Source organism: Triticum aestivum, chromosome 1A (assembly GCF_018294505.1).
Source record: "Triticum aestivum cultivar Chinese Spring chromosome 1A, IWGSC CS RefSeq v2.1, whole genome shotgun sequence".
NCBI lineage: Eukaryota > Viridiplantae > Streptophyta > Magnoliopsida > Poales > Poaceae > Triticum > Triticum aestivum.
The window spans coordinates 30,728,129-30,798,843 of record NC_057794.1 but is presented as its reverse complement, the minus strand read 5'-3'; the positions used below and the strand labels follow the sequence as shown (position 1 = coordinate 30,798,843).

General features: G+C 44.2%; 3 protein-coding genes and 1 long non-coding RNA gene across 13 annotated transcripts in view; 2 read left to right on the top strand and 2 right to left on the bottom strand.

Annotated features, from left to right (window-relative positions):
* Nucleotides 1-2,756, top strand: part of LOC123187923 (protein FAR1-RELATED SEQUENCE 5) — a 4,029-nt gene extending 1,273 nt beyond the window's left edge. For 2 of the 4 annotated variants that reach the window (XM_044599920.1, XM_044599938.1), the window contains exons 3-5: nt 67-949; nt 1,051-1,500; nt 1,889-2,756. In XM_044599920.1, coding sequence (XP_044455855.1) covers nt 67-949; nt 1,051-1,295 — 1,128 coding nt within the window. In that variant the 3' untranslated portion in view covers nt 1,296-1,500; nt 1,889-2,756. Of the gene's footprint in view, nt 1-66; nt 950-1,050; nt 1,501-1,888 lie in introns of those variants that run through there. The other 2 variants (XR_006494241.1, XM_044599929.1) reach the window with 2 other exon arrangements.
* A 17,391-nt stretch (nt 2,757-20,147) lies between these two features.
* On the top strand, nt 20,148-36,761 carry LOC123187910 (uncharacterized). Of its 4 annotated transcripts, none has more exons than XR_006494239.1 (8): nt 20,148-20,505; nt 21,039-21,130; nt 21,768-21,841; nt 24,273-24,356; nt 24,446-24,563; nt 24,772-24,848; nt 29,662-29,940; nt 30,586-30,991. It is a non-coding gene; the product is annotated as an uncharacterized lncRNA (long non-coding RNA). The 4 variants fall into 4 exon arrangements; XR_006494237.1 differs by lacking the exon at nt 24,273-24,356 and adding an exon at nt 36,252-36,761 and having other exon boundaries at nt 20,149-20,505; nt 30,586-30,677; XR_006494238.1 differs by lacking the exon at nt 24,273-24,356 and having other exon boundaries at nt 29,809-29,940.
* On the bottom strand, nt 28,041-47,948 carry LOC123187889 (E3 UFM1-protein ligase 1 homolog). Of its 4 annotated transcripts, XM_044599873.1 has the most exons (20): nt 47,616-47,944; nt 46,613-46,924; nt 46,253-46,519; nt 46,130-46,177; nt 45,725-45,790; nt 45,536-45,639; nt 44,686-44,779; nt 44,553-44,609; nt 44,002-44,440; nt 43,757-43,911; nt 43,521-43,586; nt 43,342-43,410; nt 42,970-43,059; nt 42,787-42,852; nt 41,389-41,435; nt 41,256-41,319; nt 40,581-40,658; nt 40,423-40,485; nt 38,858-38,950; nt 37,991-38,404 (listed from the first exon to the last, which is right to left on the bottom strand). In XM_044599873.1, the coding sequence occupies exons 1-20, from the start codon at nt 47,787-47,789 to the stop codon at nt 38,300-38,302; spliced, it is 2,457 nt and encodes an 818-aa protein (XP_044455808.1). In that variant the 5' UTR covers nt 47,790-47,944; the 3' UTR covers nt 37,991-38,299. The 4 variants fall into 4 exon arrangements, with proteins under 4 accessions (XP_044455818.1, XP_044455821.1, XP_044455826.1 ...); XM_044599883.1 differs by lacking the exons at nt 37,991-38,404; nt 38,858-38,950; nt 40,423-40,485; nt 40,581-40,658 and adding exons at nt 28,041-28,358; nt 29,253-29,310 and having other exon boundaries at nt 47,616-47,948; XM_044599886.1 differs by lacking the exons at nt 37,991-38,404; nt 38,858-38,950; nt 40,423-40,485; nt 40,581-40,658 and adding exons at nt 28,041-28,358; nt 29,239-29,310 and having other exon boundaries at nt 47,616-47,947.
* On the bottom strand, nt 31,430-35,960 carry LOC123187903 (E3 UFM1-protein ligase 1 homolog). Its single transcript, XM_044599898.1, has 12 exons — nt 35,510-35,960; nt 35,161-35,246; nt 34,933-34,998; nt 34,757-34,825; nt 34,425-34,514; nt 34,260-34,325; nt 33,526-33,572; nt 33,393-33,456; nt 32,763-32,840; nt 32,605-32,667; nt 32,100-32,192; nt 31,430-31,774 (listed from the first exon to the last, which is right to left on the bottom strand). Exons 2-12 carry the CDS (start codon nt 35,233-35,235, stop codon nt 31,667-31,669), a joined length of 819 nt encoding a protein of 272 aa, XP_044455833.1. The 5' UTR covers nt 35,236-35,246; nt 35,510-35,960; the 3' UTR covers nt 31,430-31,666.
* Nucleotides 47,949-70,715: the final 22,767 nt, after the last annotated feature.

The window sequence follows — 70,715 nt, the reverse complement described above, 5'->3', positions numbered from 1 at the left end:
CATGAGTTGGGCACAACTTTCGAATCGTTGATAGAGGCTTATGATTTTTACAATCTGTATTTGTAGGAGCATGGCTTTGGCATCAGATATGGAAAAGGCCGGTTCAACCGGGAAAAAAGGAAGACCATGCAGGAGATTGTTTGTGGATGCTCAATAAGTAAAAAAAAGAGTATATCTCCAGAAGAATTAAAAAAATCAATCAATCTTTGTGTGATTCCTCACTTGTTTTTTTTTCTTGATAAAACTGTTGTTTCACAGGGGAAGCATCTCCGTGAGAACACAAGGTCATGTCGGTGCGAGTGTCCAGCGATGATCGGGCTGTTGAGGACATCGGGTAATGGGTGGTACATAACGGAGCATCGAGTAAAGCACAACTATGTCATGGCCCCTAACTGTGGTGAGATGCTGCATTGGCCATCCCACAAGCACATTGATGTTTACACAAGGGATCTGGCGAGGAACCTGCAGAAGAATAACATCAACATCAGCAAAGTGTACATCACAATTGGAGGGTTCTTCGGGACGATTGAAAATGTGCCTTTCGCGAAGAGGGTGCTTTGGAACTTGTGCGGGAAAATAGGTCGGGACGAGCCAGATGATGATGTGAAGAAAACAATTGAAGTGTTCAATGAACTAGGTGCAAAGGACCCTGATATTTTGTTCCGGGTTCAGGCTGATGGCGAGAGCAGGATGAAAAATCTAATGTGGACAACAGGGCATAGTAGGCTAAAGTACAAGTTCTTTGGTGATGTTGTCACCTTCGACACCACATATCGGACAAACATGTATGACATGCCATTTTGGCTGTTTGTTGGGGTTAATAATCATTTTCAGAGCATCTTGCTGGGAGGGGTGCTGCTTAGGGATGAAGAAGTAGAAAGCTTCGAGTGGGTTTTCACGGAGTTCCTTAGGATGATGGGTGGTGTGGCACCGAGAACCATATTGACGGGTGCGTGTCCCTGAAATGTCTTGTTCATGACTTATATGTTTTTTTGTGGTGGAGGCCTTACTATATTACTAGTCGAACTGACATATGACACTGTGTTGCAGATCAGTGCAGAGCTATGGAGGTAGCTATAAAAACAACACTTCTGGATACAGTCCACCGGTGGTGCAAATGGCACGTCCTAAAGAAAGCAAAAGAAAGTCTTGGTGCTTTGTATGGCAAGAGAACTGAATTCAGGCAAGAGTTCCACAAGGTTGTCAAGACCATGTTAACGGTGGATGAGTTCGAAGAAGCTTGGGCACATTTGATCGAGAAATACAACCTGAAGACCCACTCGTACATGACTTAGCTATTTGAAATACAAGAAATGGGTTAAGCCGTACTTCAAAATGGTTTTCTGCACAAAATGTCTGGCACCCAGCAGAGTGAGAGTGCAAACCATAGGCTAAAGAATTATGTGCCACCAGGTTCACCAAGGCATAAGTTTGTCATGTAATACATGAGGCTGCAGTTTGACCCATCATCTAATGAGCTACGAGAAGAGAACAAAAATCGTAAGTTGATGTCTTGTTGTTGGATATACTTAACCAAAAATAGAAATGGGTAACCTAAATGTAAAATCTGAGTAGCCTGGGTTAGTACTGCGGACCAACTCGTCAATTGAGTTGGATGCAAGCAAGGTGTGCACTAGGGCCATGTTTGAGCAGTTGGGCCTGCGAAGAGAGAGAAGTAGAGCAGAGTAGTATTCATGGTTAAGATGCAGGACAATGGTTCACATTTCGAGTGTGGGTGCGGGCTTTTCGAACACATGGTTATACTTTGTTGTACATCCTGAAAGTTGTTTCCTCCGCCTTTTTGTGTTTTCCTAATGATTTTTTGTAAGTAGCAACCAGTATGTTAGTGGTATCATTTCGTGATCATGTGTTTTGCTCTGTTTCTCAGGTGATGGATTTTTTGGGGATGGTGAGATCCCAGAGAAGCACATTGTGAAGAGATGGACAAAGGATGCTCGTGCCATACTACTAGAGCACCTACAGCACTACGAGCGAGATCAGATTAGCTCTACTATGCTAACTTTCAGAAATACTACGCTAGCTTTCAGAAATAACAGAATGTACATGCACTGGAGTTAGTGAGGCTCGGAGACACGAGTGTGGAAGCTTACGAAACTCTGATGGGTCTATTGAATCAAGCGCTGCTGGTGATGACACCGTTTGATAAGGCAAAGGATGGACTAAGACTGGAGGACCGTGTGCAGAACAAAGGCCAACAAGACGGAGCCGCGAGACAGAGAACATGTAATCCAGAGGCTGATGAAGTGAATTCCGAGCATAGCCATCCTTTAGGGCTTGTTCGTTTATTCCCTTCCCCAAGGTGATTGGAGAGGTTTGAAGGGGATTGGGAAGGAATTTGACATACAGGGGATGTAATCCCTCACAATCCCCTTTAATCCCCCTCAAACATTGTGCAACCGAACAAGGCCTTAGCAGGTTTGGAACCGCCGGCGAAGAAGAGAAATCCGGGAAGGCCAATGAATGTTAGGAACAGAGCACCTTACGAAAGCACGGCGAAGAGGAGATTAAGGGGCACAAACGAACAACTTGCCCACAGCAAGGAGACACCCCGAAAAATCCTAGGAAGGAGGCAATGTGCAGCAACTGCGGCGTGGTTGGACATAGGAAGAACGCGTGCAGACAGACCGGCCGGGCAAGGGGCTAATGCTGAGACTGCATAGCTTTACTGGATATCCTGTTCTACTTGTAACAAAAAGTGTAAACCTGTTAATTTGTAGCTGCCTGCACGTTTAAGACCGAGCCGTCCATGTCTTGTTAGATCTTAACAAAAAGTGTTTCCTATGGAAAGAAAGTCAAACCGACTACCCGCTAGACAGTGGAACTGAAGGAGTGTCATGCGGCTGTCGTGCGCGAGGTGGCTCCAGAAAGTTTGAATGTTCAAAATTTGAACAGTGCATAAAGGGTAGCTGCCACGGTAAAGACGGTAGCCATCATCGCCATGTGCACAGTGGGCCTGTTTGGTAACGCGAAGGAGCGGACGTGGTGCTACAGTTAACCGGTCCAGGAAAATGTTGACGTACTGGACCAAACTAGCTGGGCCTCATCAATGACAAGAGACAAACTACCTCAACACTGTGCAGAAATGAATGGAGAAGCACTATACAGCAAGAAATACGTGAAGACCCGCACATCTCGAGGAGGACAAACCGCTAAGATAATAGGACTATATGGTAGTATGAGCCATATCGAATTTTCGTGAAAAATGCTCTTATATTATGGGATGAAGGGAGTAGTAGACAAAAGATATGTCTGGGTTTCTTTCGGTTGTATTGCAGCACTTCAGTCGTTGCTCTTGGTTCTTTTACCACAAAAGTTGAACATAAAATTTGTAAGGTCGAATACATCAGCTGAGACATGCCTTGTGAGCATTATTACTCATTATACTCATGTTCATCATGTGTATGGATGGAGACGTGCATTGCACGTGCACACTTACTAATGTTGTTAACGTGCCGTGTGTGACCGGGACCGTGTCTACGTGCATGCTTGCATATATATCTCCGGCCGTACGTATACGCTTGATATAGTCGTAGACTCATAGTCTGGTTACGATTTGCAGTGTTCCGGTCGGTTTTAGGATTGAAAGAGAGGACGACCACAGGCAATCCGGAGGCTTCTATTATTAGGTCCGGCACAAGTGTAGTATTGTCCATCACACATGGTTAAAACCTCGTATCACAAACACAGCTACAAACGGTCGCCTTGTGATGGTGTATGATAGGAGGGTGTGTCGCACACATTACTGAATAACCGTGTGTGGATAAGTCTGCATATCACACACGATCCATTCGAAGAAACTCATGTGATGGGCCGAGCAATAACAAACAATGAGTGAGAACTAAGCATGTGAGATCTGTCATACGTCCCACACAATTAACTTGAAAGAAACGCGGGAGGCGCGCAACTCATAATGAGAGAGGCATGCAGTTAGGGGGGGCAAGGCACCAACTTGTGGCAAGGGAGGCGCGAGGCCAAGGGCGTACAGGCGCGCGGCTGACGGTTGTGGGAGGCGCACAACCAACCCTTCTGTCTTCGTCTGTGGTTCCCATGGCGGCAAGAATAGCGAGAGGAAGCGGGCTTGGCCGAGCCGCCCATGGTAGCACAGTGGAGGCAGGCCGCTAGAGGATGGGGGTGAACTGTCACTAGTTGCGGATGAGATGCAACGACATCGGCAGCCGTTCGCCGGTGGCGGCTGGAGTCAGGTCCAGTGGTGGAAGCGAGCACGACGATGGCGACTACTCTAGTCACGGGAGGAGCAGCGGGTCGGGGTCGGCCTTAGTTAGAGAGAAACACCCCCCCCCCCTTCCCCCCTCTCCTCTTTTGTCCTCAAAGCCCTATGCTAAGGTGGATTTGGCTGCTGAGTTGGCATGGCCCATCAGCGTTGACCATGCATGGTCAAAACTTGTTGACCTAGGGAAAACCAAGACCAAGGATGAGAGTGTATTTCGACCAGTTTTAAAGTTTAGGGTTGTAAATTAAACTGACTGCTTAGTTTGGGGTTGAAATACGATCTTTTCTCATTAGAAAAGAATGCCATCTTTTATCACGCGAATAAGATAGCTCAATTGGTTTTAGCCTTGCGGCTGGACGGGAGGTCCCGAGCTCGATCTACCACGTACCCTAGGCGGACAGACAAATCCAGTAATGAATGAACGGGGAGCAAAACGTGATGGACCAAAAATCTAAAGAAACGCAACGTATGGCCCCGTGCATCTTGCTTTAACTAATATAAAATGTGTGGCTATATTACAACTTACTCCCTCCGTCCGGATTTATTAGGTCCCTTTTTATTTTGTGCTAAAATTTGACCTATAAGTTTAATTAATGAAATGTAAACTATATGTCACAAAAATTATACGATGGGAAAGCTCTTTCAAATCCAAATCCAATGGTGTACTTTCTGTAACATATAATTTATATTTTGTTAGTCATATATATGGTCAAAGTCTGGCTCAAAATACAAGGGGGCCTAATAAATCCGGACGGAGGTAGTACAAGCCTATAAAACCAAAATTAAAGTTAATTAAGACAGTTCTACGATCAATGTTGCTCCACATGCAGTTTCACAGATGGAGTACAAAAAATTGATGAAAATAGGATGCGACTATGAATGTACATGATTTTTTCTCCTAAAAGACCCAAATCTATGTACATTAGACAAAACCAGTCCTTACAAAAACATCTGCTTGTACAAGAATAAAAAATTTACAAACAAGTTCTTGATCAAATCAATATCAACTTTCTCCTGCGTCTACTGGCGATGCGCTGCCCCTTCTTTGGGCCTCCGTCTCACCATAGCTAGCAAATCTGGGTGAATCACCGCAAAAGAAGAAGAAGAAGCAAATCTTGGTTAAGCTCAAGAGCTTGAACAAGCAATGGCGTTGATGTAGACCAGAAAACTCCATGGATCATGGTAAGGACAAATCGATATCCCAGAGAAGCTGGCACCCGTAGGAGGAAACCCTAGCGTCCTTTGTGCAGAGGCGGAGGAGGTTGACTATGCATCTACATGCTGATGGTCGCGAAACTGCTCAAGGCGAAGTAGGCACTGACGGACGGATTCAGAAAGAATAAATCTGTCGGACTGGATCAAGCCATCTACAAACCTAGTATATCCCTCCGGGATACCGTCATACCACTCCGTGACGAGGATCACAAAGATGCAGCCGAACCAGCATCCGAGGAGGAAGACCAGCATTGACTTGGCAGGACGATCATGCTGCCGGCACTCGTCGACTCCGGATGGGATTCCAGCAGCTCCGCCATGTGCGCGCAGATGAACATGAGCGCGACCAAGGCGAAACCCACCAGGCATGTCAACATACGCCTGCTGCACTCGTCAGGCTCGGCCTCCACGACGTCAGGAATCTCGACGTCGGCCATCGAGCGAGCTAGAGATATCGCCGCCTCGTTGATGGTATTCTCTAGTAGTACTAATATAACAACTTATACCTCATACCGTGTGTCTGTGTCTATGTGCTTGCTTGCGTTTCCGCAAAAATACCTTGATGTATGTATTTGCAGTGCTTGGATCGGTTTCAAGTTCGAAGAGAGGACACGTTTGCATCGAGGATTGCATACTGTACCAGGTTCGCTCGATCGTTTTTCCTCTCGTTCCCTAGCGGCTGTAACCCTATCCGCCGTCACAAGAGGCCAGTCTTCCAGCGCCATCCTCCGACGGCTCCTCTCTACCGGTGACCTCGGTCATCGGTGGTGACGGAAGTTGCCGGATCCACGCGTGTTGATCGTTTCTACTCCTTCGTAGTCTAGGTTTTTAGATTGTTCATCGTCTTTGCTTCGGTGGCAACGATGACAGCGCTGAATAAAGATTCTTCGGATCCTTCCCTGATGAGGTCATTGGTTTTATGCTTGTGGATGAATTTAGAAATCAGTCTATTCAAGTAAGGATGACGTGGCCGCGGCGGCACCCTCGCGGTGGACCTATGTCTTCGGGCTCCGTCATTGCGACAACATTTGCTCCGGCGCCGATGCGGAGCTTGGGAGGTAGTCCAGGAGCGGATGCAGATTGTGGTCTGCATCGACGACATCTGAAAGACGGAACGTGTGCTGGGCTCGTGGTTCGTGGATGGTAGGTATGGTTTCCTCCTTTGGCGTCTTAGTCGTGGTGGGGTGCCAGATCTGGAGTTCGATGGCGTGTCCGGGGTGTTGCCCCAGTCTGATTCGTTCAACGACAAGGGCTTCATTTTTGGTGAGTCACCTTAGAGGTCTATAAGCTACATATCAGCTATGGAGCCGCGTCGAGCTCGGATGACGAGGTGATTTGTCATTTTTTTTCTTTGATGGCTGCTGTGTTGGTGCCGGAGGCAGAAGACAGGCGTTGATGTCAAGCTCAAATATATTCTACTATCTTTTCAGTTTTGTCATGTCAGTCTTTATGCGACTTATATTTTGATCTTTATGATATAAATAAGACACGTATTATCATGAAAAAAAGTTCAAAAAAAGGTCAAGGGACCAATTAACGACAGATTACCCCTTCATGGGGCCTTCAGGGTCACTATTTTTCTTCCAAAACCTTCAGGGTCACTTTAGTCGCGCGTTAAAGTGGTGCGTCCAACCATCACCCCGTGTCGTGTATTGGGTCTTTTCTCTAGATTCCTTTATAATAATAATAACAATTATTATTATTATGTGTTTTCGGATTTTAGATGGGGTTTTTAGATTTCTTTTTAACTTTTCAGTTTTTGTCTGGTTTTCTCTAGGTTTTTGAGATTTTTTTGTGAACCAAATTTTTTTTGTGCTTTCGTGAGAATCACATATTTGCTTCCGCAAAAAGCACAACTATGCTTCTCAGGGGAAAAATATGTACTTCCATGAGAAGAATCATGGAAGTAAGGATTTGCTTCTGCGAGAAGCATAGTTGTGCTTCTAAAAAAAAGAATATGTGTTTTCATGAGAAGCACAAGTTTGTTTCCTGTGGATAGATTAGCTTTCACGAGAGCTTCTTGAAAAAAAATCTATGCTTTCATGAGAAGTACATATTGCCTCTTGTGGAAGTACAAATTTGTTTTTCCGAGAAGCACAATTCTACTTCTTCAAAAAATAGAAAATCACAGCATGTACTTAAAAATAAAGTGAAAAACCGCAACGTGCTTTTGGGTTTACTTTTTAACTTTTATGTATTATTTTTGTTAAATCAAATTTTTATTTTGTTTTTTTAGATTTTTTGGGTATTTATTTTGCAATTATTATAATTTTTGGTTTTTCATTTTTTGTGAAAAAAGTTTGTCGAAACCGATTAATATGAAATCTGGATTCAAAGATCTCGACATGAGAAATCTATTAGTGATTAATTTTTCAGTTTGGAAGTCTTTGACGACTGCCCTCTCTACACGATGGAGCCGGAGGACACGTTTCATGCATTTTGCAAATGTCCTAGAGCGGTGGCACTTTGGCAAGCGATGGCAGAACAGTGGCGGATCCCCCATGCTAGCGTCGTTTCAACGGACGGACCCTAAGTGGCTTGCCCAAACGCTTTGCGGCCTGCAGGACACGGAGAGATTGGAGCTCATGATGACATTATGGCGTTGCTGGCACGTTTGCAACGAGATAACACACCATAAGCAGCCGCCCCCGGTTGAAGCATCCAAAAGGTATCTTCTAAGGCCCTGTTTGGTTCAGCTTTTATCGACGGATTCCGCTGCCGCGCGGCAGAATCTGAACCAAAGGGCGAACCCAGCAGAATCCGATTCTAGAAATCCGCTGCCAAAATCTGAACCAAAAGCGGAAGCAGCCCAGGACGTGCTTTCCCAAATTTGATTCCGCTGCTGGCCAAAATCTGAAAAAGCTATATCAGCTGGTTTGCCAAATGACCTACATCTTTTTCACCTCAGATTTTCCATAGTTGTTTTTCCACAGCAGATTACAGCTGCTTTTAGAAATCCACAGCTGAACCAAACATGGCCTAAGCTAAGTGGATTCACTAATTGGTGTGCAGAACAACCCAGGTGATGATCCAGTTAAAGGAAAGCAAGTTATGGATGTGGTGACTCCCAACAAGCCATTACCGCATGCTCAGCCCATCAATGGTGCCCCACCCAGGTGGTCTCCTCCGGCTCAAGGATGGGCAAAATTGAACGTTGATGGATCGTTCTGTGCCACATCGGGAACTGCAAGGGCGGGCATGATTCTGCGCGGCTCCACCGGTGACATCATTTTCTCATCCTGTAGAGAATTGCGCACATGTACATAACCATTGGAGGCTGAGCTCTCAGCTTGCATGGAGGGTATCAACCTCACCTTGCAATGGACGGAGATGCCGATAGAAGTAGAGACGGACTGCCTTGTCGCTCTTAACATGATTAATGGCCCGGACAGGGACCAGTCTCGCTATACCATGTTGGTTGACCAAATTCAAAGACTTTTGAGGGAGGGGAGGATGTTCAAGCTATCTCACGTTCGTAGGGAACAGAATGGTGCAAGCCATTATCTGGCCTCCTTTGGACGGACAGAAGGTCGCACCGTGGTGTGGTTGGGTTCAGGACCAGGAGACGTCCTTGATATTTGTAAGAATGACTTATGTCCTTTTTTTGGGAAATGGAGGCATACCCCCGGCCTCTGCATCATAATGATGCATACAACCATCTTATTAAAAGTTCGCACAGTAACACAAAGTCGTCAAAGTATTACAGCTCGCAAGTGGAGCAAAACTAAAATAGAAATAAAAATCATGCCAACAATCACAACCGGAATGGCAAAAGGAAGGACAAGCTCCCTAGACTCCTATCCTGTTATGCGACCGCCATCCGAACCGGTTGAATAAAACACGTGCTACCATCTCCCAGTGGTTGCACCCAGTAACCAAAGGCTCCCTGGATTCCATAGGAGCGAGTAAGGACCATGTACCGATCCAAGCAGTAGCTCTGAAGATGACCTACAATAAAGATAAATTGTTTTGTCTGTTAAAAATCAAATCATTCCTGCAATTTCATATAGCCCACAAAAGCACACATATTCCGATCCGAATATGAGCCGGCGTAGTATGTTCAACCCCAGTTAACCACGTTCCAAACAACGATGTAATGTCAACTGGAGGGGTGTGACGCCCCCGATTTAATCGTACACTAATCATACACGCAAACGTGTACGATCAAGATCAGGGACTCACGGGAAGATATCACAACACAACTCTACAAATAAAATAAGTCATACAAGCATCATATTACAAGCCAGGGGCCTCGAGGGCTCGAATACAAGAGCTCGATCATAGACGAGTCAGCGGAAGCAACAATATCTAAGTACAGACATAAGTTAAACAAGTTTTCCTTAAGAAGGCTAGCACAAACTGGGATATAGATCGAAAGAGGCGCAGGCCTCCTGCCTGGGATCCTCCTAAACTACTCCTGGTCGCCGTCAGCAGGCTGCACGTAGTAGTAGGCACCTCTCGAGTAGTAGTAGTCGTTGTCGAAGGTGGCGTCTGGCTCCTGGGCTCCAACATCTGGCTGCGATAACCAGGTAGAAGGGATAGGGGGAAAAGAGGGAGAAAGCAACCGTGAGTACTCATCCAAAGTACTCGCAAGCAAGGAGCTACACTACATATGTATGCATTGGTATCAACTAGAATAAGGCTATTATATGTGGACTAAACTGCAGAAAGCCGGGATAAGGGGGGATAGCTAGTCCTTTCGAAGACTACGCTTCTGGCAGCCTCCGTCTTGCAGCATGTAGAAGAGAGTAGACTGAAGACCTCCAAGTAGCATCGTATAGCATAATCCTAACCGATGATCCTCCCCTCGTCGCCCTGTGAGAGAGCGATCACCGGTTGTATATGGCACTTGGAAGGGTGTGTTTTATTAAGTATCCGGTTCTAGTTGTCATAAGGTCAAGGTACAACTCCAAGTCGTCCTGTTACCGAAGATCACGGCTATTCGAATAGATTAACTTCCCTGCAGGGGTGCACCACATATCCCAACACGCTCGATCCCATTTGGCCGGACACACTTTCCTGGGTCATGCCCGGCCTCGGAAGATCAACACGTCGCAGCCCTACCTAGGCACAACAGAGAGGTCAGCACGCCGGTCTAAATCCTATCGCGCAGGGGTCTGGGCCCATCGCCCATTGCACACCTGCACGTTGCGTACGCGGTCGGAAGCAGAACTAGCCCCCTTAATACAAGAGCAGGCTTACGGTCCAATCCGGCGCGCGCCACTCAGTCGCTGACGTCACGAAGGCTTCGGCTGATACCACAACGTCGAGTACCCATAACTGTCCCCGTGTAGATGGTTAGTGCGTATAGGCCAGTGGCCAGACTCAGATCAAATACCAAGATCTTGTTAAACATGTTAAGTATCCGCGAACACCGACCAGAGCCAGGCCCACCTCTCTCCTAGGTGGTCTCAACCTGCCTTGTCGCTCCGCCACAAAGTAACAGTCGGGGGCCATCGGGAACCCAGGCCCACCTCTATCGGGATGGAGCCACCTGCCCCTTCAGCCCCCAACTCCGAACCGTACCACAGGTAATGTAACTGTGTAAAGTATATAGTATTTGCCCGTGATCACCTCCCGAAGTGATCACGGCCCAGTAGTATAGCATGGCAGACGGACAAGAGTGTAGGACCGCTGATGGAACACTAGCATCCTATACTAAGCAGTAGGATAGCAGGTAATGGTAACAACAGTAGTAGCAAGGACAGGCTATGCATCAGGATAGGAATAATGGAAAGCAATAACATGCTACACTACTCTAATGCAAGCAGTATAGAGAAGAGTAGGCGATATCTGGTGATCAAAGGGGGGGGGGGCTTGCCTGGTTGCTCTGGCAAGAAGGAGGGGTCGTCAACTCCGTAGTCGAACGGGGCGGCAACAACGTCGGTCTCGTAGTCTACCGAAGAGAAGAGGGGGAAGAAACAATAAATACAATGCAAACATAAGCATGACGATGCGTGACGTGACAATGAGCGGCGCTAGGTGTGCCCTAACGCGGTAGTAGGTGATACCGGCGAATGGGGAAAACATCCGGGAAAGTATTCCCGGTGTTTCGCGTTTTCGGACAGATGAACCGGAGGGGGAAAAGTTACGTGTTCACTATGATAGGGATGTGTGGCGGACGTACAGGCTGTGTATCCAAATTCGTCTTGTCGTTCTGAGCGACTTTCATGTATAAAGTATCTGCATCCGAGTTACGGTTTATTTTCTATGATTTATCAAAGTTTTATGCATTTTTTACATTTATTTAATTAATTAAATCGAACATTATCCAGAACAGTGATAGGTGATGTCAGCATGACATCACCATGGCATCAGCAGGTCAAACCTAGCTGACCAAAGTCAAACCTGGCCTGTGGGTCCAGTGGGACCCACCTGTCATAGACTAACATGTTAATTAGGGTTTAATTAAGTAGGATTAATTAAACTAGATTAATTAAGTTAATTAACTAATTAATTATTATTATCTTATTATTATTTATTTATTTTATTCCTTTTCTTCTTTTCTTTTTCGTTCTAAAAAAAAGGTCGGGCCCAGTGGTCAGTGACACACGCCACTGCTGGGCGCCCCGTAACGGGATAATGGGCGCGGGTGATCCCCCGGTTGGCCCCGGGCACCGGTCGGGGCGGAGGAGAGCGCCGGCCAGGGCGGACAGGGAGCGTTAGGTGCAGCTGGGGGAGGTAGCGGGCGGCAAGGGGAGTGACGACGCGGCCGGCGCGGTTGTGGCGCACGCGGACCACGGTCGGGAGGTGCAGGTTGCTTGGCCGGGGCACGGCCTCATGCGAAGTGGCGCAGCCGGAGCGGGAGGGGGGCGGGCGGCCATGGCAGGTGTGTAGCTGGCGCTGGCGGTGCGAGCCACGGCGGGGGGGGGGGAGGACACGACGGTGACGGCGCGCGGCGATAGCCACAGCACAAGCAGAGAAGGAGCGAGGCCGGAGCCCGGGGCTCACCCACGTTGCAGGGACGAGGGGCGGCGAGGCTCGTTGGAGCTGTTGAGGAGGAAGACGGGGATGAGTAGGCGACGAAGAGGACGGCGGGGAGGCAGTCCGGCGATGGCGTTCGGCGAGGTCCAAGCAGGGCGGCGGTGGCCGCGGCATCTGCGGCCTTCGGGCGCGACCTTGGGCGAGGAAGAGATGCGCCGGACGGCGCGGTCGGGGTTCGGCGAGCGCCAGGCGACGGGGGAACGGCGGGGTAGGCAGCGGGGCACCGGGCGCCGAGGTTGTTGCCCCGATCCAGAAGGGGATCGGGGAGCGAGGAGAGTGGAGAGTGGGGTTTCGTCACCGATCCAGATCGGATCGGGACGGGGAGAGGGAGTGGGGCGAGTGGGGGGGTTAGGGTTACGGGGGTGGGAAGTTAGTAGGGGAGGTGGACTGGGGTAGGCCGGCCCATTCGAGCGGCTGAGGCCAGCTGGGCCACTTGGCCCAGCGGGGGGGGGGGGGGGGGGTCCTGTTTTCTTTTCTCTTTTTTTGTATTTGTTTTGTCTTCTGTTGTTATTCTTTTATTTATTTTCTGTTACTTTTAGTTTCACTTTTATTTTAGATTTATGACTTATAAAAGTAGTCCCTAATTTGGTCTAAATAATTATACTACGGCCACATAAGTTTGGGCAACTAGATAGAATAGTTTAATAATTTATTAATTGTAAAAAGCATTTGATTAATTGTTTTGCTACTATTTTATTTACTTTAGGAATCAAACACTTTCAAAGAGGTTGGTTTCTTCACCAATATTACTTATGCATTATTTGGCTCTCTCCAAACATTTTAGTTTTAAGATTGGAAAACTTCTATTATTTGTTTGATTTTGAATTTGGATTTGAATCGGTTTCGAACTAACGCGAGGTTAGTAACCGTAATGGAGGTGACGTGGCATCGTTAGTAGAGGGTTACTGTAGCTTGATTATCCGGGCGTCACAAGGGGTAATGTTAAAGGCTATATGAATCGATCTCCACAATAATTTGGCGAGTGGGCATTCAAGAAATGAATGTTGTATTGTTTCGTCATGATCACAAAAACAACATCATGAACTACCTACCCATTTCCTCTTGATTAAGTTGTCCTTTGTAAGAATTACTTGTTTGTGGACAAACCACATAAAGATTTTAATGCGCAAAGGAACGTTAATCTTCCAAATATGCAGCGATCTCGAGATTGGGCCAGAATTAACCAGATCCATATAAAAAGATTTTATCGTGAAAACTCCATTCTTAGCTAGTTTCCATTGCGTCGAATCCGGTTGGTCGGAGAGTTGAACATCTATCAATCTCCGAACCAAGTGCATCCATGCAGTCCAACGCTCACCAACTAACGCTCGTCTAAACTGGATATTCAATGGACTCATATGTAGAACAGTGCCTACGTAGTCCTTCTTACGTTGCACTATGTTATACAGGAATGATATTCAATGACTTATGTCCTGATTGATGAAATAAAATCTTCCTTTCACCCGCAAAAAAAAAAGAAAATGGTTCGGTATTTAGACCATGATTCAAGAGATAAAACATTTTGAAAAAAGTGAATATATATACAAAAGAAAACTGAGAACTCCATGTTGCGACAAGTGGTGCCACATGAATTGTACAATTTGTCAAATCGAAGAAGGTGGGGGAGTGACCTTTGTAAGGGGTACCCCTTAACTTGTAATTTCGGGATAACAATGACCAAGGCATTCCGCATGGCCATGCATGGGCTTCTTTTATTAGGGTAAACTACAGGCTCAAAGAAATGTTGGTGCTACGGGATCCTGCTATACATTAGATCATGGGTGGTTGATGTGAGGAAAAAAATAGCGCCTTAGAGAACTATGTCGAAGCTTAAATGCTCTAGACGATGGTTGTCTAGGGTACCGAACACTATATCCAGTGTGATCCTTCCAATGCAGTTCTTTATCTAGGGTACCGCCTTCGACCTCCCCCGCCACGTGCACATCCATGCCCGGGATGATATCCTTGAGCTTGGTTTTAGTTGGCTCGATGCATGAAGGAAGGCATCCGAAATTGATTTAGGGTGAGAGAAGGGACGGTGGTGGCAGGCCTCGACAAGCTGACATTTGAACGCCCGAAATCTCAGCATGCGTGAGCGGGGCTATATCATTCTGTCCAGACAGAGCGGCAAAGGCAGAATCAATGGCTGGTTTATGTGAGATCAATGAGATCGATTTTTTAGTAGAAAAAAATCTACATGTTCAAACATTCTCAAAAAAAAAAAATTGTAGACACACATCAAAAAGTGTCAGCTCCCAATTCGACCTACATTAATAGAAACAAAAAAAGACAAAATTAGATGTGAATAATGTCAAAGTACTATTCACCCAAAACTGCCACTATTCACATTCAAATTTGTCTTTTTTGAATCTCCAAATATACATCAAGTTTTGAGCTGATTTTTTCCAGAGTTGTATGAATGTTGTCAAATAATTTTAGATTTTTTCAAAATTTCTAATTATTAATTTTTGGGGTTGATCTCATTAATCTCACCTAATGTGAGATCTCATGCAAGTCTCCCTAGGAGAATTAGAAGGAGTAAGATGGATAGACAGCAAAAACAGACATACGCAACAAGCATGCATGGCGGAGAGACGACACATATGGCAGGAACCAAGGGATGGTCCGAGGCATAATATACAAGGAAGAATGGAAGATTGGGGTAACGCACCAACACGACAAATTAATCATCATCATCACCCCTGAAGTTAACTTCCATCTTCACCATTAGCACAGAAGGTAGCAGTGGACCTTTAAAGAGGTGGGTTTCAGCTTCGGTTATGGAAGGAGAAGGGGCGTGTGGTGGAGCCGCAAGGCATGGAGGAGGATGTAGCATGATGACAGCCGACGGTGTGGGCGGCCGTCGCAGCCGGCATACACGAACGCTGCAAGACAGGATATTTAAAAACAGCAAGGAAGGGGCTACGAAGGAAGTGTAGAGGGGAGTGGACCGGCACGGAGGCAGTCGCACATCATAATCTCGCCCAATGTTCAAGAAATCGTTAACTGGTAACTATTCGGTTAGTTTAGGAGTAGCGATTAATCGGTGAATCGGCCTATTAACTAGATTAATTGATCGACCATTAATCAGTAAATTGAATAGAAACTTGCCAACATATATCTAGATTTTTTTAATAATTATACCATACTCTCATGCTCCCAGCTATGTAGTATATTAAAATATGATGCCATACATATATGAAAAGCATAGAGAGGAGGTAAAATTATTAATCCTTTCTATTAAGGAGCGGCATGAGGCCGGAAGGGGTTATGGGCCAAAATTTTGGGCTTTGTTTGCCCACCTGTTAATGGGCCAGCATGGATTAATCGGCATGACAACTGATTAATCGGTCTAACTGGCCAATTAATCGGCCTAACAAGTTAACACGATGAATATGTGTTATTCGATTCGGCCATGCTATGAGTAGCGATTAACTGGCCCATTAACTAATTAATCGGGTGAATTCTTGAACACTGGTCTCGCCCACGATGGATCAACGGCGCATCGAGGAGGGAGGAGCTGAAAGTGCAACTAATTCCCGGGTGATTTTGATAATTAATAACAACATATATGCCATTAATCTAATGCTCATTGTTAGTAGATTTCAGAAAAGATCAATGATTGGCATGACAAAGACTAATGAATGTGGACCCCTCAAAATGCTAAGGACAAGAATTGGCTACCCCAAGACTCTACATTTTTGGTTTAGTGATCCAAAATCATATTGAGTCCCTTAGGAAAACCAATACTATTAAAAGGGGATGAGGTATTGATAATGAGATTTTTGCTCAAATGCTTAGTGATATTGCTCCAAAGATCTACGGTTATTTTCTCAAACACATCTGTCCAAACCCAAAATCTTCATTTTGGTCCCACTGATATCACCTACTCTGGACCCATCGAGATGACCATTCGATTGCCACAGCCAAAACCCTAGCAATTCGGTTTGACCGAAATGGATCTCGGTCCCATCGAGATGGCCTGACCAAGTTTCTATGATGACATTATTTCACTTTGGAATCAGCGAGTTGAAACAATCAAAATTACCGAGATTGGTTTTGCCCTAGCCATTGCACTTTGGTCCCACCAAGTTTTTCCATATTGGTCCCATCGAAAAGCCCAACGTTCATATGTTTTACACAGAACGGTCTCACCGAGTTTATGTTCGGTCTCACCGATTTGAGTCAAAAGTGTGTAACGGTTGGATTTTGGGTGAAGGCTATATACCCCTCCACCCCCACTTACTCTCTAAGAGAGCCATCAGAACGAAACACTATTTCCACCATTCGTTTTCTGAGAGAGAACCACCTACTCATGTGTTGAGATCAAGGGATTTCAATCCAACCATTTGAACCTTGATCTCTAGCCTCTTCAAGTTGCTTTCCACTCCAATCCTTCTCCTACCCAAGCCAAACCTGAGAGAGAGAGAGAGAGAGACTGAGTATTGAGGAGACTATCATTTGAAGCACAAGAACAAGGAGTTCATCACCAACAAAATATCTATTATATTTTGGACAGTGGTGTCTCTTAGATTGGTTAGGTGTCACTTGGGAGCCTCCAAGATGTGGAGTTGAACCAAAGAGTTTGTAAGGGCAAGGAGATCGCCTACTTCGTGAAGGTCTACGAGAGTGAGGCTAGTCCTTCGTGGACGTATTTCATGGTGGAATAGACAAGATTGCTTCTTTGTGAACCTTTGTGGGCGGAGCCCTCCATGGACTCGCGCAACCGTTACCCTCCGTGGGTTGAAGTCTCCATCAACATGGACATACGATAGCACCACCTATCGGTACCACGCCAAAAATCATCGTGTCTTCATTGCGTTTGATTTCTCTGATCCCTATGCAAAGTCTTCACTTTCCGCTACATAACTCTTAGCCTTGTATGTGTAGGGTGTACTTGACTTGGTAGTATTGCTAAAACTTGCCCACAACTAAAATTGGGAAAAGGCTAAGTTTTTATTTGTCAAGTAGTCTAACCACCCCCCACCCCCTCTAGACATACTTTCGATCCTATAGGAACGCCACCCGATGATAGGACACAAAGAAATTGTTCGTTCGGGGTGGGATAGCGCTGAAACCTGGGCAACTTGGGATGTTAGCATCCGAGTGGGAATAAGTGCGCCTTCATGGCCCGATTACTGACATGAACAATTGGTGGTCCCACAGAGCAGCGGCCCACGAGACGGTGCGCAATTCGGGCGGGTGACCAGGGACACCCGACTTTCATCTGCATCATATGTTTGAAGATCCAACGGCTGAGACAGTCAAATTGCCGTGAAGACTCCTAGCTGGTTGTGTTATACTGTTTTTAATTGAGGCCTTCTATATCTCGTCTTTAATTTGTAGCACCTCGTCATTTTTTTTAGTTACTGTGAGACCTCGGCATTTCACCTATGGAATCATGTTAAAAATCAAGCATTGGAAGTGCCCTTAGGGCATCTTCAAGCGACCTGCAAACCTTCCGCAACCGTCTAGATCGTGTTGTCCGAACTGCGAAAGTCATCCAACGCGGTCCTGTATCGGTCCGCGGGACGGTCCGGACACGATTTCTCCCGCAAATTGAAGACAAAGTGAGCTGAGATTTGTGGGACTCCATACACCCGAAACGTAGGACTCCGACACCCCGTAGACCCCGTAGACACCCGAAACATAGGGGAGATTGTACGTTTTTAACAAACATAGGACTTTGTAGCCTGCACGCACTACCGTGGTGTACCATAGGGCGAGGGCGTGCACACACTGTTGGATGAAGCTGAAGGGAAGTATGCGTGGGACGACATGATCCATTCATGAAAAGCTTGTCGGATATCCGGGATCTAGTCGAATGTGAGACCTTGTTGTACTAGACTTAATTTGTATTCTATGTGTGAATGACTTGTACTATTTTCTATCAAAACTTTGATTAATATCGCCGGTTTGCATGAATTTCGTCCGGTTCGCCGGTTTGCATGAATTTCGTCCGGTTTATTAAAATACGGGTTGAAATGTATGAGACTAGCGTTGGATGATGTCCTATTCGCAGGTTGCTGATGGAGGTGTGTGATGACCCGTGTCATTATTACTATAGATAATGACACTAGTCCTTGGATTATTTCTTGACAAAATCTTGTTTTGTCAAATAATAATCCATGTCAGAGATATGCAACACGGAAATAGCTAGAGATGATCATTTATATTACAATATCTTGCCACATAGGGCTAAAAGTCTCAGGTAGGCTTCTCACATGTTTTGCCAAATTATTACATCTCCTAACACCGGAGTTCCAACTAGCAGTACTAGATAGATGATGATAAAATAGTTTTCTGGATTACATAGCTAGATCATAGTTACTTATTCATCCCAACCCCTATATGTGGCATCCAGATCGTACATAGCACTAGATGGATCCACATCTAGGTCCCCTGTGTAGTTGTAGTCATCACCATTGCTCTCCTCACTTGGTCCAGTAGGATTCTCATACAAGCTTTGCTCTAAGAAAAAGATGATTAATAGCAAGAGTGAGTACAAAGTACTCAGCAAGCTCAAAAAGCAAAATGCAACCCTCATGATAGCTCAATATAAATCAACAAGTCCTACCTCAACTCAACACCTTTCAAAATAACCATTTGTTGCAGAAAGTTTATTTCAATTTATAAAAGCTATCAAACACTCGTATTGCGAGATAGACCACCAATAGGTCCCCATAATCCCCAATCCAAGAGACTGGCATGAATTCATGTTTTCCTTTAACTCTGCAGAGTTTGTATCACTTTACCCATAGAGCTCGAAACCATAATTGCCATCTGCATTTCCTTAGATGCGAGACATGGTTCAGAACCTAAGCTTTTTCCCATTTGTATATTATATCTCCACCCAAGCTAGTGTCACTAGCCGTTGTGTTGGGTTTCGGAACCCGCACTCCACCAACGCTTAATATATATAGCGCTTGCTAATGCACCCATCCGGCATTAGCATGGGAACTCATCGCCCATCCTACTACTACTTACCCATGTGGAGAGTATAATAACTTGATGGTATTGGGCTCAACTCGTCTTAGACGAGACCATGGTTGATACGGTTGTAGTACGGCGCATAAAACGAGTGAAAGTTATTTAATTCTTAATATACTAGCCATACGTAGAGGGCCCCACCTTCCAGTATGTCCATCCAGGGCACCCTCTACCCACCAAATAATTATAAAAAAATAAATAAATCAATGGATTAGCTGCTCCATCAGCTAACCCAACTTTTTGGCAATAGTCACTCCACACAATTTATTACCAAAAAATTTTATGCAAGTTGATGATAAGATGCAGCAAAGAATAGTGTTTTTCAAAAATAGCTCTACTCAGCATGATCAAGGAGAGCTTGCCTGAGTTGTCGTACTCAGACCCGGACTCAGTTTGCTTCTGTAGCGTCTCCTTCTCCTGACTGTACTCGCTTCCTGCAGTTCGGCAAATATATATTTCGAGACTAAGTCGAGTGAATACTAGGAAAATGAAAAAATATACGTCGGTGCAGTGTGGTCATCCTACAGTCAAATATTACTTTTTTTTCTAATGTATTTTTACTAAGCTTGCATTAGTATGCGTACTAGGTGTGCACCTGGATAAGTTACTAAGCTAATTTATCCTTCACGTGCCCTCTCCCTTTCTCTAAACTAAGACTATCTCTCTCTTCCCTGTACTAGTTATGTACTAGTAGTCCTCAACCGAACAGAGCACCCACTAGTACTACTAGTCCAGCGAGAACACAAGTAATAATACAGACTGATGCTCCTCTGCTCCTTGCCCAGATCGGCGCCACCGCCAGCGACGGGAAAGATGCCGCTGCTAGATCCTCCACGCTCTCTCTCCCCTGACGTGAATCCCCATATTATCCCCATGAATTTCAGCCTCAACTCTCTAATCCCCCTCTGTGTGTGTGTTCTTTTGGCTTGCAGGTCAAACCCTATTGGGGATGTGATTTCCCTGCTCCAGATTGAAGTGGTTGGCGTTGGGCGCCGCCGTGATGCTGGATGGTGCAGGTCAGAGCTCCAGTGCGTGTCCGTGGAGCAGATCCACCATGGGTGCAGGTTAGTGGTGCCCTTGTTCCTTTCTCAAATATTTAGGATAGTCAAGTTCTCAGATTTAGTAGATTAAAATGGCTCCCATGTGTGTGTACTGAACATGTTCACCCCTTTGAATAATCTTGGTGTATTTCTGCTGCCTAATTAATCTGGAAACTTTTTATTTTACATCTTAATGCCTTATCCATGTTTCCTAGTACTGTTGCTTCCAAGATCTGGGGTAGATGTTCCTGCTGTGACTTTTGTGCACCTATGAATAATTAGGATACTTCTGCGTGCATCTGTGAATGACTATGAGACTTGTGTGTGCATCTAGGCTGGTCTTCTTTGTGTATGTGAGAAATATATAGTGGCAGAAGAAGAAGAACTCACCTTTCTTCTTTTGCCCTCTCTATTGGTCCTATTCTTGCTGCTCCTACGCTCCAAGTCCACTCCAGTAGGCTAGATTGTAGCTCCATCCTGTCCCCTTCAGTCTACTGATGATTTCTCAGGTCACCATCTTCACTTATTGATCTTGGATCTTTGTTGGTTGTGAACAGGGGAATGGAAATGCTACTGAGAAGAAGAAGAGAGCTTGGTCTGGCTATTTGGAAGCAGAGTGAAGAGTGTGCTACGGTGAAACCTTAGCCAGGTTACTCCTCCTCTCTTTCTAGTACCTAGCTAGTTATGGCTGCCCATCCCTGCTGTACAGTGTAGTCATTTGTGGAGTCTCTCTATTGGCTAGGAGTTGCAGCCCATGCCTAGACCAACTGTTGGTCAATTGACTACTGATATCTATAATGCATGTGATGGTGGTGGTCAATGTGTATCCCAAATATGTCTCACTGTTTACTGCTTTGACCACGAGATATTTTTGGGTTGGTCTAAGTTTGGTGTGCCCTTTGTTGTATAGCTTAGCATAGTCTGGTCTCTCTCTCTCTTTATATATATATATATATATATATATATTTCAAAGATTTGTAATACACCTGTACAGCTATACTGTCTGAGGTTTATGAATATAAATATATATATACTTGAGTGGTTATGAATGCTTGTTGAAGAAATCTGATATGTATTTGCTTAATGGATTCTACTTAATTATCTAGTTAAGGGTGGAAATACTATGTGAAAATATACGGGTCGTTACATCCTACCCTCCTTAGAAAAAGATTTCGTCCTCGAAATCGAAAACTTACTTAAAAAGGTTGGGGTAGGTTACTCGTAGGTCTTCCTCCTTCTCCCACGCCGCCTCACGAACTGAGTGGTTCTTCCATTGCACTTTGCAGAACTGAATGGTCCTTGTCCTGAGCTTGCGGTCTTCAACTTCTAAGATCTTCAATGGTCGTTCTTCATACGTCAGGTCTGGTTGTAATTCAATTTCCAAGTCTGATACTTGTGGTGGTGGCTTGTTGCATTTCTTAAGTTGAGATATGTGGAAGACATTGTGAATTCTTGATAAACGTTCTGGTAACTCCAACTTATAAGCAGATGTTCCCTTTTCCTCCAAAATTTTAAATGGCCCAACATATCTAGGACTCAACTTTCCTTTGATTCCAAAGCGTCTAACCCCTCTCATAGGTGATACTTTTAGATACACCAAGTCTCCTACTGCCAATTGCATAACCCTCCTATTCCGGTCAGCATAGCTCTTTTGCCTATTTTGTGCAATCTGGAGTCGTTCTTTGATTAGTTGGATCTTCTCATCATTCTCTCTCACTATGTCAGGACTAAGTAATGGTCTCTCTCCAACTTCATACCAGCATTTAGGTGATCTGCATTTCCTCCCATACAATGCCTCATATGGAGCCATTTGTATGCTGGATTGATAACTATTATTGTAAGCAAATTCTGCTAGGTGTAGATGCTTATCCCATGATTCTCCAAAGTTCATTACACATGCTCTCAACATATCCTCAAGGATCTGATTTACCCGCTCTGTCTGGCCATCAGTTTGGGGATGATAAGCCGTGCTAAAGTGGAGCTCAGTTCCAAGAGACTTCTGTAGGCTCTTCCAAAAGCTTGATGTAAACACGGAACCTCGGTCAGATGTTATGGTCTTTGGCACACCATGGAGGGTAACTATCCTCTCTAAGTACAGTTCAGCCAACTTATCAAAGGAATATTTCTGGTTTGTAGCAATGAAGTGTGCTGACTTAGTGAGTCGGTCGACCACAGCCCATATAGCATCCTTCTTTTTCGGTGTCATAGGCAAACCAGTAATAAAATCCATACAAAGATCTTCCCATTTCCACTCTGGTGTCTCTAATGGCTTTAATAACCCGGCAGGCCTTTGATGCTCTGCTTTTACCCTCTGACAAGTGTCACACTTGCTGACATATTCTGCGATTTCCCTCTTCATACCAGGCCACCAAAAATTTCCCTTCACATCCTTATACATCTTCGTGCTCCCAGGATGGAGAGTGTACAAAGTGTCATGAGCTTCATGCAAAATAATTTCCTTGATCTGTAGGTCATCTGGCACACAGATCCTACTATGGTTCCAAAGAACTCCTTCCTGGTCCAACCTGAATTGTGAAGGCTGTCCCGCTTGAATTCTTCTCGTTTCCTCCTTGATGAATGCATCCATTGCTTGCTTTTCCTTAATCTGATCTAGCAATGTGGGGTGAAATGTCATGGCTGCTATATTAGCACTAGATGTGGCCTCTCTCATCTCTATTCCCATCTTTGCAAGATCCTGTAGTAGCTCTTTGCCATACCCTTCAATTGATATGTGGTTGCATTGCTTCTTTCTACTAAGTGCATCTGCCACTACATTTGCCTTACCAGGGTGGTAGTTAATTGTCAGATCATAATCCTTGATTAGTTCCAGCCACCTCCTCTGCCTCATGTTCAACTCTTTTTGTGTAAATATGTATTTGAGACTCTTGTGGTCGCTGTACAGTGTGCACTTAGAACCATATAGGTAGTGCCTCCATGTTTTCAGTGCAAACACAACAGCTCCCAACTCCAAGTCATGGGTAGGGTAATTTACTTCATGTGTCTTTATTTGCCTAGAAGCATAGGCTATCACTCTATCATTTTGCATCAGAACACATCCTAGTCCAGATTTTGAAGCATCACAATACACCACATAATCTTGTCCACTTTCAGGTAATGCCAACACTGGTGCGGTAGTTAACCTTTTCTTTAGTTCCTCAAAACTTCTCTCACACTCTTCAGTCCAAATAAATTTAGCTTCTTTCCTAAGCAATTTGGTGATTGGTGTTGTAATCTGCGAAAACCCTTTTATAAATCTGCGGTAGTATCCAACAAAGCCCAAGAAACTCCTTATCTCACTTGGGTTGGTCGGACGAGCCCAAGACACAACTGTCTCAATTTTGGATGGGTCAACCTCAACTCCTCTTCTTGAAATTACGTGCCCCAAGAAAGCTACTTGGTCCAGCCAAAACTCACACTTACTAAATTTTGCATACAACTGATTCTCTCTTAAGATTTGAAGTGCTATCCTCAAGTGTTCAGCATGCTCTTCCTTGCTTCTTGAATATATTAATATGTCATCAATAAAGACCACTACAAACTTGTCCAAATATTGCATAAAAATCTTGCTCATCAAGTTCATGAACATAGCTGGGGCATTAGTTAGACCGAATGGAACCACAGTGTACTCATGGTGTCCATATCGAGATACAAATGTCGTCTTCTCAATATCCTCTTCCCTCACTTTCATTTGGTGATATCCAGATCTCAAGTCAATTTTTGAGAAGACACATGCACCCTTGAGTTGATCAAATAAATCATTTATTCTTGTAACGGATACTTATTCTTTACAGTTACCTTGTTAAGGTCTCGAAAATCTGTGCATAGCCTCAACCCTCCATCCTTTTTCTCTGCAAATAATACTGGTGCTCCCCATGGTGACATGCTTTCCCTAATGAATCCTTTTTCCTTCAGCTCATCCAATTGTTTCTTTAGCTCCACTAACTCTGGTTGTGACATTTTGTAGGGTCTTTTGGAGATGGGTGATGCCCCACGCATTAAAACAATGTTGAACTCTAACTCCCTATCAGGCGGCATACCCGGCAGTTCATCCGGAAATACATCAGGAAACTCACAAACTACAGGTATATCCTTTATTTCTTTCTTTTGTCCACTTGCTGCCATTACTAAGGGATTGTTGGGTCTGATTCTACTTCCAAAATATATCAGCCTAGAGCCATCAGACTTCCTTATGGATACACTTTTAAGTTCACAATCTACTTTTACTCCATTAGCAGCTAACCAATCCATCCCAAGGATTATTTCTAACCCTGACATCTCTATAACATGCAGGTCTGCTGAAAATTTGGTGTTGTGGATTATTATTGGTTGATTTCTGCGCATTGCCTCTACTGTAATCTTCCCTCCAGGTGAGTTAACTCCTAAAGCCTTTTCCAACGGTGTGCATGTTAATCCATTCTTATTCACGAAATCTTGGGAAATAAATGAGTGTGTGGCACCGGTATCAAAAAGAACTGTACCAACTGAAGGAGGAATGAGTAGTTTACCGATGACAACATCTGTAGCTTCTCCTAGTTGCTCTGCAGCCACATAATTCAGCCTTGGTTGTCCTCCTACTTGTCCTCCCCGCCCAACTCCTCTTGCTGCATAGTTCATAGGTCCGCCTTGTCCTCGCCCAGCTGGTGGACGATGCACTTGAGTCTGCTGTATAGGTGTCCTTGTAGGATTCGTGGGAGGAGAGGTGCAATTGAGCTTGTGGTGTCCTGGTCTCCCACAATGGAAGCAAAGTCCTGTACCCGTCATACAATCTCGAGTAGCATGACCTTTTCCACACTTCCCACATTTAGGAACAAAGGTTGGCTGAGTAGGAAATCTAGGCCGTGGTGGTGGCATATGAGGACGCATTGGTCCAGGCATCATAGGATGTGGGTGATGCATCATGGGGCGTGGATCTACCCTTGCTTTCTTCCTTCTCTCTTCACTTAGGTTGGCATGCTCATTCTCAAGTATGAAGGCCCTGTTGACAAGGTCTTGAAACTGGGTGATCCCGTGAATTGAGAGGTGCATTTTCAGGAATGGATGCAGCCCCTCCATAAACTTCTCCACTTTCTTGGCTTCAGTGTTCACATCATCTGGAGCATATCTTGCCAAATCATTAAACTAGTTTAGGTAGTCGTTTATCCTCTTGCTACCTTGAGTCAGATTGCGAAACTCCCTCTTTTTGATATCCGTTTTCCCTTTGGAATATGGGTCTGACGGAAATTCTCCTTGAACTCCTCCCAAGTGATAGGCTGATTATTTGCTCGGTTAAGGCTGAAATTTCTCCACCAAGCTGCTGCTGGTCCGGTTAGCTGGTGTGATGCATATCTCACCTTCTCTTCATCTGAGCACCCCACGGTTTCCAGATTGTGTTCTACTTCTAACAGCCAGTCATCTGCCTCTAGTGGATCCACCGCCTTGGAGAATGTGGGTGGCTGAGTTTTCAAAAATTCTCCCAAGCTAACTCCTGCACCGGGTAGGTGTGCTCCTCCAGGAACTAGTCTTGTCAGTATCGCTTCGAGGAAGCGGTTCTGGTTCTCTTGGGACTCCCTTCGAGAATTCTCCATGAACTTAAGGACATCTCCTAGATTGCCTTCTCCACCCATAAGTCCAGAAGTTCCAGCATTGCCCACTTCTGGATTGCTTGGAAGTTGCGCCGCTCCGGGTAGGGCACTTTGATTTTCTGAAACTGGAGTACCCCCATGCTGATCATGGGCGCTTGATCCCAAACGAAAGACAAGGTCTTGCTTAGTCAAACCATTGTTATTCATCCTGCAATTTTTTCTAGTTAGTTGGTTACTTCTTTGCATGATTATTGATTCAAATCAGCAAGCACAAGTGCAAGTGATACCAATAAATAGCATGTTGTCCTTAAATTTGCAGTAACCCAACATGAAGTGCAATCATGGTGGCAAATGCCTCTTGCTAACTAGAATGATACCACTCTAATTACTCACTAAAGCACACAATAGTAAGCTACTATGAGCCTCCTAATGCACACAAGTTATATACTACAGAACAAGCACTTATATTACAATCAGTACATCACATAAGTCTTGCTTAAGGGCATAACTACATTACAACTAGAGCACACACCACATAGGGTTCAGTCCCTACTAGTACATAGGGGACAAACTCTACCTTGCCATTCACACATATCTTACATAAACACACATATTCAGGCTGCCACTACACTAACTACTGCTGATCCCAAAAGATTAGTCTATGGCCAAGGCGTCCCACGCCTAAGAGTCTGGAAGATTGGAACTTGATTAGGCGATGCCGCTGCCACCGCCATTGTTGCTACCGCTGCCACTTCCATTGCTTCTGCCACTGCCACTCGCGCCAAGCCCAAGTACCCTTGCATAGGTAGCAGCCTCCCTGTACTCCCTCGAGCTGACACTCATGTGTGGGTGGATAAAGTCAGGTTGGTGTGGTCGTGGAATAGGGAAGTGGGGTAGCTGCTGCTGCTCTATATCTGGCTGTAGGGCTGGTTCTGGTTCAACTATATGTTCAGGTAGCGGCTGGGGTGGTGCAGGTGGTACGTTTGGTGAGGGTGGAACTAGTGGCTCATTTGGGTTCTCTGCTCCCTCAACTTCTTCCTGTTCCTCTAGTTCTACTTCCTCTGGATCCTCCTCTTCTTCCTCTTGAACATCACCTGGTACTATTATAGGATTAAGAGGACCTCCAGGCATAGCATTTAGTGCTCCCTGAAGCACAATCCTATCATGTTCGCTCATCTGATAGCATTGATACCAGAATTGGGTTGCTTCCTGGTGTCTAATAAGCTCCTCCTTCATTGTATGATACATCATCGTATCAGCAATCATTGTCATACTAGAAGTGATGCTAACTGTTGAAGCGACAGGTGTAGGCAGAGCTGATGAAGACCCAACACCCAGGCTTGCTCCTCTAGGTCCTTGCTGATGGTTCTGCCCAAAAACCCCAGAATCAAGTGCTGGCAAGTCTCGGTATCCGGTGGTGCGCAGTTTCTCTCCAAAGCGTGCTCGTAGTCCAAGCATAGCTTCCTTGGCAACCTCCTGCATGGGTAGAGTGTCATCGGATGACCGCTGCATTGTGGAAAGCTCCAAATAGAAGTCCATGTCTGATGGAACACCGTTGAGCACCACAACTACACGCCTGTAGGAGTGTGTTCCATCATCTGGCATCTCTTCAAAGAATTGAGGACATGGTGCCCCAAGCTCCTGCATCATTTGCCAAAGTAGTAGGACATGCTGGCCACGAACCCTTGATGGTGGAATTCTAATTCGAACCATCCTGCAACAGGCTTCTAATTAGCATGGTAGTCATCTAAAGTTACTGGACAGAATAATTATGATGTGGGATTTATTGGTAGTGCAATATAGCAAGTATGGGTTCCAATTGAAGTATTCCTACCGTCTCTAACTATCTGCGTGGCCCTCGAAACCATTGCTCTGATACCACTTGTGATGACCCGTGTCATTATTACTATAGATAATGACACTAGTCCTTGGATTATTTCTTGACAAAATCTTGTCTTGTCAAATAATAATCCATGTCAGAGATATGCAACAGGGAAATAGCTAGAGATGGTCATTTATATTACAATACCTTGCCACACAGGGCTAAAAGTCTCAGGTAGGCTTCTCACATGTTTTGCCAAATTATTACATCTCCTAACACCGGAGTTCCAACTAGCGGTACTAGATAGATGATGATAAAATAGTTTTCTGGATTACATAGCTAGATCATAGTTACTTATTCATCCCAACCCCCATATGTGGCATCCAGATCGTACATAGCACTAGATGGATCCACATCTAGGTCCCCTGTGTAGTTGTAGTCATCACCATTGCTCTCCTCACTTGGTCCAGTAGGATTCTCATACAAGCTTTGCTCTAAGAAAAAGATGATTAATAGCAAGAGTGAGTACAAAGTACTTAGCAAGCTCAAAAAGCAAAATGCAACACTCATGATAGCTCAATATAAATCAACAAGTCCTACCTCAACTCAACACCTTTCAAAATAACTATTTGTTGCAGAAAGTTTATTTCAATTTATAAAAGATATCAAACACTCGTGTTGCGAGATAGACCACCAATAGGTCCCCATAATCCCCAATCCAAGAGACTGGCATGAATTCATGTTTTCCTTTAACTCTGCAGAGTTTGTATCACTTTATCCATAGAGCTCGAAACCATAATTGCCATCTGCATTTCCTTAGATGCGAGACATGGTTCAGAACCTAAGCTTTTTCCCATTTGTATATTATATCTCCACCCGGCTAGTGTCACTAGCCGTTGTGTCGGGTTTCGGAACCCGCACTCCACCAACGCTTAATATATATAGCGGTTGCTAATGCACCCATCCGGCATTAGCGTGGGAACTCATCGCCCATCCTACTACTACTTACCCATGTGGAGAGTATAATAACTTGATGGTATTGGGCTCAACTCGTCTTAGACGAGACCATGGTTGATACGGTTGTAGTACGGCGCATAAAACGAGTGAAAGTTATTTAATTCTTAATATACTAGCCATATGTAGAGGGCCCCACCTTCCAGTATGTCCATCCAAGGCACCCTCTACCCACCAAATAATTATAAAAAAATAAATAAATCAATGGATTAGCTGCTCCATCAGCTAACCCAACTTTTTGGCAATAGTCACTCCACACAATTTATTACCAAAACATTTTATGCAAGTTGATGATAAGATGCAGCAAAGAATAGTGTTTTTCAAAAATAGCTCTACTCAGCATGATCAAGGAGAGCTTGCCCGAGTTCTCGTACTTAGACCCGGACTCAGTTTGCTTCTGTAGCGTCTCCTTCTCCTGACTGTACTCGCTTCCTGCAGTTCGGCAAATATATATTTCGAGACTAAGTCGAGTGAATACTAGGAAAATGAAAAAATATACGTCGGTGCAGTGTGGTCATCCTACAGTCAAATATTACTTTCTTTTCTAATGTCTTTTTACTAAGCTTGCATTAGTATGCGTACTAGATGTGCACCTGGATAAGTTACTAAGCTAATTTATCCTCCACGTGCCCTCTCCCTTTCTCTAAACTAAGACTATCTCTCTCTTCCATGTACTAGTTCTGTACTAGTAGTCCTCAACCGAACAGAGCACCCACTAGTACTACTAGTCCAGCGAGAACACAAGTAATAATACAGACTGATGCTCCTCTGCTCCTTGCCCAGATCGGCGCCGCCGCCAGCGACGGGAAAGATGCCGCTGCTAGATCCTCCACACACTCTCTCCCCTGACGTGAATCCCCATATTATCCCCATGAATTTCAGCCTCAACTCTCTAATCCCCCTCTGTGTGTGTGTTCTTTTGGCTTGCAGGTCAAACCCTATTGGGGATGTGATTTCCCTGCTCCAGATTGAAGTGGTTGGCGTTGGGCGCCGCCGTGATGCTGGATGGTGCAGGTCAGAGCTCCAGTGCGTGTCCGTGGAGCAGATCCACCGTGGGTGCAGGTTAGTGGTGCCCTTGTTCCTTTCTCAAACACTCCCTCCGTCCGGAAATACTCGTCGGAGGAATGGATGTATCTAGATGTATTTTAGTTCTAGATACATTTATTTTTATGCATTTCTCCGACAAGTACTTTCGGACGGAGGGAGTATTTAGGATAGTCAAGTTCTCAGATTTAGTAGACTAAAATGGCTCCCGTGTGTGTGTACTGAACATGTTCACCCCTTTGAATAATCATGGTGTATTTCTGCTGCCTAATTAATCTGGGAACTTTTTATTTTACATCTTAATGCCTTATCCATGTTTCGTAGTACTGTTGCTTCCAAGATCTGGGGTAGATGTTCCTGCTGTGACTTTTGTGCACCTATGAATAATTAGGATACTTCTGCGTGCATCTGTGAATGACTACGAGACTTGTTTGTGCATCTGGGATGGTCTTCTTTGTGTATGTGAGAAATATATAGTGGCAGAAGAAGAACTCACCTTTCTTCTTTTGCCCTCTCTGTTGGTCCTACTCTTGCTGCTCCTACTCTCCAAGTCCTCTCCAGTAGGCTAGATTGTAGCTCCAGCCTGTCCCCTTCAGTCTACTGATGATTTTTCAGGTCACCATCTTCACTTATTGATCTTGGATCTTTGTTGGTTGTGAACAGGGGAATGGAAATGCTACTGAGAAGAAGAAGAGAGCTTGGTCTGGCTATTTGGAAGCAGAGTGAAGAGTGTGCTACGGTGAAACCTTAGCCAGGTTACTCCTCCTCTCTTTCTAGTACCTAGCTAGTTATGGCTGCCCATCCCTGCTGTATAGTGTAGTCATTTGTGGAGTCTCTCTATTGGCTAGGAGTTGCAGCCCATGCCTAGACCAACTGTTGGTCAATTGACTACTGATATCTATAATGCACGTGATGGTGGTGGTCAATGTGTATCCCAAATATGTCTCACTGTTTACTGCTTTGACCACGAGATATTTTTGGGTTGGTCTAAGTTTGGTGTGCCCTTTGTTGTATAGCTTAGCATAGTCTGGTCTCTCTCTTTCTATATATATTTTAAAGATTTATAATACACCTGTACAGCTATACTGCCTGAGGTTTATGAAAATACTATGTGAAAATATACTATGTGAAAATATACGGGTCGTTACAAGGTGCCCTTATACACCGTCACCCAAAAACACGGCACGGACGCACCTGGGTATATTAGGGAACCACATTTCTGGATGTCAAAAAATAAAAAAGGATACCCACATTTCTGGACTTGGGATATCTTGCTCGAAGGGTAGTGCTGACTCGAGTAAAGCCCTCATGGTGATCCCGCAACGTGTCATGTGCACCTTGAGCAAACGGTCCCAACGAGTCCCAAAACCTTGACTGAAAATGCCACGTGCATTCAAATGGAGTTCGAATGGAGGCTTGCCGTGACGGGCGTTTGCAGCCTTCTCATACTTGGATGTTTCGCGTGGCAGTTGAAGAAAAGAATGGGTGTCTAGTGGATCACAAGATAAAAGGTTCTCGAAAAACATTTGCTTGCAGTCATTGTTCAGAAAGGAAGTAGCAGAGTTTCAAGGTGTTTAAGAAGTTCATACATGCTGTGGTTGCTCGTTAAACATTTAAGAAGTTGATTCTGCTATCACACGAAACAGCCACAGCTCCAGTGCCGAGGAGGATAGATAGGTAGATAGATCTGTGCATTTACATACACGAGGGCATGGGGCACCACCACGCACACAATGTTTCCTGCTCACTGCTCTTTGCTCGTGCCGAGGGCCAGGGATTTGAGTTCTGGCATCAGCCTCTCTTCTAGGTCTTCCTTCTTCTCCAGCATTCGGTCCGATGTGCAATCGTCTTCCTGCATGGCAAAAATGAGACAATGCATCATTGCACGCATGAGCGGCGCAGACAGTAGTCCAAGTTCTTTTGTAGTTTTTCCACACGGCAGATGATAGATACCGACAAAAGAAATGTTAATGCATGAATCCAATGTAGTTACTGTTTGACCATAGCAGATGATTTCAGGTAAATGGGGAGAGCTCGAAATAGAAATTAAGAGTACATGTATAGAGTTCAGGGCAGAGCCCGGATGAAAGTTATGGGAGGATATAACAAACTAATCCTTTTCTAATGCACACAACAGTGAGCACTGATGTATTCGAGATTGTTGGAGTGGGACTTACATCACCCGTAGCAGCATCTTGTAGTGCGAGAAGTTTCACGGTGGTGGCGTGACATTCAGTTAAAACCTTGAAGGTTGCAGCTGGTAGCTTGTCCTGAAAAACAGAGGCAGATGATCACACAGGTAAAGATTTTGCTAAAATTAACAGTGTTATATCTGAATATGTGAAATAACCCAACATCACAGACAGGCCAAAACATCCTAATTCTGTAAGCCTGCTATAAAACTAAAACCCAAGGGGCTAAGATACTATGGCTAGTATGCAGAGAACTGTCGATCATCGATCCAAAAGCCGGCAGGAATTTGATGGTTAACACTAGTTTCTGGAAATAATGGTGAGGCCGTGGAGCTACGTACAGGAATTATAATATCTTTTATGCTGTTTCAACATATCAGACAAATATAGTATCAAGGATTCTGTGATCAGGATACTGTTAGTAAAAGTTAACATATTCTACTTGACTTGCATTAAGTATATTTTAAAGCGAATGCAAATAAAAAATTACCTTCAGTAGTGTGATGACAGCACCAACAGCACTTCCAGGTGCCTGAAGAGCCTTGTTGTATGCCTACAAAATATTCCAAAAGGATGTTTCTCTGGTCAGTCTGTAAATACAGAGAGAAAGCAGGAGTGTTATTTCAGGAAAGATACAATCAAGCAAACCTGGAGAAAAAGTAGAGCAGCAACTTTTGGGAGGAAGGAAACTGGATCAGTTTCTGAAGAAACTTGTGCTATCAAATCCTTCAATTCATAGAAAGTAAGCTGTCAAATAATTAGCACTAGAATTCATCCATAAAGAAACTTAGCATGTATGAATTCACACCCTACCAATCTATAAGAGCGCCTACGAGTCTAATAATCTTGGTAAATTTATATTATCGTGGTGATTTTGACTTGCATTCTGCTATTCTGTACTTGCACTACTTTGATGCTTAAAAACACAAGAAACAACAAATTTTTTAACCGTGGAGAATACCATATTTTCATAGAAACAAAGATCGTACTGTAAGACAGGGTTTTTAAAAGTGCTACCAGAATGGTTCAGGTTATTTGTGCGGTTTGCTAAGTTTAGAATATGAAAACACAAGAAACAATCAGTGTTTGGGGCATATCAAATAAATGATGAACTGATAATATACTCATTCCACCTGAACTGGGGATCAAAGGGGAACGTTTAGGGACTAAACCAGCAAAAACTAAAAACCTGATAGGCCCAGATCAAGAAAGTCAGTTCCCACTGGTTTTCCAGACGCTCTGATACTACCATCAAGATAGAAGATACCAAGAACATACCTTGTGGTGGGAATGCAGCATTGATCGCTCAAGTCTTTCATCAAGCTTCTTAAATAACAATCCACTGAAAAAGAGAGTAAGCACTTTGATAATCCAGCCAATGCGGAAATCAAGTACAAATATAAAATGTTACCTTTCCTCTGCTGTATCTCTTAAGGCGTCCATAAATGAATCAAACCGCTGTTGTGGATTTCGAGAAAAGGTTAGAAAGAGCTACAAAGTCCAGTTATATTAGAAGTTGTGGATCTCAAAGACATAGCAACAGTCACTTATTGGTTTTTTATTTAGTGTATGTGTTTAGACAACAAAGAACTCACAAGTCATATGCTTAGGAACATGCACATTTTATCAACTAGCAAAGTATAACAGATTGGTGAGGAAGATCTTTCTTACATGCAATCTTATATAATTGACTAGTTATTACAGGATCAAATAATTGATGTCATAGAACACACAGAAAATTAACATGAAGTGGGTTTCGTGGTTAGTCTACAGAATGACAGGGTGTTTTACAGGGTATAGGCAGCAAACAAGAAATTGTGAATGTTGGGTATTTACAACATAGAATCTTGGCAATCTGGTGATTAACATAATGCAGGAAGCTTCACGGAAGAACTTCATCTATATACAGATTCATTGCCTCAAAAATGTATAGTATTGTATCATGTTAATCATCCAAATGTCTGCTGTACCCAGAGACCCAGACTAAAGTTTTTGTGGTATGTTTGATTGTTAACTGTAGGTGCTAACATATTACCAGAATTTAGGCTGTTATGCATACTAGATTTAGAACAAGAAAAATACAGAACTAAGGACTTCAAGGCTTCAATCAATTTGTCAAACAATATTTCTTGGTTACAGACAAACCTTTCCCTCCAGTGCTTCGACTAAAGCTTGAGCCTTCGATGACAATTGCCCTGGAAGATCCTTCGCCTAATTTTTTTTAACAAAAAAGAGCAACCCACAAAGTTAAACAAAATGACATTTTCACACAGGATTGACATATGGAAAAATGAAATAAGTGAACTGTACCAGAAAAGTACGCTCCGTAGTGCTGAGCTGAACATGCTGTTCTTCACTGCCTTCAAACTCCATTCCATTCTTCAATTTGTTGTCCTTATCCTATCGGTAGTTCAGTGCAAAGTACACGTGCTAGTCAGAGAAGTAGGTCACAAAACCTTTTAAACTATTCAGATTATAATTCATAAGGTAGTCACAGTTTCATAGTTCGTGGCGCAAGAAAGATCACAAGTAGGGAAGGGACTGTTCCAAGGGAAAATTAAAGCCAAAACGGATACATCACGAAATTATTTATGAATTATAATCTTGCAGGCAACCCCACTGTGTGAGCTTATAGAAGTTACCAGACTAAATAAAATCTTGTCGGCTACTGGAGTACCCATAGTTCTTAGCAGATGATCGTGTAATATGCCCTGAAAACCAGAAAACAGGTAAAGAAAAGGACCTAAGTAAAGGCTGATAACGTATTGAGTAGCAAGCAATGTTGTGAGAACAATGCCCGTAGGCTATAGCAGCTTACAGAGGTAGCAGGATCATCCTCAAACACATCTAGAGCTTTTCCATAAAGTTGCATATCGAGGACAGACTGACGATGACAAAGAATAATACTGAAAAAAGTTAGATGATCTAGCACCAGAAGAGAAATGCAGGAAAGCAATTTAGCAATAGTGAACAATTTCAAGGCTATCCAGGAACTATATATTATAAAAAGAAAGCACAAAGTAATTGGGATGCAAAAGCAGATTACCTCATCCAGCTGCTTTTGCGGATTATCAAGCACGCTTCCCCTCCTTTCAGCATTTTCTGACGGCATGGTGTTCATTTTCTTCTTCCCTGCATCAATAAGCATTTGCCTCAGGTGAGAGGGCAATAATTTAATTGGGCCATTTAAGTCGTCTGAGCCTAATGTTGGTTTTAAAAGCGAGAGGTCTACTTGCTCGTGTTAGTCTAGCGACGCGACGCGCGTGACCTAGCAACTATCGGAACGACGCCGGCGACCAAACCGAGCGGTGGCCGACGGTGGCGCTCGCGGAGATCGTGCTCCGAGGACGAAATCGAGGGGGGGAGAGGCTGGGGCTTTTGGCGCGGCTGCTCACCTGGTGATGCTGGCGTAGCCGAACGGGCGGGAGGAGGTCGGCCGGCGGCGAATTTGGACGGTGACGGCGAACAGGCCGAAGAGGAGGAGGTCGACCAATTCGACGGCGTGGAGGCGTCCGAGCTCGAGGTCGTCCGAGCAGAGGAAGCAGTCGTGCAGTCGGGGCTCCCGGTCACGAAGAAAACGCTGGCGGAGCACGCTGGCCGCGGTGGCCTGCTCCGGCGATGCTCTGGCGCTCCTCGGTTCGCTTGGTGGAGAAGGAAACGGAGGGGGAGACCCACCTGGCGGCGGCGGGAGGGTTAGGATTTGGGTGGCTGGGGAGGCTTCAAGGGGAGAGGAGAGCCGCGGTGGTTGCTCACTGATGTCGGCCGACGCACGCGTCTGTGGATCTCTCTCACTGGAGAAGACGCTAGACGAGAGGGCAGGTGGAGGGTCCAGCGGGCTTGGGCCGGCTGTGTGGACTGCGCACACTCTACTTGTGCACTGACATCCTGTGCACGGTGGGTCGGGCTAGAAGAGAGTTGCTCAAAAAAAAAACTGAGAAGGGAGGGAGAGGGGGGGTGAAATTCTTCTTTTTCTTTTAAAGACAAAAAATAAAGGAGGCTCGGGTGGACCAACTCACTTCTGGCAGTTGTTGCAAGTCATACCAAGTCTGTTAGCCGTAACAAGGATGTGACTGCACAAATGGAAGAGGCCGGGTTCGAAATTTATCAAACTGAACGTGGATGCTTCTTTTCATGCAGAGGAGGAATCGGGTGCGACAGGCGCTGTCCTATGACAGAACGATAAAGGCCGCTTTATTGCTGCACAATGCAGATTCATTCATGTTTGCAGCATATGTAGCGACGGTTGAGGCTATGGCAATGCGTGATGGTTTAAATTTTGCAAGCACTTTTGGTTTTTGACAGAACTGAAGCGGAGTCCTATTCCTTGAGTGTGGTGAACTACTGCCAAAGTGCCAAGGGCAAAATCAGTGGTGGGATGCAACAGCGGCAATCTTTGTTGAGTGCATTGACACGGCAACATCAATACGGAAGGTCATCTTTTCGCGTTGTTTTTCGTGATGCTAATTCGATAGCTCATGAGCTAGCTAAATTCAGCTTTTGTAATAAGTGTGATGATAATTGGATTAATGAGGCCCCGGGTTTCCTAATCAGCCAATTAATGAACAATGTAATTGTTGTCTTATTTAATAGAGCTAGCCATGGTGGCATTTCCCCGGAAAAAAGGAGGCTTGAGGGACAACATTTGGTGGGTCAAATGAATTCCAAAAGCCGTGAAAACTTAAATTGTGGTCTCTGAATCATTTCAAAGCTCCAAAAATTTATCCACGGTCTATTGGCAAGGCTTGGCATTTGTTTGGCATAAAAGGAGAGGAAAAGGAATAAAGGGATTTAAACTAGAGGTTGGTCATAGGGTTGGGCTAAAATTATGAATAATTTGGGTAGCTCCCCAATATTGAAGGGAAAAGCTTCCGTCCAGACGTCAGATTGTATGTGGGATCAACTGGTCTTGTGCTCTTCTGGTCCCACCTTTCTTTAGAAATATCCAGCTCCAACCAAAGCATCCCTTTCTTTTGTGAGCCAACGCTAACACATCGTTATCCATCCACAATTTTCCACGGCTTCTTTCTCAAGCTCCTGATCATGGCGCTGTAACTTTTGTAACCTCGTCGCCTTGCCCGTTGCTTTTACTCCTACTGTCGCACTGCATTGCTACCGACGCTGCTACAAGGGAAGTGGTCGCTTCTGTAGGCAAGCCATCGTGTCCCTGGTGTTGCGTTCTCTCTGCAGTCTCGATTTCTTTGGCAACGGCTGCACATCAGCCTTTTTGTGGCCTGTACGGGATGTTAGGTGCCATGAACGACGGCCACGGCGGTCTCATAAACAATGACGATGAACGATGGCAGGTCGGCCGCGGCAACGTTTCTATAACATCATTTTCGTTGTAATTTTTTTTTTGCAACATGGTCTCAGTTGCAAAAGTTATTGGTAGCATGATCTCTGTTGCAAATGTTTTTAAAAAAATCTGCAACATCGTCTATGTTGTGAAATGTTTCTGCAACACGAGCTATGTTGCAAAGGGTTCCACAACATTCCCTTTGTTGCAATGCAAGGATGGGGTTTGACTCCGACGAGTGCTGAAGATCCGTCGGCCAACGTGCGAGGTCTTGGGGTGATGATTGGTGTAGAACATCAAAAGGAAGATGGGCCAAATTAATTATTAGTGAATAAAATGTCACGTGCGAACGGCCCCAACGAGTTCCAAAACCTTGACCTAAAACGCCACGTGTGTTCGAATGGAAGCTTGTCTTGACAGGCGTTTGCAGCCTACTCGTACTCGGATGTTTCGTTTGGCACTTGGAAGAGAAGAATGTGTTTCTAGTTGATCACGAGATAAAAGGTTCTAGAAAAATGTTTGCTTGCAGTCATTGTTCGGAAAAGACTACTACCAGAGTTTCAAGGTGTTTATACCTCATACATGCTGTCAGTCGGTATTTGGTTGCTCGTCAAAAATTAAGTTGATTCTGCTGTCACATGACCCCCTAGAATGTACACGGTGTATTACACATGGATCCCTTTCCTTCAGAAATTGCGAAGCCAGAGGGCAACAAATGAGCTCACGGTGCAAACATGCAACCCACATACTACGCTAGATTCACTTGATGAGTGCGCTAAGTAGACCAAGTATCGCAGGGTGGCTGCTTGCATCCCTAGCTGATGATAGATAGAGAGGTCTGTGTATTTACAATAGGGCATGGCGTACCATGCACGCACACAATGTTTGCTGCTCACTCTTTGCTCGTGCCGAGGGCCAGGGATTTGAGTTCTGGCATCAGCCTCTCTTCTAGGTCTTCCTTCTTCTCCAGCATTCGGTCCGATGCACAATCGTCTTCCTGCAGGGCAAAGACGAGATGACGCATGATTGCGCAAATGATGAGCACAGAGCATATTACTTGATGTATATCAGAGGGTGTCGGGTAGATGGGGAAAGCACAGAATATAAATTAAGAGTACATGTATAGAGTTCAGTGCAGAAACAGGATAAAATTACGGAAACACTAGGCATGACAAATCGAGCGTTTTTCATGGCAATTCATGTTGGCGTGATGATGGCAAATTTAGTTTACAAGCACGTCAATTTCCTGGGAAAACAAATAAACTGAGGCGGATTTGCCATCCTTGGCACACATAACTTGCCATGAAAACGTTCGATTTGCCGTGCCTAAGAATCTGACATCAGATTTGTAGCAAAGTCAAAAAGTTATGGAAAGATAACCAACTAATCCTTTTATAATGCACACAACAGTGAGCAGAGATATATTCAAAAATGGTTGGAGTGGACTTACATCACCCGTGGCAGCAGCTTGTAGTGCGAGAACTTTCACGGTAGTGGCGTGATATTCAGTTAAAACCTTGAAGGTTGAAGCTGGTAGCTTGTCCTGAAAAATAGAGGATATGTATGATCACCCGGGCATGGATTTTGCTAAAGTTGACAGTATTATCTGAATGTGTGAAATAAGCCAGCATCACAGGCAGGCCAAAGCATCCTAATTCTGTAAGACTGCTATAAAACTAAAACCCAAGAGGCTAAGAAACTATGGCCAGAATGCAGAGGACTGCCAATCATCGATCGAAAAGCCGGCAGGATTTTGATGGCTAATTATAATATCTGGAAATACTGGCGGGGCCGTGGAGCGATATGCAGGAATTATAATATCTGCTATGCTGTTTGAACAGGTTATGAAAAGATCAAACATGCAAAAGAAATGAGATAAAATTTAATAACACCGGCGGGGGGGGGGGGGGGGGGGGGGGGGTTCCCTGATATTTGTACTTACTCTTGGTATGAGTTCATTTGTGCAAGGGAAAAGTTATCTTTCGTCCCTCGACTCTTTTCAAAGGTATAGAAATAGTCCCACAACTTCAAAACCAGCAAAGCTTAGTTTCATCACACTCCCCGCCGCCTCGTGGGTGCACAAGCAGAGCAGCAGCACCGCGCTTCCGTCCGTGCCAGCTGCGACATATGCCTGCCTGACTTTGCCGATGGCGAAACTGTCCAGGTGCCAGCCTGCTGGATGGCGGCAACGCGACTTTCCGGCGAGAGTGGACTTGCAGCGCTGGCTTGATGTGGTCCGTTCATAGTAGATACGTTGCAGGTCGATGCATATACGCAGCAAAAGCAAAGCAGACTGCTAGCTCACATATGCACGTAAATTTATCACTGATTCCTCTCGGTCGTTCAGAGGTTGAAGATGCTCTTACATGTAGGGCCCACATGTGAGGGAGACAGAGAGCAAGAATTAAAGTGGACAAAAATGGGTAGGTGCGGGCCCATACTTGTCAGCTTGAGTCAAAAATCACTCCATGACGACAGGAAACCACCCAAAGCGGCACGAGGGAGTAAGCTTATCCGGTTTTGAAAGTTGAGGGACTAAGATTTGCTGGTTTTAGAGTTGAGGGACCATTTCTATACTTTAGAAAAAGTTGAGACGAAAAATATACTTTTCCCTTTGTGCAATATGAGCAGAAATACGTCCAACAGTGACAACCGAGGACTCCCTCTGCCTACGTTAGGAGTCTTGTGATGCAAGGAAGCAAACCCCTCTATACTAATTACTGGTTTCACTTGTCCAAGTAAAACAAAGCTAAGCCAAGGACACACAATACAAACAGATTCAATAGCCGTTGTTCCGGGGGGATTGCAAAATCAAGGGGTTTATTGTAATAAAGGACAGGATAAGAAAAAGGTGGAAAGGTGATTCTTCTGACAGCTTAATGACACAATTACAAACCAGTATATCAGACAAATAGTATCAAAGATTCTGTGATCAGGATCCTGTTGCTATAAGTTAACATATTCTACTTGAACTATACTAAGTGTATCTCAAAGAGAATGCAAATCAACAATTACCTTCAGTAATGTGATGACAGCACCAACAGCTCTTCCAGGTGCCTGAAGACCCTTGTTGTGTGCCTACAAAATATTCAAACAGGATGTTTCTCCGGTCAGCCTATAAATACAGAGCGAAAAGAAGAGTTTTATTTCAGGAAAGATACAATCAAGCAAACCTGGAGAAAAAGTAGAGCAACGACTTTTGGGAGGAAGGAAACTGGATCAGTCTCTGAAGAAACTTGTGCTATCAAATCCTTCAATTCATACACGAAATTAAGGTGTCAGATAATTAGCACTAGAATTCAGCCATAAAGAAACTTAGCATGTATGAATTATTTATTCAGCACATTATGCCATATTGAACATTAACGTCTTCAGACCCTACGAATCTATAAGAGCGCCTACTAGTCTAACAATCTTGGTAAATTTATATTATCATGGTGATTTTGACTTGCGTTCTGCTATTCCGTACTTGCACTATTTTGATGTTTAAAAACACAAGAAACAACTTTTTTTAACCATGGAAAATACCATATTTTCTTGGAAACAGAGATCATCCTGTGAGACACAGGGTTTTGAGAAGTGCTACCAGAATGGTTCAGGTTATTTGGGCGGTTTGCTAAGTTTAGAATTCGAACACACAAGAAACAATTAGTGTTATGGGGCATATCAAATAAGTGATGAATTGGTAATACACTCATTCCAGCTGAACTGGGGATCAAAGGGGAACGTTTAGGGCCTAAACCAGCGACAACTAAAAACCTGTTAAGCCCAGTTCGAGAAAGTCGGTTCTCGCTGGTTTTCCAGACGCCGTGGTGCTGCCATCAAGATAGAAGATAGCAAGAACATACCTTGCGGTAGGAATGCAGCATTGATCGCTCAAGTCTTTTATCAAGCTTCTTAAATAACAAGCCACTGAAAAAGAGAGTAAGCACTTTGATAATCCAGCCAATGTGGAAAGCAAGTACAAACATAAAATGTTACCTTTCCTCTGCTGTATCTCTTAAGGCGTCCATAAATGAGTCAAACCGCTGTTGTGGATTTTGAGGAAAAGGTTAGAAAGAGCTACAAAGTCCAGTTATATTTGAAGTTGTGGATCTCAAAGACATAGCAATAGTCACTTATTCATTTGTTATTTAGTGTATGCGTTTAGACAACAAAGAACTCACCAGTCATATGCTTAGGAACATACAGATTTTTTTATCAACTAGCAAAGAATAACAGATTGGTGAGGAAGATGCTTCTGACATGCAATCTTATATCTGAACTAGTGTGTCAACCCTAGTATGAATTATGTACACATTCTGAAAAAAGAATTGACTACACAATATATCACTTATCTTCTCGTGTCAGCATTTTTTCAGGATATATGCTGCATATTTACTTTATTAGTTACTCCCTCCGTAAACTAATATAAGAGCGTTTAGAATACTAAAGTAGTGATCTAAACACTCTTATATTAGTTTACAGAGGGAGTATTACAGAATCAAACAATTGGTGTTCTAGAACACACAGAAAATTAGCATTAATAGGATTTCGTGGTTAATTAGGCTTCCTTTGGTTCATAGGATAGAAATGTTGTAGGAATAGGAAAATCATAGGAAGTGAGATGACATGCATCTCAATTCCTATAGAGAAAGAGATGTCATTTGATGCATAGGATAGGAATTTTTCCATTGAGTCTTAGCTAATGTTTTTTTTCCTCCAAAATGTGAAGGATTGATTCCTATCCTATATAGGAATAGGAATCCATTCCTACAAACCAAAGGGTCTCAAAGGAAATTTTCCTATGCAAATCCTATCCTATAGAAATCCTATGACATTCCTACAAACCAAAGGAGGCCTTACAGAAGGAAAGGATTTTTAAAGGATATAGACAGCATAGAAGAAATTGTGAATGTTGGGTATTTATAACATAGCATCCTGGCAAGCTGGTAATTAATACTCCATCCGTTCCCAAATATTTGTCTTTCTAGAAATTTCAACAAGTGACTACATACGGAGCAAAATGAATGAATCTACAGTCTAAAATATGTCTACATGCATCCGTATGTTGTGTCCAGTTGAAATGCCTAGAAAGACAAGTATTTGGGAACGGAGGGAGTGTAATGCAGGAAGCTTCATGGAAGAACTTCATCTATATAAAGATTCATTGCCTCAAAATTGTTGAGTATTTTATCATGTTAAGCATCTAAACGTCTGCTCTACCCAAGAGACCCAGACATAGTTTTGTGGTATGTTAGATTGTTAACTGCATGTGCTAGCATATTATCAGAATTTAAGCTGCTATGCATACTAGATTTAGAACAAGAAAAATACAGAATAAAGGAGTTCAAGTCTTCAATCAATTCATCAAACAGTATTTCTTGGTTACAGACAAACCTTTCCCTCCAGTGCTTCAACTAAAGCTTGAGCCTTCGATGACAATTGCCCAGGAAGATCCTTTGCCTGATGTTTTTTAATAGAAAGCAAACCCATGAGGTTAAACCAAATGATATCTTCATTCAGGATTGACACAGGAAAACATTAAATAATATATGGAAAAATGAAACAAGTGAATTGTACCAGAAAAGTGCGGTCAGTAGTGCTCAGCTGAGCATGCTGTTCTTCACTGTCTTCATACTCCATTCCATTCTTCAATTTGTTGTCCCTATCCTATTGGTTGTTCAGTGTAAAGTACATGTACTAGTCAGAGAAGTAGGTTACAAAACCTTTTAAACGATTCAGATTTGAAATAGGAGCTATAAGCTAGTCCCAGTTTCTTAGTTCATCACACAAGAAAGGTCGCTAGTAGGGAAGTAACACAATCAGGGACGCATGTTATTTTAAGGGTTCTGTTGCAACTGTAAAATTAAAGCCAAAATGGATACATCACAGAAATTATTTATGAAATATAATATTGCAGGCAACCATACTGTGTGAGCTTATAGAAGTTACCAGACTAGATAAAATCTTGTTGACTATTGGAGTACCCATAGTTCTTAGCAGATGCTTGTGTAATATGCCCTGCAAACAAGAAAACAGGTAAAGAAAGGACGGTAAGTAAAGGCTGCTGCTAATGTATTGAGTAGCAAGCGATCTTGTGAGAACAATGCACATAGGCTATAGTAGCTTACAGAGGTAGCAGGATCATCCTCAAACACATCTAGAGCTTTTTCATAGAGTTGCATATCAAGGACAGCCTGACGATGGCAAAGAATAATATTGAAAAAAGTTAGATGATCTAGCACCAGAAGAGAAATGCAGGAAAGCAATTTAAAATACAGTAGCAATGTCGAACAATTTCAAGGCTATCCAGAAACTATAGTACAGAAAGGAAGCACAAAGAAAATGGGATGCAAAAGCAGATTACCTCATCTAGCTGCTTTTGCAGATTATCAAGTACACTTCGCCTCCTTTCAGCGTTTTCTGACAGCATGGTGTTCCTTTTCTTCTTCCATGCATCAATAAGCATTGGCCTCAGGTGAGAGGACAATAATTTAATTGGGCCATTTAAGTCGTCTGAGCCTAATGTTGGTTTCAAAAGTTAGGAAATTTGTAGAAGCACAATTTCAACTGAATAGAAACAACAAGGTTAATCTTATCTAGTTTCCTGACCTCCCAACTCTTCTAACTCTGGAGCAACAGCCAAAACCTTTTGCTCTATCAACTCATCGGGGAAGATATTTGTGTTCTCCTCTTTTGGTTTCTCTGGTGCCTTTTTACCACCGCGCTTCGCATCACCTGAAGAACCAGTGTCCTTGTTTTTCCTATGAGCTTTCTTGCCCTTTACAGGGATGATTTCTTCATCATCATCCTTCTCAACTGCTCCGCCTTTGGCAGACCCCGTAGCTTTTCCACGTTTCTTCTTTGGTCCTCTGTCTGATGAAGCACCTGTACTGCTGGCGTCGTTATCACCAAAGTCTTTTGTGTCTGAGTACTGGACAGATCCTGCCCTATGCTCGCTACTTGAATTCATATTCACGGGCGTTCCTTGACCAGCACTATGTTTAATACCAAAGGAGTCGATCTCTTTCTCAAGTTGATCAAAAATACCCTGAAATGGACCGAAGAACAGACAAATTGCACTCGTTTGAGAGGTATAATGGGATAGTGCATACATAACTGCAGATTAACACAGGTTCAACAAGCAGATTCTAACAATTCACCTTAATGAACACATTGCTGAAGACACATGATTCTCCAAATAGCACTGCTTTTGAAGACTGCAAAGAAAGATTTTTTTAATGTGTGGCCATTTATGAAAAGTACACAAATTTCTATTACTTTAAATATGCCAACCTTGGCTGCCTTCTGAAAAGATGGACAAAGAGACAATATCTTGGTTGCATCAGGGCCACTGATATATGATGGAAGGATCGAAAGAGAATCAATCCTGAAAAAATAAAGGGTATCTTGTAGCAATGAAAACTTGAGAGGTGCTTAGCTTGGCAGAAAAAGGGATTACTAACAGTCAATAGGAAAGGCGCAAAGCTGCACAAAATGTTGAGACACCCTGTGAAGTCTCAACTACTTCAATGAACTGATGTAACTAATTAATCAATTCATATATCTTGCTATCGCTTGGTCGGTTTACTCCCTTTGCTCTACTCTGATGTAGGTCATAACTCATAAGTCATACACCTGTCACATGCCATAACAGGATGAAGTGTGTGTGATGGGTGGTCTAGGCCCTGAACCTTGTTATCCTGGTGCTGTAATGGCGTGGAGAAAAGGGAGTGCAGGGGAAGCAATAGAAAATGTTGACTTGTTTGCGCCTTATTGATAATTCCATCCTTCAAACGGATGAGTTACAGCTCAAAGTGGGATCCAACCAACCTAGTCTTTTCCCCTAACTTTATCTCTAACCTAAAGTCCTAACTTAACGGGCATGGAATAGGATGCTGCCTGCTTAGATGCACCACCCTTGGCTTGTAAACCAGCTACAGAGGCCCCGGTCCCATGTTGACACTGGTAGGGAATTCCCCACATGACAAACCAGTTTTATTTGTTCCACACCATGCGTACAGGGACTATCAAACAGAACTGGAAGGCTCATTTTTCAGAATGCATGCCAACTTAGGACATCATAGCATATAACGGTGACAAATAGCAACGAAACCTTGAAACCAGACATGACATTTAACAATACCATTGTCCATTCTCGATTGCGTCACCCACAGCAGCATCTAGCATATCGACAACAGAAGGATGTACAAAAACAGCCTCCAGTGCAATGCCATCTGGATATCTGGCCTGTAGAAGATAATAAGATAGTCAATACAAACAAACAGGTGTTGCATTTTGAACAGTGAAGGAATATTGACAGCTTCAAGTGTACCTCTAAGTACTGTTTAGGCTGGGGAATTGCGAGTTTCTGAAGTACTTCGTACCCAATATAAGAGTTCTGTACAGAAAATGAAAAGTCAAACAAATGGAAGGATATAAGGCATAACAATAATGCAAAGTATGTGATCCGAACACAATTGCTTATCAATGCCGATTGCTAAATACCAGACCAAGAGATTTTCGTATGATTTTATATGGGAGTAAAACTGTGTGGGATTATGTGGAAGAACTAGATCAGTAGTCATACAAAGGTGTGCACATGAAGCAGTTGAGATCTTGTCTAGATTAATACACGTGTGTTTCTGTGAAGCCTACTCATGCTACCAGCTCGAAATTATTTAGTTGTAATAACATGTTAAATAATAGGAATTAAAGTGTAAGCTAGAGATGCCTCAACCTGTGAAAAAAATGCATCAACGCTTTCCTTTTGAGCATGAGCAAATACCTAGCAAAGAAAGAAAAGCACAACATTAAAACATAGTTTACGAATTAGATATATGAATTGAAAAGCAGAACTTACAGCTGGTGTCCAATGTACTCCGGCACGGACAGACCCAAGTACAGCACCTTCTTTTAGCAAGGCAACAAAAATGGACTGGAAGAATGAACCTTCCACTGAAACTCCATTAGCACCGTGCATTTCTTGGAGCTGTTGCTGCAAGGAGTTCCAGACAGATGGCAAGTTTGTCGGAACTGTTAAACCCCTTGTCGCACCACGGACCATGGCAGTAATTCGGGAGACGTATGCTGGAGTGTATAGCTGGCCACCTTCTAGCCTTCCATGCACCTGGAAGGATTTATAGAAATAGTACCTTTTTGGTTGAACGAAAGCAGCAAAGGAAAAGACCATTCAAAACATGAGATAGCACAGCAGGCTTACAATAGTTCCAAGCCGAGGCTCGAGAATATTGAGGACCAGCTCTGAGCCAATGTGTAACTGTGCAGCAATCTCAGCCAAGGCAATCTGGCTGCGCTCTTGCAACTTCTCATTTATCTCTTCTGTCACAGTGTCCCAGTAAGACTGTGACATGATCTCCGCGTTGATCAACATCAGGGCCGGATCCTCCGTGACGACCTTTTGTGCCTGCCTCTCAATATGGTAAAGATCCACCCCCAGGGTATCTGATAAATCGACTAGTGATGCACGCCCTCGCTTCTTGATCTCCACCTTAATCTCATGCTTCAAATGGTCCTGCCACACCACAGATCGCCATGGATGAAGGATCAGCTAAAATCTGCCCATTCTTGGTTGCGCAAGTGTGTTAAACACAACTAAGGCAGACAGACATTATCACAGCAATTTATAGCAATATACCAGAGGAATTTCTAGACAAAGCTCCTCCAGAACTTTATTAAGCCCGAGCTATTCAAACACGCAATTAAATCAAAATCTCTCATCTGTCTGGCTGTATCTATGGCAAATTGCCAGGAAGAACAGAACAATTTCCTTTGCTGAACACTTGAGCAACTCTACAAGATTGCAAAAGGGACTGGAAACAGATGTACTACTGAATCTAAACCCATCACTAATTTACTTCACAGAAATACCACTAGCTGCTGTGACAGTATATCAATTTGTCATCAATACTCTAAATTTAAACCATCCTTCAGAAGTGATAACCTACTACATACACGAAGATGAAATTCACCTCTCTGCACTAGAATTCCAGGGTTTAGATTTTGATAGCACCCGTAATTTCAACGCCGATAATCAAATCCAGGGTAAGTTCTCCACGCTCCATCACACTGGAGTGAGTCTAGTTCAACCCCTCCCCCCGCACAGAAACGAATCTGGTTCCCGACAGACCGAGAGGGGACTGGGGACTAGTACTAGAGAGAATGGGATGCGTGTGTGTACGGGGAGGGGGGGAGACGGGGCTTACGGATGTGATGTACTCCTTGCCGGAGACGGTGTGGAGGAGCTCGAAGTCGATGAGGCCGCGCTCCTGCAGCTTCTGCACGAGCTCCACCACGTTGCGCTCCGACAGCCGCACGCTCGACCGCGCGCTCTGCGCCGCCTCCAGCTGCCGCTGCAGCTCCAGGAGCTCCGCGTCCATCGCTCCCCCCGCGCCTTCGCTGCCGGCGCGATCCGCTGCTGTGTCGCCGGAGACGGGGAGGGGGGCGGTTTGCCGAGATCGATCGAGCCGTCGACGGAGTTGGGGGTCACGCGATTCGACTTGCCGGAGGGGGACAACGAAGGGGCCACTGGCTGCTGACTGACAAGCGGGGCCTCGCGATGGCTTGGCTAGCGTCTTCTCAAAATGAAGGCGGTTACGGAGAAGCAGTACGTGTTCGCGGTATGAAAGCGTAGAATTGCGACCAGTTTACCCTCATTTGTTTTTCTGCTTTTTGCACCTAACACCTTGAGAGAAAGAAGATGATGTTTCTAATTTTAGCGTCCATTGATTGATCGGTAAAATTGGGCATACAAGATAATTACTTTGGTAAGATAAAATAGGACGTTTTTAATGTATTCAATTGCTCTGTTCCAGTTAATGATTTTTGAAGCAACTCTCCTTCCATGCTCCACATATCATTTCAAGAGTGTGACTTGGATATTGGCATGGTCTATGATATACTGCACCATGATGGTGCATGTTGTCACGCCTGTCCGTTTTTCAAAAAAACTATAGGAGTTTTTGTAAATTCTTACAAAGTGATGAAATGCAAATTAAAATCGCATAAACTAACTAACATATTGGCATTAACAAAAGAAATGTTGTAACAGAGAGAATATAGTTTTGCGCCTCTTGTTTGGTTTCATCTACATGCCATGAGTACGGATCAGTATATAAACACCAATTAGCTCGGATTGCCAACGAGTAGCCATGGCATGTATGAGATCTGAAGTGAACCAAGGGTCATTTGAAAAATTGATAGGGAAGCTCAATCGAGAAAATACTTACATAATACTTGTCGCGGAACATATACCAGAGGTACCACAACCGTGGAACTTATGGGCTTAGATTAAATCGGCCAGCGAGGATATCATGTTTATATTTTCCTCCATAAATTCGATCAAATTTACAGAAGTTTGACTTAGAACAAACAAACCTTGCCTTGTAAAATAGGACGGTTTTTAATGAATTCAACTATCCTTTTCCAGTTAATAATTTGTGAAGCAACTTCCTTTTATGCTGCACATATCATCTCATGAGTATGATTTAGATATTGGCACGGCCTCTAGTGTATAATGTAATATCATTTCTATGAACAATCTAGGGCTACTATTTCCATCTTACGAATCAAAATATACATCTGTATTTATTAGTATAAGTTGGTTGCACGATCTCTGAGAAAATACTTACATAATATTTGTCGCAGAACAAATATCAGAGGTACCACAACCGTGGAACTTATGGGCTAGATTAAATCAGCCAATGAGGATATCATGTAGATATTTTTCCTCCAAAAATTTGATCAAATTTACAGAAGTTTGACTTAGAACAAACAAATCTTGCCTTGTAAAATAGGACGGTTTTTAATGAATTCAACTGTCCTTTTCCAATTAATAATTTCTAAAGCAACTTCCTTTTATGCTGCACATATCATCTCATGAGTATGATTTAGATATTAGCACGGTCTCTAGTGTATAATGTAATATCATTTCTATGAACAATCTAGGGCTACTCTTTCCATCTTACGAATCAAAATATACCTCTGTATTTATTAGTAGAAGTTGGTTGCATGATCTCCGGAAAAATGAAGTCATGACAAATGGCCCTCCGTCCCAAAATACTTGTTAGAGAAATGGATAAAAATTAATAATCAAAATATGTCTATATACATCAATTTCTCCAAAAAAATTGATGTATTTAGAACTAAAATAATATTTCTCCGATAAGTATTTCTGGATGGAGGGACCATGTGCCAATGCTCATAGAGCAGTTGAAGTAACAAAAGGTCCACACTTACTAAATGTCGGTATTAAACTTTGATTCAATAACGCAAATCAGGAATTCAGGAGTTACACCATAGAACAAACATTTGCTAATAAGAAATTATTTGCCATACATGCATGTGTGTAGCAGAATTTACATCGCAATAGGAAAGTTAAAATTTAAGAAGCTTGAAACACTAAAAAGATCGGCTCGAAACCTTTAGTTCATTCAGAATGTGGATCCCTTCTAGCCGAATATCCCTACTATCATGCCACAGGGAAACTAAGGCAGAGAAATCAGTTTGAACAATGGCTAGCTGCACATTCCTTGTGACATGCCCTGAAACTCAGCATGACAACACTTTCAAGGCTGCCCCTGGCTCCCTCTCGCTGCCTATCAGCTAACCACACCAAAGCACAAGACATGCGCCGTCATCACCTAGTGTCCAAGGTTTTTACCGGGGAACTAGGGAAGGAGAAAGGGACCTCAATACCGTCTCCAAGGAGGAATACCGCGGGCATGGACATGCTTGCAGCCTCCCAGTCTTCACCATGGACATGGTTGGAGCCAGGCAAACCTGACCAAGGCTTTCACGGACTCCACCAAGCAAGACTCGCAAGATGAGCACAACCGGGCACCCGTACACCACCGTACCCCATCTAAATCTAGGAGGCCATCAAAAAACCGAGTTGCATGGTACCACGCCTCTCCCAACTGCAAGTTGTTACTTCTTTAGCCCGCGGAGTGCTGACGCCATCTTTGGCTCACGGGAACCCCAGGCTTTATTTGTATTTCTATGTCATTTGATACTTAATAAAGCGCCTTTTTATCCCTAAAAAAAGCTCCAAGTTGTTGCACCACAATCGGTCGGCCTCTCTAGTGAGTGGTGATGCACCCTTGCTGCTCCAAGCATATCGCCGTTATGGAACCTCGAAACATCACCCCTCCATCCTGAGCACGCTACTCTAAACATTAGACACCAACACCGAGCATCTCTATATAGAAATGTATGTGTTGGGTAGTAAAAAAGGATGCATCAAAAAAATTATCGAACACAAACCATCCATGTTAATGTTATTGCTTTATTACTCGGGCAGCCACGATGAAATCAATGGAGAGCCTTAAGCTCGATCCGTTACACATGTATGCACTTGCAGTGCGGGGCAAGTAGCCAAAATGTTTACATGATCATAGTATCCACATAATGACGGGGAAAGGGAACCATCACGCCTATGAAGAAGGCCGCTGTGGCGGGTGGTCGTCATCTAGGGTTCGGGCCTGTAGGAGGAATCAGCCTTGGCACCGCTGAGACATGTGCGCTCGTTCTCGCTGGTGTCCGGTTATGGCCAGGCGGCGGATGTGGCTTCAGCGGCGGCAATGGCGCATCGGGCGGTGGGAATTCATTATGTATGGGGTTCGGGCCTGTAGGAGTCTTGCGTGCGCACGCGGCGGAGGAGAGTAGCAGCAATGATAGGACGACGAGGAGCACCGGTGTGACGCTCTTGTGCATAGCCATGGCTAGCTTGCTGTTGTGACGTGATGTGTATGTGCCTCGTCATAACCTGCATTGGGAAAATATATAGAGATCGAGGGTCTCGTCTAAAACTATTCTGATGACAAATTATGACATGATTAGTGGGATGATTATCCATAAGAAATATATTACTTCTCCTATAATAAGATGAGATGGATATATCTATAAAGATTATCTTCGTAAGGTAGTAAATGTTTGCTTAGAATGGGAATTCAATAATTTTGTACTTATTTTTACGATTATTATGTATACTTTGTATCAGTGCTTTATATATATATATAGACTCGAGATGATCTACTGAAACTATTTTGGTAACCTTAGGAAGATGGATGCCCATTTGATGATTATACCCTCAAGGTACCGAGTGCTTGCTTATAATGGGAATTGACTATTTTTGTACCTATAATGTGAATTCACTAATTCTATACTTCATTTACTAATGGACTTGCAGGCCAGGGAGATAAATGGGTCATAACAGATAAATGGGCCCTTATGATGGCCGTAACGGATAAATGGGCCCTTATGATGGCCAAGGTTCGGAACTGAGTATCGTCACATTTATCTCAAAAAAGTGTTTCACATTAATAGGAAACATTTTTTTGAAATTAATGAATATCAAATATGCTCAAACTTTGTAGCTGCTCGAAGATTTCATACGGAAAAACATTCGTGGAGCTCTACACAAGAAAAAGATTTCATTGCTCAAAGTTTTGAGCACTTTTGAGCAATGGTTTTTGTTTGTCATGTGTACACCTTTATGTATATGATATTTCTCTGCGAAAATTTGCAACCACCGAAAACGTTTGAGCATACTTGATGTCACAAAATTTCAGACTTTTTTCATTTTGTTTTCTATTTTTTAATTTACTTTTCATGAAGGTGCAGGGACACCCGGGAGCTACCACACCTTGCCCTTAATCTCAAATATTGGTTTAAAATCACATACAATGATACACACGACAAGACCGCCTGACATACAAACTGGGGATCATCTAGATGACTTATAAATGTACAGTTATAATGGACATGATTAATCCTACATACTAACATTTAATTACATACAAAACACCAGCTACTATACGATCCAGATTAGGGAAGGCACCCGACGGTTTTGGGAACGGGCAGAGCCATACCATACCCTAATCGGTACTCTTGGGCTTACCCATCACTCGTACCAATACCCGCACCAGCCAGTACAATTTTTCCATACCCGCCACCTGATAGGGTAAACAGGTACCTGCGCATAAGAATAAAATACCCACGTTTGCAACACAACAACTTTAGCAACACAGTCATAAGAAACAACATATCAAAACGACAACACATAGTCATACAATTTTGGTTCACAAATTGGCGATGGCCGATGGGAGAAGATTGCAAAGAGAAACTGAAGATTTGCGCGCGGGCACACATGATGAAATGAATCATGTGCGGGAGAGATACACATATGATATGCCTTATGCAGAATTCAAGAGGTGAATGTTATCGAATGTATGACAATACGGGTTGGGCTTTTGTTGGAAAGTGTTGCTTCTTGTATCTTGTATAGGCTCTTGAAAAGCAAATAAATGGTGGCCTCCTGACTTCTGTGTTATAAAACACTTCATTAATTTCTCTCATTCTTATTTTACAAATCAAATTAACAATACATGGATAAATTGACCGATCCTTAACTAGAGTAATCCAAGTTTTCCTCAGAGGTAGCGACAGGAAGAATTGGAGGAGTTGCCACTTGGAACTCTTCCTAATGCAACACGGGTTAAATCGCTGGAGTGGGCTAACAAGCTTCAGCCTGTCCATGATGTTCTTGGGAGCAACATCAGACGGAAGCTCCCTGGGTTAGCTATATTGAACGTGACACAGATGACGGCGCCGCGAAAAGATGGTCACCTGTCAGTATACACCAGCCTTTCAGGGCCTGCCCCCAGCGCAGACAGGATAGCAACCATTGGTGCTCGCCTGGAGTTACTGATACCTGGAACGAGCTTGTGTGTGCGGTCTTCATGAAAAGGCAAACAATGATGGACCAAAATGTTTCTCTTGCTGCTTCAGGAACATTGAACACAAGATGACTAAACTTCTGGGGGTGGGCTACCCGATGCTCGCCCGGTGAAGCAATGAAGCTCGGTATCTGAGGTTGGTTCATCATCCTCCTGCACGATGATGCTGAAAGATAGGAGCGGGCTAGGAAGCTCTATTGTATGCTGAGAGGAGAGTGGGAATAAGAGAAAAAATGAAGAAAGGCATACCAATAGGTCGATGCAATGTCTATATTTCACATAGGCAGCAAAAGTGATAGCCAATGTGATCATAGCTTAGGGGGCTACATTCGGTGATGTACATAGTATATTTGGCTACTGCCATATTGGGGGCGTTGCTGTGGTGATTGTATGTAATTCGGGAATTGTATCCTCAACGGTATATTGTCAGTGGCTCGGACGGTTGATTTGCACATTTCGGCATTTCTATCCCATCTGGGGCAACTGTAAATATTTAATGAGAAATGTAATTGTGCGGACCTTCCCTGCCGCCAGAATAGCAAGTTATTTTAGAAAAAACCCATTCTCATACTACTCTCGTTCAAGCACAGATAACTTTGGAGTTCTGAGAGGATTCGGTACTTTAGTGTTGGTGCGCCTGATGGCATAATACATTTATGCTTGCCTCTCGTAGATAACTACATATACAATTTTATATTATTTGCACCACTCCTGCTTAATTACTGAGACAAGTTTAGGACGATTTTGACCCCTCCCTCTCAACTGCAACAACGCATATACACGAAGGTTTCGACCCTTTTAGAATGCGCTTGCTGATACCTCCTTTTAGTGATCAGGTAAAGGAACAGAAAAGAGAATCACAAACCTATTTCCCCATAGGTGGCCTTGGGTTATCGAACCCATGAGAGGAAGATTCCATTGAAGCGATGGTCTCAAGCTTATGTTAAAAGATCAATTCCAGCTTTTGACCGGATCAATCAGGAAAATAGTGATTCAACCACTTATAATAAAAAGAGGTAGAGGTATGAGGTAGTAATTCTTACAACCATGTATTTGTATTGGACCAAATATGATCTTAATTGTATGCTGGAAGTTAGCCATCAAAATGTACTTGTTACGAACCGAAGTGGGGGATGTGTCCAAATAACATCTTGACCGGCACGAGCCGTGCATCAAGAATCAGTTATCCTATGGCAGGCCCAATATGTCACGCGGGATTGCCTCAATATTTAAGATAATGAAATCAGACAATAGCTTTGGGTATTTGATATGTTTCCAATGTATCTATAATTTTTGATTGTTCCATACTATATTATATTCTGTTTTGGACATTATTGGGCTTTATTATACACTTTTATATTATTTTTGGGACTAACCTATTAACCGGAGGCTCAACCCAGAATTGTTGTTTTTTGCCTATTTCAGAGTTTCGCAGAAAAAGAATATCAAACGGAGTCCAAACGGAATGAAACCTTCGGGAACATGATTTTTGGAACGAACATGATCTAGAGGACTTGGACCCTACGTCAAGAAAGCTACCAGGAAGGCACGAGGTAGGGGGCGCGCCTACCCCCCAGGCGCGCCCTCCACCATCATGGGGCCCATGTTGCTCCACCGACGTACTTCTTCCTCCTATATATACCTACGTACCCCCAAACTACCAGATACGGAGCCAAAAAAACCTAATTCCACCGCCGCAACCTTCGGTACCCGTGAGATCCCATCTTGGGGCCTCTTCCGGAGCTCCACCGGAGGGGGCATCGATCACGGAGGGCTTCTACATCAACACCATAGCCTCTCCGATGATGTGTGAGTAGTTTACCTCAGACCTTCGGGTCCATAGTTATTAGCTAGATGGCTTCTTCTCTCTCTTTGGATCTCAATACAAAGTTCTCCATGATTCTCATGGAGATCTATTCGATGTAATCTTCTTTTGAAGTGTGTTTGTTGAGACCGATGAATTGTGGGTTTATGATCAAGTTTATCTATGAACAATATTTGAATCTTCTCTGAATTCTTTTATGTATGATTGGTTCTCTTTGCAAGTCTCTTTGAATTATCAGTTCGGTTTAGCCTACTAGATTGATCTTTCTTGCAATGGGAGAAGCGCTTAGTGTCGTGGTTCTAAGTCTGATAGTAGAATGGGGGGTAGGTATGTAGAGGCAAGATCCTAGCTATGGAGGAGTTGTACACGTGAGTTTTACGATTTCAAGCTCTTCTCGGAGGAAGTAACAGCCCTACGTCTCGGAGCCCGGAGGCGGTCGACTGGATATATGCGTGTGAGTTACAGGAGGTGCGAACCCTTGTACCGGAGGAGGGGTGCCTTATATAGAGTGCGCCAGGACCCCAGCTCCCCTCCGTTACACAGGGTTCAATGTTCATAAAGAAGGCGCGTTACTGGTAACGTCCGAAGTAAAGTGCTATAAATGACTATTAAAGCTATGACTTAATCCCGACCGTTGCAGAGTGAGTGGCACTCCATCTTCTGGTAGTCGAGTGGTTGTTCGCATGGTCGAGTGTCTTCAAGACTGTCGAGTGGAACATGGCTTTATGGTCGAGTGGACGATGATATTTCTTCGACTGCTTCTGGTTCTTTTAGAGATGTCCTTGGGGAGGGTATCTTGGACAGATCCATGACCCTACCCTAGGTACATAGCTTCGTCATTAGCCCCCGAATGGATCAAGGTTTGGGTGAGGAAGGAGTTGAGAACACTTCCAATTTATTCTTCGTGCTATGAGTATATCTTGCTCTGGATCAATGAACTGAGGGGATAACATCAACTTCTTTTTCAGTCGCCTTGGTCCATTGTTTGTTTTTGTCGAGTGAACTTTCACGGTAGAGTTCTGAATGATGATGTGGAGGATGTTTTCAGTCTGACAAGTTGCTCTGCTCTCCGCGGATTTCGCGGGATTCGAATTTCGGGAAGCGCGCCAGACGGGCGAGGCCGTGGTAATCGGGACGGATTAGGCAGGTCACCTTGATCCCCGCGCCACCTTTTTCTCCATGTATCGTGTGCGTGACTGTTGTTGGATTTGTTTAGATTGTCTGGGCCTACTAGTCAGTCACTCGGGGAATGACCTTATAAAAGGCACCGGACCGGGCCTATGAATAGCGCGTTCCCATTCTCTTTCTTCTTCCCCAGGCTTCTCCGCCGCGCTCGCTTCCGCTCTCGGCACCGCAACCTCACTCGGACTCGATCCGCCGCCATGGGAAAAGAGAAGATGGTGGCGCTGGAGCGCGCGAAGAAGGCGACCGCGAAGGCGAAGGGCAAGAGGACCAGCCGGGGCGGATCTTCGTCAAGATCCGGCCTGCCGCCGGGCTGGATCCAGGGCGACAGGATCCGTTTGACGATCATCCAGGATGACCTCAACAATCTGGTGGAGGGGGGACTGATCCCCCACAAATCGGTGCGGCTCCCGAGGAATGAGACCGAGCCGCAGCCGCGGGAGGGTGAGTGCGTTCTCCTCGCCACTCACATCGACCGCGGGTTTTCTCTGCCTCCCCATCCTTTCTTCCGTGGCTTTTTGAACTTCTTCGGGGCTCAACTCCACCACTTCACTCCAAACACCATAGTTTATCTGGCTGCTTTTGTGTCAATGTGTGAAAATTTCTTGGGTTGTTGACCGCACTGGGGTCTCTTCAAACACATCTTCGCCTGTCGCTCCCAGTTGGTCAAGAAGGCCAACCCGAGTGACGAGAGGACGCACGTGATCCAGATGTGCGGGGGCCATGGGATCCAAATGAGGAACAAGAGCACCTTCCCAGCGATGATCCTTCCCGACTCGGTCCGGGGCTGGCAGTCGACTTGGTTTTACTGTAAGGACCAACCGACCCCGGGTCAGTCGACTGGACTTTCTCCCTTTTCCGTGGCTCGAGTGGAGAAGCCTTCCCCCTTGAGGGTGGTCCCAGAAGAGAAGGTGCAGGTCAAGGTGTTGGTCGAGCGGGTCGTCCAACTTTTCCGAGACGGGGTGACTGGGATGGACCTGCTGGAGGTCTTTCTCAGTCGACGCATCCAACCGCTTCAGGCCCGTGACCATCTGATGTGGATGTACTCGGGACTCGAGGACTCCACTCGGATCCACCCGGAGGACGTCAGTGAAGACACCTTGGAGAAGTGGCTGAGGGGAATCACTAGCAACAAAGACAATCCCCGGGGGTCTAGGAGGGTGATTCCATTCGACCACTCGCGCCAGCTGGAACAGGTACGATTCTGCTTTGCCAAGTATCTTCTCGATTCACTGTGTGACACCTTGTTGATGATCGACTGTATTTCTTTTGCTCGTTGTCCTTTCAGGCTCTCATTGATATGTACTCGATGCCCAATGGGGTGCAGGGGCAAGACGTCGAGGAAGGAGCGAGCGGGGACAAGAGCGGCGAGTGGCACTCAAATGCGGAGGAGGACAAGGAGAGCGACGACTCAAGTGATGACGAAGAGGTCGACTCGCCTCCTCGCAGAGAGAGGAGATCCAAGCACGCTCACGACCCAGCGAGCACCCCGGACCTGGCGACCGCACCGACTGGGCAGTCTTCGAAGCGCCCCCGGACGTCTTCCCCAGCGCCAATTGAGAAGGCCCCGAAGCAGCCCAAGGTTGTGCCGCCTCCAGCACCGAAAGCCACCTCCTCTAAACTGCCAAAGGCTTTGCCCAGGAACAAAGTGATCGTCCCTACCATCTCCGGGTAATCATCTGACTTGTTCTTTTCGTCGACTCGAGCAACAGAACGTAACCAACTGGGTGCGGACATTTGTAGTGCTGCTACATCAGGAACCTCTTCTTACCAGTACCGAGATGAGGAGATGGAAGATGTGATTACCTCCAACCTAGGTTAAAACTCTTATGATCTTGTTCTTGACTACTCGGTCGATTGAATTCTAGCAGTTCACTTTGGGGTCGACTGATCTTCTATGCAGCTCCACCCAACGTCATCGATCTCCCAGATGACGATGAAGATGTGGCTCCTAGGCCCAGAAAGAATAAAAAGGTGGCGGCTGGTAAGGCGTCTCAGCAGGGACCAACGACAACACCAACCGTCCATCAATCTGAAGACGCGGGCGGGGCCTCTGTAACCTTTGATGAACCCTTGTCGAGTGAGCGCCCCGCACCGTTGACTGTACCGGTGAATCCTTCAGTCGTCCCATCTCACGCCTCGGAGGTCCAAGCTGCTGCACCTGGGTCGTCTGCACTCTTCTTCATGAAGGAAATATGCCCTAGAGGCAATAATAAAGTTATTATTTATTTCCTTATTTCATGATAAATGTTTATTATTCATGCTAGAATTGTATTTACCGGAAACATAATACATGTGTGAATATATAGACAAACAAAGTGTCACTAGTATGCCTCTACTTGACTAGCTCGTTAATCAAAGATGGTTATGTTTCCTAACCATGAACAATGAGTTGTTATTTGATTAACGAGGTCACATCATTAGTTGAATGATCTGATTGACATGACCCATTCCATTAGCTTAGCACCCGATCGTTTAGTATGTTGCTATTGCTTTCTTCATAACTTATACATGTTCCTATGACTATGAGATTATGCAACTCCCGTTTACCGGAGGAACACTTTGGGTACTACCAAACGTCACAACGTAACTGGGTGATTATAAAGGAGTACTACAGGTGTCTCCAATGGTCGATGTTGGGTTGGCGTATTTCGAGATTAGGATTTGTCACTCCGATTGTCGGAGAGGTATCTCTGGGCCCTCTCGGTAATACACATCACATAAGCCTTGCAAGCATCACAACTAATATGTTAGTTGTGAGATGATGTATTACGGAACGAGTAAAGAGACTTGCCGGTAACGAGATTGAACTAGGTATTGGATACCGACGATCGAATCTCGGGCAAGTAACATACCGATGACAAAGGGAACAACGTATGTTGTTATGCGGTCTGACCGATAAAGATCTTCGTAGAATATGTAGGAGCCAATATGGGCATCCAGGTCCCGCTATTGGTTATTGACCAGAGACGTGTCTCGGTCATGTCTACATTGTTCTCGAACCCGTAGGGTCCGCACGCTTAAGGTTACGATGACAGTTATATTATGAGTTTATGCATTTTGATGTACCGAAGGTTGTTCGGAGTCCCGGATGTGATCACGGACATGACGAGGAGTCTCGAAATGGTCGAGACATAAAGATTGATATATTGGAAGTCTATGTTTGGACATCGGAAGTGTTCCGGGTGAAATCGGGATTTTACCGGAATACCGGAAGGGTTACCGGAACCCCCCGGGAGCTATTTGGGCCATAGTGGGCCTTAGTGGAAAAGAGAAGGGGCTGCCCTAGATGGGCTGCGCGCCCCCCCTTCCCCTAGTCCTATTAGGACTAGGAGAGGTGGCCGGCCCCCTCCTCCTGTTTTCCCCTCCGAGGAATCCTAGTTGGACTAGGATTGGAGGGGGAATCCTACTCCCAGTGGGAGTAGGACTCTCCTGCGCCTCCCCCCTTTGGCCGGCCAGCCTCCCCTCCTCTCCTCCTTTATATACGGAGGCAGGGGCACCTCTAAACACACAAGTTGACACAAGTTGATCCACGTGATCGATTCCTTAGCCGTGTGCGGTGCCCCCTGCCACCATATTCCTCGATAATACTGTAGCGGAGTTTAGGCGAAGCCCTGCTGCTGTAGTTCATCAAGATCGTCACCACGCCGTCGTGCTGACGAAACTCTTCCCCGACACTTTGCTGGATCGGAGTCCGGGGATCGTCATCGAGCTGAACGTGTGCTCGAACTCGGAGGTGCCGTAGTTTCGGTGCTTGATCGGTTGGATCGTGAAGACGTACGACTACTTCCTCTACGTCGTGTCATCGCTTCCGCAGTCGGTCTGCGTTGGGTACGTAGACAACACTCTCCTCTCGTTGCTATGCATCACATGATCCTGTGTGCGCGTAGGAAAATTTTTGAAATTACTACGAAACCTAACAAGAACATCCTAAAATACCTGAAAAGGACTAAGGATATGTTTCTCGTATATGGAGGTGACAAAGAGCTCACCGTAAAAGGTTACGTTGATGCAAGCTTTGACACTGATCCGGACGATTCTAAATCGCAAACCGGATACGTGTTTACATTAAACGGTGGAGCTGTCAGTTGGTGCAGTTCTAAACAAAGCGTTGTAGCGGGATCTACATGTGAAGCGGAATACATAGCTGCTTCGGAAGCAGCAAATGAAGGAGTCTGGATGAAGGAGTTCATATCCGATCTAGGTGTCATACCTAGTGCATCGGGTCCAATGAAAATCTTTTGTGACAATACTGGTGCAATTGCCTTGGCAAAGGAATCCAGATTTCACAAAAGGACCAAACACATCAAGAGACGCTTCAACTCCATCCGGGATCTAGTCCAGGTGGGAGACATAGAGATTTGCAAGATACATACGGATCTGAATGTTGCAGACCCATTGACTAAGCCTCTTCCACGAGCAAAACATGATCAGCACCAAGGCTCCATGGGTGTTAGAATCATTACAGTGTAATCTAGATTATTGACTCTAGTGCAAGTGGGAGACTCAAGGAAATATGCCCTAGAGGCAATAATAAAAGTTATTATTTATTTCCTTATAATCATGATAAATGTTTATTATTCATGCTAGAAGTGTATTTACCGGAAACATAATACATGTGTGAATACATAGACAAACAAAGTGTCACTAGTATGCCTCTACTTGACTAGCTCGTTAATCAAAGATGGTTATGTTTCCTAACCATGAACAATGAGTTGTTATTTGATTAACGAGGTCACATCATTAGCAGAATGATCTGATTGACATGACCCATTCCATTAGCTTAGCACCCGATCGTTTAGTATGTTGCTATTGCTTTCTTCATGACTTATACATGTTCCTATGACTATGAGATTATGCAACTCCCGTTTACCGGAGGAACACTTTGGATACTACCAAACGTCACAACGTAACTGGGTGATTATAAAGGAGTACTACAGGTGTCTCCAATGGTCGATGTTGGGTTGGCGTATTTCGAGATTAGGATTTGTCACTCCGATTGTCGGAGAGGTATCTCTGGGCCCTCTCGGTAATACACATCACATAAGCCTTGCAAGCATTACAACTAATATGTTAGTTGTGAGATGATGTATTACGGAACGAGTAAAGAGACTTGCCGGTAACGAGATTGAACTAGGTATTGGATACCGACGATCGAATCTCGGGCAAGTAACATACCGATGACAAAGGGAACAACGTATGTTGTTATGCGTCTGACCGATAAAGATCTTCGTAGAATATGTAGGAGCCAATATGGGCATCCAGGTCCCGCTATTGGTTATTGACCGGAGACGTGTCTCGATCATGTCTACATTGTTCTCGAACCCGTAGGGTCCGCACGCTTAAGGTTACGATGACAGTTATATCATGAGTTTACATGTTTTGATGTACCGAAGGAGTTCTGAGTCCCGGATGAGATGGGGGACATGACGAGGAGTCTCGAAATGGTCGAGACGTAAAGATTCATATATTGGATGATATGGTTAGGCCAAGGGGTCAAGCCCATGAGGCTTTAGGTCGGTGCAAAAGGAGTTTTGCGGAGGCCAGGGGGCCAAACGCCGGAGACCCTGGCGTCTGGCCCTGGGCCAGACGCCGAGGCCCATGGCGTCTGGGCCAGACGCCAAGTATTGTGGCGTTTGGTCCTGGAGTCCGAGTGGAACTCTTGCCTTTCGGGCAAAACCGATTTTGAGGAGGCTTTTGCTCCAAGTTTCGACCCCGGGGCTCAACATATAAATAGAGGGGCAGGGCTAGCACCAAAGGGACAACAAGTTGATCCACGTGATCTATCCCTTAGCCGTGTGCGGCGCCCCCAGCCACCATATTCCTCGATAATACTGTAGCGGAGTTTAGGCGAAGCCCTGCTGCTGTAGTTCATCAAGATCGTCACCACGCCGTCGTGCTGACGGAACTCTTCCCCGACACTTTGCTGGATCGGAGTCCGGGGATCGTCATCGAGTTGAACGTGTGCTCGAACACGGAGGTGCCGTAGTTTCGGTGCTTGATCGGTTGGATCGAGAAGACGTACGACTACTTCCTCTACGTCGTGTCATCGCTTCCGCAGTCGGTCTGCGTTGGGTACGTAGACAATACTCTCCCCTCGTTGCTATGCATCACATGATCTTGCGTGTGCGTAGGAAAATTTTGAAATTACTACGAAACCCAACAGTGGTATCAGAGCCTAGGTTATTTATGTTGATGTTATATGCACGAGTAGAACACAAGTGAGTTGTGGACAATACAAGTCATACTGCCTACCAGCATGTCATACTTTGGTTCGGCGGTATTGTTGGACAAGACGACCCGGACCAACCTTACGCGTACGCTTACGCGAGACCGGTTCCCTCGACGTGCTTTGCACATAGATGGCTTGCGGGCATCTGTCTCTCCAACTTTAGTTGAACCGAGTGTGGCTACGCCCGGTCCTTGCGAAGGTTAAAACGGAGTCTATTTGACAAACTATCGTTGTGGTTTTGATGCGTAGGTGAGATTGGTTCTTACTTAAGCCCGTAGCAGCCACGTAAAACATGCAACAACAAAGTAGAGGACGTCTAACTTGTTTTTGCAGGGCATGTTGTGATGTGATATGGTCAAGGCATGATGCTGAATTTTATTGTATGAGATGATCATGTTTTGTAACCAAGTTATCGGCAACTGGCAGGAGCCATATGGTTGTCGCTTTATTGTATGCAATGCAATCGCGATGTAATGCTTTACTTTATTACTAAACGGTAGTGATAGTCATGAAAGCATAAGATTGGCGAGACGACAACGATGCTACGATGGAGATCAAGGTGTCGCGCCGGTGACGATGGTGATCATGACGGTGCTTCGGAGATGGAGATCACAAGCACAAGATGATGATGGCCATATCATATCACTTATATTGATTGCATGTGATGTTTATCTTTTTATGCATCTTATCTTGCTTTGATTGACGGTAGCATTATAAGATGATCTCTCACTAAATTATCAAGAAGTGTTCTCCCTGAGTATGCACCGTTGCGAAAGTTCTTCGTGCTGAGACACCACGTGATGATCGGGTGTGATAGGCTCTACGTTCAAATACAACGGGTGCAAAACAGTTGCGCACGCAGAATACTCAGGTTAAACTTGACGAGCCTAGCATATGCAGATATGGCCTCGGAACACGGAGACTGAAAGGTCGAGCGTGAATCATATAGTAGATATGATCAACATAGTGATGTTCACCATTGAAACTACTCCATCTCACGTGATGATCGGACATGGTTTAGTTGATTTGGATCACGTGATCACTTAGAGGATTAGAGGGATGTCTGTCTAAGTGGGAGTTCTTAAGTAATATGATTAATTGAACTTAAATTTATCATGAACTTAGTCCTGGTAGTATTTTGCAAATTATAGATCAATAGCTCGCGTTGTTGCTTCCCTGTGTTTATTTTGATATGTTCCTAGAGAAAATTGTGTTGAAAGATGTTAGTAGCAATGATGCGGATTGGATCCGTGATCTGAGGATTATCCTCATTGCTGCACAGAAGAATTATGTCCTTGATGCACCGCTAGGTGACAGACCTATTGCAGGAGCAGATGCAAACATTATGAACGTTTAGCTAGCTCAATATGATGACTACTTGATAGTTTAAGTGCACCATGCTTAACGGCTTAGAATCGGGACTTCAAAGACGTTTTGAACGTCATGGACCATATGAGATGTTCCAGGAGTTGAAGTTAATATTTCAAGCAAATACCCGAGTTGTGAGATATGAAGTCTCCAACAAGTTCTATAGCTAAAAGATGGAGGAGAATCGCTCAACTAGTGAGCATGTGCTCAGATTGTCTGGGTACTACAATCGCTTGAATCAAGTGGGAGTTAATCTTCCAGATAAGATAGTGATTGACAGAATTCTCTAGTCACCATCACCAAGTTAGTAGAACTTCGTGATGAACTATAATATGCAAGGGATAACGGAAACAACTCCCAAGCTCTTCGTGATGATGAAATCAATGAAGGTAGAAATCAAGAAAAACATCAAGTGTTGATGGTTGATAAGACCACTAGTTTCAAGAAAAGGGCAAAGGGAAGAAGGGGAACTTCAAGAAGAACGGCAAGCAAGTTGCTGCTCAAGTGAAGAAGCCCAAGTCTGGTCCTAAGCCTGAGACTAAGTGCTTCTACTACAAAGGGACTGGTCACCGGAAACGGAATCACCCCAAGTGATTGGCGGATAAGAAGGATGGCAAAGTGAACATAAGTATATTTGATATACATGTTATTGATGTGTACTTTACTAGTGTTTATAGCAAACCCTAAGTACTTGATACTAGTTCAGTTGCTAAGATTAGTAACTCGAAACGGGAGTTGCAGAATAAACAGAGACTAGTTAAGGGTGAAGTGACGATGTGTGTTGGAAGTGGTTCCAAGATTGATATGATCATCATCGCACACTCCCTATAATTTCGGGATTAGTGTTGAAACTAAATAAGTGTTATTTGGTGAGCATGAATATGATTTGATCATGTTTATTGTAATACGGTTATTCATTTAAGTAAAAGAATAAATTGTTGTTCTGTTTACATGAATAAAACTTTATATGGTTACACACCCAATGAAAATAGTTCATTGGATCTCGATCTTAGTGATACACATATTCATAATATTGAAACCAAAAGATGTAAAGTTAATAATGATAGTGCAACTTATTTATGGCACTGCCGTTTAGGTCATATTGGTGTAAAGCGCATGAAGAAACTCCATGCTGATGGGATTTTGGAATCACTTGATTATGAATCACTTGATGCTTGCGAACCATGCCTTATGGGCAAGATGACTAAAACGCCGTTCTCCGGAACAATGAAGCAAGCAACAGATTTGTTGGAAATCATACATACCGATGTATGTGGTCCGATGAAAGGCTTACAACAGGTATCATTATTTTCTGACCTTCACAAGATGATTTGAGCAGATATGGGGATATCTACTTGATGAAACATAAGTCTGAAATAATTGAAAGGTTCAAAGAATTTCAGAGTGAAGTGGAAAAATCATCGTAACAAGAAAAATAAAGTTTCTGCGATCTGATCACGGAGACGAATATTTGAGTTACGAGTTTGGTCTTCAATTAAAACAATGTGGAATAGTTTCATAGCTCACGCCACCTGGAACACCACAATGTTATGGTGTGTCCGAACGTCGTAACCGCGCTTTATTGGATATGGTGCGATCTATGATGTCTCTTATTGATTTACCATTGTCGTTTTGGGGTTATGCATTAGAGACAGCTGCATTCACGTTAAAAGGGCACCATCTAAATCCGTTGAGACGACACTGTATGAACTGTAGTTTAGCAAGAAACCCAAGTTGTCGTTTCTTAAAGTTTGGGGCAGCGATGCTTATGTGAAAAAGTTTCATCCTGATAAGCTCGAACCCAAATCGGAGAAGTGCGTCTTCATAGAATACCCAAAGGAAATTGTTGGGTACACCTTCTATCACAGATCCGGAGGCAAGATATTCGTTGCTAAAAATGGATCCTTTCTGGAGAAGGAGTTTCTCTCGAAAGAAGTGAGTGGGAGGAAAGTAGAACTTGATGAGGTAACTGTACCTGCTCCCTTATTGGAAAGTAGTTCATCACAGAAATCAGTTCCTGTGACAAATACACCAATTAGTGAGGAAGCTAATGATATTGATCATAAAACTTCAGATCAAGTTACTACAGAACCTCGTAGGTCTTCCAGAGTAAGATCTGCACCAGAGTGGTGTAGTAATCATGTTCTGGAAGTCATGTTACTAGACCATGATGAACCTACGAACTATGAGGAAGCGATGATGAGCCCAGATTCCGCAAGATGGCTTGAGGCCATAAAATCTGAGATATGATCCATGTGTGACAACAAAGTATGGACTTTGATTGACTTGCTCGATGATCAGCAAAGCCATGTTAAATAAATGGATCTTCAAGAGGAAGACGGACACTGATAGTAGTGTTACTATCTACCAAGCTCGACTTGTTGCAAAAGTTTTTCAACAAGTTCAAGGTGTTGAATACGATGAGGTTTTCTCACTCGTATCGATGCTTAAGTCTATCTGAATCATGTTAGCAATTGCCACATTTTATGAAATCTGGCAAATGGATATCAAAACTGCATTCCTTAATGGATTTATTAAAGAAGAGTTGTATATGATGCAACCAGAAGGTTTTGTCAATCCTAAAGGTGCTAACAAAATGTGCAAGCTCCAGCGATCCATCTATGGACTGGTGCAAGCATCTCGGAGTTGGAATATACGCTTTGATAAGTTGATCAAAGCATATAGTTTTATATGGACTTACGATGAAGCCTGTATTTACAATAAAGTGAGTGGGAGCACTACAGCCTTTCTGATTAGTATATGTGAGTGACATATTGTTGATCAGAAATGATGTAGAATTTTTCTGCAAAGCATAAAGGAGTGTTTTAAAGGAGTTCTTTAAAAGGAAAAGACCTCAGTAAAAAGCTACTTATATATTGAGCATCAAGATCTATTGAGATAGATCAAGACGCTTGATAAGATTTTCAATGAGTACATACCTTGGCAAGATTTTGAAATAGTTCAAAATGGAACAGTTAAAGAAAGAGTTCTTGCCTGTGTTGCAAAGGTATGAAATTGAGTAAGACTCAAATCCCGACCACAGCAGAAAATAGAAAGAGAATGAAAAGTCATTCCCTATGCCTCAGTCATAGGTTCTATAAAGTATGCTATGCTTTGTACCAGACCTATTGTATACCTTGCTCTGTATTTGGCAAGGGAGTACAATAGTGATCTAGGAGTAGATCACTGGACATTGGTCAAGAATATCCTTATTAAGGACTAAGGAGATGTTTCTCGATTATGGAGGTGATAAAAGAGTTTGTTGTAAAAGTTACATCAGTGCAAACTTTTACACTGATCCAGATGACTCTAAGTCTCAATCTGGATACATATTGAAAGTGGGAGCGATTAGCTAGAGTAGCTCCGTACAGAGCATTGTAGACATAGAATATTTGCAAAATACATACGGCTCTGAATGTGACAGACCCGTTGACTAAGCTTCTCTCACGAGCAAAACATGATCACACCTTAGTACTCTTTGGGTGTTAATCACATAAGCGATGTGAACTAGATTATTGACTCTAGTAAACCCTTTGGGTGTTGGTCACATGACGATGTGAACTATGGGTGTTAATCATATACAAATATGAATATTGGTGTTAAATCACATGGCGATGTGAACTAGATTATTGACTCTAGTGCAAGTGGGAGACTGAAGGAAATATGCCCTAGAGGCAATAATAAAGTTATTATTTATTTCCTTATTTCATGATAAATGTTTATTATTCATGCTAGAATTGTATTTACCGGAAACATAATACATGTGTGAATATATAGAAAAACAAAGTGTCACTAGTATGCCTCTACTTGACTAGCTCGTTAATCAAAGATGGTTATGTTTCCTAACCATGAACAATGAGTTGTTATTTGATTAACGAGGTCACATCATTAGTTGAATGATCTGATTGACATGACCCATTCCATTAGCTTAGCACCCGATCGTTTAGTATGTTGCTATTGCTTTCTTCATAACTTATACATGTTCCTATGACTATGAGATTATGCAACTCCCATTTACCGGAGGAACACTTTGGGTACTACCAAACGTCACAACGTAACTGGGTGATTATAAAGGAGTACTACAGGTGTCTCCAATGGTCGATGTTGGGTTGGCGTATTTCGAGATTAGGATTTGTCACTCCGATTGTCGGAGAGGTATCTCTGGGCCCTCTCGGTAATACACATCACATAAGCCTTGCAAGCATTACAACTAATATGTTAGTTGTGAGATGATGTATTACGGAACGAGTAAAGAGACTTGCCGGTAACGAGATTGAACTAGGTATTGGATACCGACGATCGAATCTCGGGCAAGTAACATACCGATGACAAAGGGAACAACGTATGTTGTTATGCGTCTGACCGATAAAGATCTTCGTAGAATATGTAGGAGCCAATATGGGCATCCAGGTCCCGCTATTGGTTATTGACCGGAGACGTGTCTCGATCATGTCTACATTGTTCTCGAACCCGTAGGGTCCGCACGCTTAAGGTTACGATGACAGTTATATCATGAGTTTACATGTTTTGATGTACCGAAGGAGTTCGGAGTCCCGGATGAGATCGGGGACATGACGAGGAGTCTCGAAATGGTCGAGACGTAAAGATTCATATATTGTATGATATGGTTAGGCCAAGGGGTCAAGCCCATGAGGCTTTAGGTCGGTGCAAAAGGAGTTTTGCGGAGGCCAGGGGGCCAAACGCCGGAGACCCTGGCGTCTGGCCCTGGGCCAGACGCCGAGGCCCATGGCGTCTGGGCCAGACGCCAAGGATTGTGGCGTTTGGTCCTGGAGTCCGAGTGGAACTCTTGCCTTTCGGGCAAAACCGATTTTGAGGAGGCTTTTGCTCCAAGTTTCGACCCCGGGGCTCAACATATAAATAGAGGGGCAGGGCTAGCACCAAAGGGACAACAAGTTGATCCACGTGATCTATCCCTTAGTCGTGTGCGGCGCCCCCAGCCACCATATTCCTCGATAATACTGTAGCGGAGTTTAGGCGAAGCCCTGCTGCTATAGTTCATCAAGATCGTCACCACGCCGTCGTGCTGACGGAACTCTTCCCCGACACTTTGCTGGATCGGAGTCCGGGGATCGTCATCGAGCTGAACGTGTGCTCGAACACGGAGGTGCCGTAGTTTCGGTGCTTGATCGGTTGGATCGAGAAGACGTACGACTACTTCCTCTACGTCGTGTCATCGCTTCCGCAGTCGGTCTGCGTTGGGTACGTAGACAATACTCTCCCTCGTTGCTATGCATCACATGATCTTGCGTGTGCGTAGGAAAATTTTGAAATTACTACGAAACCCAACACTTCACCAGCTACCCTATCCCGGAAAACCAGTCGGATGCGGCTGCAGAAGCCATCCGTCAGGCTAACGTGATGATGGAGCGGATGAAGATGGTGCACGGAAATAGCCAGGCTGCTTACGACGCCAGCGCTGCTCTCCGGGCCAATGTCCAGGTAAGTAAACTTTCAACTGCCCTTGTTCTATCAGGATATGCTACTCGAAATTTTTTCTTCCATACGATCTCCTGTTGTTTGCGTCGAATCTGTACACCCACTGGGTGTTTTGTTGTCTTTGGTGTTTGCGCTCTTCCACTCGGTCTGGGCGAGTAGGATATGAACCGATGGGGGCACGCTGAGTGCACCCACTGGGTGTAGTCCCCGAGACCGCAGTCGACTGCTAGCAGTCGACTGGGGTCTGAGTTCTTTTTCCTTTCTTTTCTTCCACTCGACCCGGGCAGACCGGTCGAATGGGATCTGAACCAGTGGGGGCACGTCAAGTGCACCCACTGGGTGTAGTCCCTGAGACCGTGGTCGACTGCTGGCAGTCGGCCGGGGTCTGAATAGTTTTTTTTACTCGACCCGTGCGGACCGGTCGAGTGGGGTCTTGATCAGCGGGGGCATGCCAAGTGCACCCGCTGGGTGTAGTCCCTGAGACCGTAGTCGACTGCGTGCAGTCGGTTGGGGTCTAAGTGAACTCTTTAGGTTTTATTCACTTGGAAGTAAATAATTTTTGATCTTGTCGATTGACACATCTTTTGCCTCCTGTAGAAAGCTTGTACTCTCATTTCCAAGTTTGCTGAACTTGAAGAGAAGCAGAGGCAACTCAACCTCGACTTGGAGCTGGCCCAACAGAATCTGAAGAAAAGCTCAAGATGAAGCTGCTGGTACGGAAGGTAACTGCCTGTCGACTGTCTTTTAATATATTTCTTTGATCTCTTGTTTGATTCGATTGCTTCTTTTACAGAGAAAATGAAGTTGGCTCTGGAGAAGAAGGACTCGGACCTCGCCGCTGCACAGAAGAAAGCCCAAGATAAAACTGCCCTTGCAGACCAGAAGCTGGCTTCAGTCGGAGTGCTGGAAGGGGAGGTGAACAGACTGAAGTCCTGCCTCAATGAGTCCAACCGAGAAGTGAGTCGTTTGAAGAAGGATAAAGTTGTCCTGAATGAAAAGCCGGAGTCTGCGGTCCACAAGAGGAATGACACGGAAGCTTATTTGAGAACTCTTGCCAAGAAGCTCTATCTGATGCTGGAAGGTACTCCTTTCAAACCGACTGTGTTGATGCTTGCAAATGAATCCTGTCCAGTCGACTCACTAATTTTTTGACCGCAGAATTCTGTCAAGACTTTGACGAGGAAACCGGAAGGGTCGAGACGGGTCTGGACCCTATCGCTTCTCCAGTTTGCGACGAAACTGCCATGAATGTGCTCCGACTGGAGTCTCGTGTCGCCGGCGTCACAAGTTATCTCGCGCGTCTGAAGGTGGCAGTCTCATGAGTCGACTCATTGCTCTGGCCAAGGGCGACGCTTCAAAACGACCTGGAATCTCTGATGGCTCGACTCGACGAGATCCCTGACCGAGTGCAAGAATGGAAGAAGTCCTCCGCCCGGTGTGGTGCTGACGTGGCGCTGTCCTTGGTGTGAGTCCACTGCAAGGAAGCTCGTGAAGACAAGCTCGC

What these genes read in the sequence shown, in the direction of transcription:
- LOC123187889 (XM_044599873.1), bottom strand. Translation starts at nt 47,789, where the DNA reads ATGGACGCGGAGCTCCTGGAGCTGCAGCGGCAGCTGGAGGCGGCGCAG. An exon ending in AGCCTCGGCTTGGAACTATT is followed by an intron (nt 46,520 to 46,612) that starts GTAAGCCTGCTG and finishes AAATCCTTCCAG; the next exon opens with GTGCATGGAAGGCTAGAAGG. An exon ending in AGAGTTAGAAGAGTTGGGAG is followed by an intron (nt 43,912 to 44,001) that starts GTCAGGAAACTA and finishes AACCAACATTAG; the next exon opens with GCTCAGACGACTTAAATGGC.
- LOC123187903 (XM_044599898.1), bottom strand. Translation starts at nt 35,235, where the DNA reads ATGAACACCATGCCGTCAGAAAATGCTGAAAGGAGGGGAAGCGTGCTT. An exon ending in ACAAGATTTTATTTAGTCTG is followed by an intron (nt 34,515 to 34,756) that starts GTAACTTCTATA and finishes AACTACCGATAG; the next exon opens with GATAAGGACAACAAATTGAA. An exon ending in CTGTCATCACACTACTGAAG is followed by an intron (nt 32,193 to 32,604) that starts GTAATTTTTTAT and finishes TCTGTTTTTCAG; the next exon opens with GACAAGCTACCAGCTGCAAC.